This window comes from Cavia porcellus, unplaced genomic scaffold (genome assembly GCF_034190915.1).
Source record: "Cavia porcellus strain 051 isolate PalLab524CR breed Dunkin Hartley unplaced genomic scaffold, mCavPor4.1 scaffold_10, whole genome shotgun sequence".
In the NCBI taxonomy this organism is placed as follows: Eukaryota; Metazoa; Chordata; class Mammalia; order Rodentia; family Caviidae; genus Cavia; species Cavia porcellus.
This window is the reverse complement of record NW_026947493.1, coordinates 50,792,834-50,864,922: the sequence shown is the minus strand read 5'-3', so window position 1 is coordinate 50,864,922 and position 72,089 is coordinate 50,792,834. Positions and strand designations below refer to the sequence as shown.

Genomic DNA, 72,089 nt, shown 5'->3' with positions numbered 1-72,089 from the left:
TGTTGCCCAACAACACAACCAGAATTTAATATGGCTACCATATTTCTTGCAGGATTATCTTGTAATGGTTTGCACTTTCAACTGGGTATACAACTAAGGATGGTCACATGTGTTGTAAAAGCATCTGAGGTCATGTGTGATTGAGAATACTTTTATTATATTCAAACACTTGGATTTAACTTGCTTGACTGAAAAGTTCTAAGACTTTATTTTCAACACTTAAAAATATATTATCCCTTTGGTATTCATATCCAGAGGTGCTGTTGAAATCCATCCAAATCTTGTTCTTTTGTAGGTCTTTAAAAGAATTGGAATTTTCCTTTGACTTTGGCATTCTTAAAATTCACTATAGTAGGTGTGAATTTACCTCTTTCACTCCAAATTTCCCTTTTTTCAGTACCAAGAATTTTATATTATTTTTATTTTGAAAACATTGCTTATTTTCTAGTTCTGTCTATCTCTTTCTGGAGCTTCTTACAGATTTATGTGCTTCTACTTCTGATACCATCATCTCTTAGCATTTCTTTCATGTTTTCTATAATATTGTATAGAAAACTTTCTATAATACTATATAGAAAACTATTCTGAAAAACTTTCTTAATTGAATCTCTCTACTCATTCTCTTGGACCATCTTTTCTACTACTAGTGTTCAGGGATGCACTGACCTCCTGGTCATGATCTTTAGTTACTGACACCTCCTGTTCCACTGCTCTTTCTACATTTGTCTTTCCTCCACATAATTCACCTACTCCATGAAATTGCTTTCATTTTAAGCCTTATCATTCTATTAATCTTCATTTCTTATTATTACATTCTGTCTCACATAATCTTTCACCTGATAACATCCAGGTATGCAGAAACTATAAGGCTTTCCTTGAACAAATGATACATATGAAAATTTATTTATATATCTTTTCTCATTTAACATATTTATAGAAAAACCTGGATTAAAAGTTTTCAATATTTGCTTTCTTCTCCTTTCATAAGTTTCTAGCCATCCATTGATTTTCTTGTTCTCTGCTTATACAAATTTAATTACCTGTATATATTTTACCTTTAAAATGGTTTGCTTAAAAGTGGTTATAGATCACAAAGTCTAGTGGTATTATTTTAAATATTTTAATATTTATTTACAGTTATTTTTAATGGTCTTCATGAAAAAACATTTTTCTTACTAAGTATTTAATTATTTGTTCCTATCATCACAGTCCTCTTTCCAAAAATTAAAGTTTATCTATTTTGAGAATCAAATAGGAGAGTGTGGAACACAACAAATATCTCACAAATTTTACTTTCATAATTTTTTAATTTTATTTATGGCATCCTTAGTAATTCAATTATGTTTTTCTATATTATTGCACTATAATTAAATGTTCTCCACACAGATAATTTGAATACTTACTTGTCAATAAATAAATATTTTCTTGCTTTTTTCCTGTGAATATCAAGGATTTCAAAAAAAGAAAAACAAATATTCTTCAGTGTCTCTTGAGTTATCAAATCTTGTTGATCTGCCAATTTTTAACCAAGTTCATAATTAATATGATTCTTATATAGGGACAAATGTATTTGATAATCTGTAGACATCTGAGAAAAACTCAAGATAGAAACTTCCTTTAAACTCCAGGTCAAAAATAATGTAGAAAATGGTAGCACATAAGATCATATGGTTGCCCTTGAGTAATCTTTTGTCTTTTTTCTTGCATTAAAAATGGTTTCTTCTAAGTGTATAGAATTTATAAGAAGTCTCCAATTTTGATACTTTCAGCTAAACACTTTCTTCATTGAATTACTTTATTTTAAAAATCTGTGGGGACTGAAGTTGGGCAGTTATAACCCATAATTGAACAATTATCACTTCAATCTTTCTAAAACTTCCATTCTTTTTCTACTTTTAAAGACATTAATTCCCAAGTCTTTTCCCTTGATTTTTTCCTGAACTTTTCCATTTCACCCAGTCAAGTTTTCACATTTATATCTGTTTCTCCTTTCCAGTCAAGCACTCCAACCAGTGGGTAAGCTGCCAGTAAGCAAAGATTTACTCAACAGTGTGAGGACACAGAGGAGTCCTTGGCCTGTGCATGCCCAGCCCAGCTTTCTCTGGCAGTGCTACACTGAGAGCTACTGTCCAACAAAACATCAAATTGACCAAAAGTGTTGGGGAAGAGCCATTAGAACCAGCACAAATTATCTGTGGGTTGTTCTACCTTTTTTTCCTCAGTGAAATAATATTCCTTCTTTCCTTTTATGATTGTTATATTTCTCTAATTGACATAGTAAAATGTGGAAATAGTTTAAATAAGGTAACTTGTATAGAAAAGGAAAGGCAACGCAATATGTAGAATAAAGTTTATTTGTTAATGCCTATTACTAAAACACACATGGAGGATTTCCTAGTTCACGTTCTACTGTCTTAATGGTTTACAAAATCCTCATATTTAGTCTATACATACCATGTCACATCATAATGAGAGAATAGCATATGTGCAGATAAAAACAAATGATGTGTATATAACACTTTAATTTGGTTCTTAAATGTTCAATAAGGACTTGTCCCCAGGGTGAGACTATCATAAGGTATTAGAATCTTTAAGAGATGGGACAAGTAAGAGATATTCAGGTCACTGGGGATATGTCCTATTAAGAAAATGCAAGGACTGGCCTCTTCCTCTTCCTCTTTTTGTTTCCTACCCATGAATTTTTTTGCTCCTCCCATCATACCCCATCATTGCCAGCTGGTTCCTCTATCAGAGGCCAAAAAACAATGGGTCTGCCAGACCATGGACTATAACTTCCAAGCTCTAAGCCACAATAAACCATCTCTCATCATAAATGGATTATCTCAGCTATTTGTTATAGTAACACTCTGACCAACACAGAATATTGATTCCAAAAATTGAGGTATTGACATACCTGATATAATGTTTGGAGAAGGTTTTTGAAATACGTTTTCAGAAATTTGGAAAACTTTGAGGAACCAAGAAGAAAAAGCCTGGAATTCTGTAAATGGAGCTAAAAGGAGATTCAGGAAGTAGCTCAGAGGACCAGAATGCTGATAGGATGTGGACAATAAGCAATGTGATGATGTTTCAGATAGAGTGAAGACTTGATAATTGGACTAGAAGCCATTCTCATTACACCATGGCAAAGAATTTGGTTGCATTTTGTCCATTCCTGAGATCTTATAAAAACCTAACTTAAAGGTAATAAATTAGTTTATCGGGTAGAATAATCTCAGAACAGCAAAACACTCATATTGAGACGTGGGAATTACTGATTGCTTTTAGCCAGATTTGTAGTAAGAATAAAGAGCCAAGAAGAAGAGGGCAAAAAGATTTGAAAAATGTATAACTTTGAGAAAAAATAATACTTATGAGATATTTTTAGTTATAGTAAAAAGGATATGTTTATCAGCTCTGATAAAAGAAATGCTTTGCACCAAGCCAATAGGGAAGATGTTTCAGGAGTCAACTAGGCTAGCCCACCAATAACAGGCCCAAAGTTGTTCAAATGCAAATTTTTGATAAAGATTTTTCAAGAGCAAAATCTTTTGATAGGAAAACCTCAGAGCACTCTGCCCACCCAGTACCATGTAGGAAATCCTTTCCCAGGGATTTGATTTTGTGTATTTACTTGGCAAGATATTGAGGCCACTGCAGCTGTGGTCCAAGTGGCTCACTTGTGATCAACACTGGCAGTGGATCTTAGCATCTTGCACATTGTACTTGTTTTGTAAGCATCCAGGATGCAAGAATTATGGAGCAATGGAAGCTTCCACCAAAATTTTGAAGGCAAGCCCAAGAGGCCAGGCAGTGAGCTGCAGTGTTGCTGTTCCTATAAGTTGGCAGTCTTCAATGGGGTGAGCTTTAGTGACTCAGTGGGAGTGAAATACAGATATAGTAGAGATCACCAGAAGAAAGAGAAAGCAGAGCACAAAGCACCTGGCAAGACAAGCCACAGGCAAGATGCAAGACCAACTCAAGGAACTGGAATGCAATCAGTGAACTATAGAGTTGATGTTTCTCAAGCCCTTGGGACCCCACATTCTACCATAGCCAGTCTTGAATGCTGACCATGAAACCTTATGATTTAAGGTTTATCTTGCTTGGTTTTAGTTAGCCTTGGGCAGAGCCCCTCCTCTCTTCATTTTGGAAGTGGAATGTGTACTCTGTGTCTGTCCCAGCATTGTGTCTTAGAAGTACATAACTTTTTCTTTTTTATAGGGATTCACAGTTGAGTTTGCCTTAAATTCAGAGTAAACTATGGATTGGGATTTTTCCAGCAACGCTGAAACAGAGCACTGGTACTCCTAGGAAAGAGCTAAATGCATTTTTCATTGTGAAATGGACATGAACCTGTGGGGATGAGGGGAGGAATGCCATAGTTAGAATGATGAATTCCTCTAAAGTTCCATGTCTTAAAGGCTTGTTACACAAGTCATTCTCTTGGCAAATGATGGACCCTGCAAGATGTGGAGCCTGCTGAGAGGTCTTTAGCTTTTAGGTCATTGGAAATGTGCTCCTGGGAAACAATGGGAAAAATCTTGTCCCCTTTTTCTTTCTTCCCTTCTCTTCTTCCTGGCCATGAGGTGAGTATATTTTCTTGGGCACATGCACCTGTCATGAAATGCTGCCTCACCACAATGCTAAAAGTAATGGGCCAGTCAATCATTGACTGCAATTCCCTAAACGTGAAATGAAAATTATCCTTTTCATTTACAAGTTAATTATCTCAAATATTATATGTAATATTTTGTTATACTGCCATAAAGCTAGTACAGTACAGTGTAGTATACATAAGAAATAAATTATTTACCTCATGATCATACATAAATTGTTCTTGATGCAGTTATCTCTCTATCCACAAGAAAGTTTGCATAATATCTTTGAGTAAAAATATTTTAGATTTGTAGGATGACAGTAACTAAAGAAACAATTTATAAAACAACACATCTTTTTGAGACTATAACAAGTTCAAAGCAGATATTGGTTTGTAATTGGCCAACATTCCTTTAGATGGCCTTAGCTAGAGTCCATATCAAACCACATAGATTATTACATCATCTTTGTTTAAAGGAAATATATCAGGCATTTCAGTTGCTTCATAATATTTTAGCAAAAGCAAAGTATAGTGATAAATTTATAGGATATATATTAACACCCTTCTCTGGTTGTATCTTCTGTGTAAGAGCCTCTGGGACAGGTATACCTATTAGATTTCTCTTTGATGTTATAGATACGTTAACCTGTCCAGACTCGGTAATCTGAACATTTTCAGTGTTTTGATTTTCCTACTATGCATATTTTTCTATTAGCTTTAGATGCTCTAGACTCCAACCAAATCTGTCAACTAAGAACTAATTGTTACCCTTTTTCTATCCCAGATCTTTGATTATGTTCATGCCCTGAAGCTGTGAAAGTTTTTAACACTTAGATCATCAGCAAATTTTCATGAATGACTTTTTGATTTGGTTTCTAAGTATCTGTCCTATGTAGATGTTTGCAACAGTTCAGTGCTTCAGTTTGATATCAATCAGGTGCATACAGAACTAACCTAAAAGCACAGACAAGTATTTATAATAACCTCTATTATAAATCAGTTATGAACTAGATATTACAAATACTTTTCCCTCCTGTTCTAAGTTATCTTCTGCTAATTTTTATCTGTAATATTTATTTTAACTGCTTCTAGATCAAACAATTCTAATGAGTTTAGTTTAGATAATAAGTGTATAATAAAATTTGAACCAGAATGTAATGTAAAATCTTACATTTTGTAGCAATTATTTAGTACTAGATTTGAGACCAGAGATTCCACTATGAAAGCTGCCATTGGACTGTGTGCTCTGGCTGTTAAGTTGCCACCATTCTACAGTGCTGAGCAGAAGAAGTGAGGGACAAATCCCAAACACCCTCCATGTGTCACATAGCAAATGTGTGAGTTTCTCACAGGTAATCAACAAGAGAGTGAGGAAGCTCTGTAACATAGCGCATATCTGGATTCCTAGTTATAGGGAGATAAAGAAATGGTCTTACTAAAATAATAGTATGTACTTGAATAAAAAGAGACCTTAAAAATTGGAAACCAACACACAAACACACACACACACACACACACACACACACACACACACACACAGTGACTCCTAGGGGGATCAGAAATGACAGATGATGGCAACATACGCTATAAACTAAAAGAAGAAGAAAACAAAGTCTTAACTTAGAATGAACATAAGCCAGAATTGGGTTGAATTCTCATACCAAACTTCTTTAAGGTTTTCTTTCTGGTTTTTGTTTTTTCCTTTAAGCAAATTCTTTTATTTCTGAAGACTGATCAGAAAGTAATGAAATTTTCTTATATACTCATTCAGAGACAGAGAACATTATCCAACTGAATACATTTTACAGAGGTGATTGTACAGCAACAGTCACATTTTAATTTACACCTGTTTAACATGTTTAACAGCATATTCTTATATAAATGTATCATATTCAGTTTTATGTTTGATTCATTTCCATTTCAAGATTTCCTGTATGTGCTCACTATGTGAACTTCTTTTCCATGAAGTAAAGCACTGTTACATACAAAAGGACCATGCCTTGAATAGTTTTGGTTACTTCTCTGCTGAATAATAAAGCATTCAATCATAATAATATTTTGAAAAGAGGGCAGCCATTTACCAGATCCATCAAATTGTCAATCTACTTCTAAATCCATTTACAAATCTTAATTTCAGTTACTGAATTCTAGCTAGAGAATATCCATTTGATTTCTTTTTATAGATGCTAGTTCTCTGGTGACATTTATTTTGTCATGTACATTTTTCAATATGTTGTTATTTTAAGTCTGGGTCTGATTATTCCACTGATTGGGTCACGGACACATCTGTGTTTGATTATGAATCTCTTTTTCCCTTTTTGTTCTGTTTCCTGTTATGCCTGGACATTGTTTTATTCAGTGCCAGACATTTTGCATTAAAATTGCAGAAATTTTAAGTTATTATTTCCCTTCGGAGAGGATTCACCATATTCTGTGAAAAGCATCAGAAAAATAGGTCACCTCAAACCAGCCTGGGACTGATTCTCCCTAAGGATTTCTTACAGTTTCTACTAGACTCACAGTGCTTCTGCTTCATCGTCACCAACAGAATGGAGCCTGGGGAGGACTCCCATGTTCCTAGAGACGCAGGCCTTGAGCATGTTCCTAGAGCAGCAGGCCTTGACTCTCAATTTTATTTCACTATCATCACTGTGACACTGACAAAATCCTCTATTTATTTTATAGAGACTCTGTACTTGCTTTCAAAGACTATCTAGCAAATACCTTAACTTCAAGAAGGAAAAGTGTTCAGAGCTTACTTTTTTGTTTCTCTTTGCTCCTGATGAGGCATAACTCCTCAAATTCTGGCTATTTTAGAAAATGGAAAATTTCTTTCCTGAGTTCCCTGAGTTTTCACAAAGTTTTGCTGGGTTTCTCTGATTTTCAAGCCACTCTCTACCTGACTTTCTCATTTTGAATCTAACACCAAAGTTGACAAGTGTCCTTCAGAAAAGAACTTACATAGAATTGAGTTTACTGCCATGGCTTTTCATCCCTTGACCCTTCAAGTTCTGGCGGCCTTTATCATTCACATATTTATCAGGATGCATTTTTATTTATTATTTTTAGAAGCGTTACGACTGTTCTAATTCATAGTAAATATTTTGGTCTGCCACATGCTTCATTCACTCTTATAGGCAAAGTAGAAGTTCTAAGTTGAACCTTGAAGAGGAAATTATGATTGGGAAATTTAAAAAGACAGAAGTAGTAACACAAGAATAACAAATAGCATTGCAATAGCAAAAAGTGTACAGAAACTATGTTGAGTCTAGTGAGTATAGAACCCGAGAACAAAGGTAGCACAATTGGATTAGGCTTGAGATTAGAGAGCTACTCTCCGTCTAAATAAGCAAGCATCTGGATCTATCAAAGTAACTTACATTTTTGTCTATGGATGTTGGGGTGCCATTAACAGTACTTTTGCCTGAGAACTGAATAAGATAAACTTAATGTAAAAATAATTCCTATGATATTTTGAAGAACAAATTTGGATGGGCAAGACTGATGGGTAAAGCAATAATGTAGATTGTTGCTATGATTCAATCAGGAAGCCTGAGAATGTAAAGATAGTCACAGTGATAATAGAGATTGGATATATCGATAAGATAGAGTCAGTATGCTTTTGCAATGGATCATCTATAATAAAGGAAATGATAGACTCAGAATAACTCAAGTTTGTGGTTAAGGGTCACCATTCAGTAAGAAATCAGACAAAAACAGATTTGCTAGTGAAAAGAATAATATACTGAAAAATGGAATTTAAGACATCTGAGGTGCACTGAATAAAGGTATATCACAGTTATCTGTACTGAGATGCACAATACTGACAGAGATTCTGACAGAAAGTTGATTAGGATGCCATTGTGAGCTCCATGGCAGAACTTTTCTTTTTTTTTTTTTTTTTTTATCTTTTTCCTTTTTATCGGTACCAGGGATCGAACTCAACGACTGCCTGCTTGCAAGGCAGCCGCTTATGCCGCTGAGCTAAACTCCCAGCCCCTTGTTTTTTCATTTTCTACCAGCAGTCTTGCTGAGTCATAGCTTAATTACCATTTCTTTCTAGAAAATCAAGATAAACTCTAAGGAGAGCTTTTCTAGAATTGTTAGAAATTTTTTGGGGGGCGGGGGGTTATATGACATTTTCACGTTTGCCAAAGTATTTCACATAAGCTTTCTGATTTAGTCTAAGCTTCCAGTGAATAGATAATTGTAATTTTTTAGGAAATATGATTCCTCTAAATATAATACAGAAGATCATAGGAGAAGAGTGTTACAAGAATATCCAAAACTTGAATTAGGCAGACTTTTCAAGCATATTCTCATATTCATCTTCTAGTTAATAGAGGAGTCATTCATAAAAAACAAGGGATTAATGCTAAATAAAGAAATCTATTATTGAAAGATATTTTGCAGTCCATAAGAGATAATTCCTATTGGCAAAATGATAACCCTTCTCTGACATATTAAATTGTTCTATTATTATCTCAGGTATTAGGTCATAAGTTTAGTAGTTCTGATACTATTTATAAAGAAAAATACCAATCCTAAAATTAGGTGGATTTATACTAGATACAAAATTTGCACTGGGAACATTACTTGAATGAGACATTACTATTTTATCTATAATATTATTATAGACATCTAGGTGGGGTTGAAATATTAAAGGCAGCCAGACAAGGAAACGCCCTGGAAAGAGTCAGTGCAGAAGATGAAAACACATCCAAACTGTGTCCCGAGGCACATTTTAAAAAGATTAAAGTCATGATGGTCAGATTCCACATACTTCCCTAAGAGATAAATGGGAGTTTGAGATTGGTGCCACCCTTTTGAGGTTTCCCATGTAACCATTATCTTATCAAGGGTGGGCCATCTGTCCCATTCACTAAAGTTAAAAAGACTAAGACCAACACTAACACTAAGACTAAGTAAGACTAAGACTAAAGACAAAACTAAGACTATGGACTGTCCATCAAGGTTAATGATGTCATTCATTTACACTTGCTTTGTGAGCTGCTTCCCATTGGATCAATATTACTTAAGCAACTACATGTATAATCTTACTTGTTGATCATAATTTTGTCCTATGTTATATCCACCTCATGATTTTGCTCTATAAAACTTCCTTTGAGAAGTGAGCTTGTTTGCAATTCGCTGAGAGCCCTCCTGTCTCTCATGAACTATCACTATTCCCCATTCCCTTTTCCCAATAAATTTTCCTACTTACCTTCTATTGTTCCTTAGAATTCATTCTTGGCTTCAGGGAACACGAATTCTACATGTCAGACATCTAGTAGAAGAGGAGCTACATTTGTTTCTCCTATATTTTGGAAATCCTATACCAGTATCAAAAACTTAAGATAATGCCTTCAAGAAAGTAATACACTATAGATGATAAAAAAGTTAAACAAATCAGTTCAACTTCTAAACTTTTAAAATAATCACATCTAGTATATGTTGCCCTTTGTTTTTAGTTAGCCCTTTCCATCTTTTCCATTTCAGGATTAAAACGTTTTGAGACCTTTGTAATTCTGTTAAAAATTTCACCCTCTTTGTAAAGTGACATTTCTCACTATTTGCAGATCACGTTGCCATGTATAATATGCTTTCTGTGTTCCAGTAAGCCTTCAGAAAGCATTCCTGCCTTTTAATCATATTCTTGGATCTGATAAACCAGTGATTCCTGAATGAAGCCACTAAAATTTGAGTGAAGTTAAGGATCTAATACTTGAAACAGTATCAAAATTTGGCATATTATACTATTTTTTAAAAAATAAAGTGGCTGCCTTTACTTAAATATGTGAAGCATATTGGAGTAAAAAGTAATGGAAGAGATTTTCTCCTGGATTATGTTTCTTTTAAAAATAACTGATGATTTCCTTTTTTCACCATGATGGAATAACAGGGCACAGCCTTCTCTTCCCACTTAAACTGTACAAAAACAAGGAAAATACATGTAACAGCAATTTTTAGACATCAGGAAACTCCTGTAGAGGCTGACAGAAAGGGAACAAGCCACATGATCCCCAAGATCACCTTGTCTCTGTGTCCTAAGAAACATTCCATCTATAGTTCCAGAAGGAAGTTTCCAAACTGAGCATCACTGTCTGAATTAAGTAGACAGAATGGAATTCAAGGAGACTGACTTGCGAAAGTTGTAATTCTGGAGGAAAACAGAGTGACAGAAAGAAAAAGGTTCAGAAATTTCTGCAGACTCATTTGTAGCATAAAATACCAAGATACCCATGAAGAACAATCAGAGATGAAAACGAGGAACCAGAGCTCTCCTCAAACTAAGTGACAATTAAACTCTGACTAGAAAAGTGAAGATTCTTTGCTTGTCATTGGGAACAGTTAATACAGACCTCAGATGAGTAAAACCTTAGTGTGAAGCTAAACTATCTCTAGATAGTGATAAAAAGATAGTTTCAAGAGCTGTCAAATTCTAAAAAAAAAAAAAAAGAGCTGTTATTGAAGAAAAAATACATAAAAAACTTTTATGTCTCCTCACAAGATAAATAAGCCAGAAGACAATGACATGACACCTCTGAAATGCTATACACAAACCACCATTGATCTATCCTTTTATATTCAGTACAAATATTTCTAAAACATGAACCTAACATAAAAATTCTTTTAAGAACACCTGTAATAATGTTTGTGAATGAATATATTTTTATTTAAAATTTCTTTAAGATTTAGTTGACTCTTTAAAATGAGCACAGCAATATATTATGCAATTTATGATACTGTAATAGTAAGACATCACATATACAATAAAAAATTTCAACGGGCAAAAGGCAGTGTTTTGATGTAAGCGTTTTATATTATATGCAAGTAAAATAATAACCCTGCAGCAGAACAGGAAGCAGTTGCATTATTCACAAATAGAATAACAGTTTAAAGGCACATGTAGTAAGTCCAAGAGAAACCAAAAGCAAGAAGCTAAAACCAGTTAAACAAGGGTCTTACAAATATCTCAGCAGAAGAAACTGAATGGAATATTAAATATGTTCAATTTTAAAGGAAGAGGTGATACAAGCTGGCTGGTACAAATAAAAAATTCCAATCTGACAGATGTAAAACCTAACCATATCAATAATTATATTTAATGTAAGTATCCTAAATATGTAATTCACTAGAAGAAACAGTCGAACTGGATAATAAAACAAAACCAACAATATGTTACTTACGAGAAAACTACATTAAATATAAAGAAATGAAGAAATTTAAAGTAAGCCTATAGTTGCAATGATAATCATAAATATCCTATGTACAAGTAATATAAATTTATTTTAACAGGTAATGGATAATATGGTATGTCCATATAATGGAATACTACTTAGCATAAGGACACAATGAACCACTGAAGTACACAAAACCGTGGATGAATCTCAAATTGGTTATTGTAAGTAAAAGAGCCAGTCCAAAAGAATTTCATTGCTTTCATTTATGTGAAATTCTGGAAAAACTAAAATCATAGTGATAGAAAACAGCACTAACTGCAGGAACACAGAATGGGAGCCAGAACTGACTACATTAAAGGAACACTAAGACTTGTTTTGAATGAATGTTATAAATCTCAATTCTGTTGGTCACTAGATGGCTATATACACTTTTCAAAAGTTAGGTAATAGCACATTAAAAATCATGTAATATATATATATAGTAACAACAATGAAAATTAGGTAAACTTGGTAAGTAAATCACCAAAAACCTATCTTTCAAGAGCAATCATAAAAGTCCTGGCATGGCAATATTAATATCAAATAAATTAGTTTTCAGAACAAAATGATTACAAAAGATTTTAAATAGATATGCTGGAATAATATTTTGATACACTGAATTGAATTAAATGTATTATTTAAATTAATTTATTTTATTTTATTAATATAGCTATTAGAAAATTTAAAATAATATATAGCTCATACTAAACTTTTATCAGGCACTGGAGTTATAGCTCAGCACATAAGTACCTGCCTGGCACATGCCAGGTCATAAGTTTGATTTCCAGTAAAAATAAATAAATAAATAAACACAGGCAGCTCTAGAACAGGGTATTCAGAAACTGATGCTTTTAGCAGAGTCATCATTGTAACAAGAAAGGAAAGTCTTTTCAAAAACTAGCACTTAAAAACACAACAGCCATATGGAAAATATAAAACAAATTTCCAATCTTACTTTACACTATATACAGAAATTATATCACTAAGACCACAGACTTTTATTATAAAACATCTAGAGGAAAATAATGGAAGACAATTCTTGCAACATGATGCAGTCAAAACTTTTCCTAGAGATGATACAAAAGCATTAGCTACAAAAAATTGGTAACTTGGTTTTTAACAAAATTTAAAACTTCTGCCACTGACTGGAAGAAAATATATTTGTGACTAGGGCCTTGTATCAAGGATATATAAAAATTTTGTTAAGATAACTCACTAAAAACAATCCAATTTAAACATGGGCAAATAATTTGAACAGATACTTTACAAAGTAGGTATAAAAACAACACACAAAGATGTTCAACAATATTACTCATCAACCAAATGCAAACTAAATATGCAGCAAGTGGCCTTTACACACATGTCAATTATCTAATATTAGAAATTAAAAATGTGAAGTTTGCCAAACATGCAGCACCTGAGCCCACTCACACATCACTGTGAGGATATAAAACTTGACATCCATTTTGAAAAATAGTTCAGAAAAATCCTTTAATCACAGCAGAGGGAAAAGTGGCAGACCACTGGGTGTCTGCAACTCAGTTACCCAGAAAAAAGTACCAAGAATCTGGAAAACAACACCCCATAAAAGAACCCAAAGGAGTGCAGGGCACACAGGAACCATGAGGGACGTAACAGAAGAAGAAAATCAGATTCATCGTTACATAAGAAGTAGCTCACTGTCACAGGCTGGAGACAGTGTGGCACAGCGGCAGTGGCTGTGTAGCTGACCTGGTGGGTGGAGAGGCAGCCAGGGAGAGTAACTTTGCTCCCCAGCGGGAGGCTGAGAGGTGCCCTGGACCAGAAGAGTACTGTTGGAGGCAGCAGTGAGAACATGAGACACTGTTTCCCAAATCCCCCCACCCCAACCAAGTCAGCAGTTAGTAAGTGAGCTAGATCTGCACCCTGAACAGAATCACAGAGGAGCAGTAGCAAGATTCCTATTTTATTTCAAAGGCTTAGGAATTCACAGAAGAGATTCAAACAGATACACAGAAAATTAAAAATTCCATTGACAGTTTGAAGAAAGTGAAGATAGAATATCAGGCCTAGAAGAAAGGATCATGTCAGTGACCAGAAAAAGAAAGATTGCTTAAACATAAGACAATTTTTTAAAAACCAAACAACTACAAAATGATTCAAAGAAGAACAACATAATATTGGTCAGAGTCAATGAAAAAAGCAAAAGTCAGTACAAATGACATAAAAAAAAAAAAAAAACTGTTCACAGAAGTAATAGCAGAAAACTTTCCAAGCATGGCATTATAGTTTCTATCTTGATGTCCCCCTCCGCAAAGCCTCATGCAGTCATGTAAGCAGGCTTGTAGAATTTGTGATTGATTCATGGCCCAATGCTGGGATTAGGGGTGTGAGTGCTATACCCATCCTAGGGTGGATAGCCTACATATTTTACAAGCAACCAAAAGACTCTTGTCTCTGTGTTCCTACCTCTTTGCTCTCGATGCTTTTGCTGCCTTCTGCCACCATGAAATGTCCTCTGCCATAACTCTGCCTTGCAGCCAGAAGATTATGGACTGAAACTTCCACAAACTGTGAGCTAAATTAACCTTTCTTTTCTTAATCTTGGGGATCAGGTATTTTGTGAGAAAAGTAACCAACACACATGAAAAAAAATTTTCGACATGCAGGTAAACAAGGCTTACAGCACTCTAATTAGTCATGACCCAAATAAATCTATACCAAGGCATATAATCAAGATTCCAAAAGCTCAGCACAAGATCAGAATAGTGAAAGCTGTTAGAGAAAAGAAACAAATCATCTAAACAGGAAAGTCCACTAGAATCACAACAAACTTCTCAACACAAATTCTTAAGGACACCTTGGGGCAAAATAAAGGAAAACACCTACGAACCCAGATTAATTTATCCTGTAAAATCAACATTCAGAGGTAATGGAGAAATGCAATACTTCCATGTACAAAGAACTAAAGAAATTGATGACTATCAAACCAGCTCTACAAAGGGCTCTGCAAGATATTCTAGAAAGAATAAAGATCATAATTCCAAAAATACCAATGGAAAGAAGCCACAGGGGAGGGCAAGCAATTAAACAGAGGGGAAACACAAGGAACCGTCAGCAGGGATTTAGCTCAGCAGTATAAGCACCTGTCTGGCAAGCATGAGTTGTGAGTTAATCCCTGGTACAAAACAAAAACTCAGCCAATAACAAATGCTGGCAAAGTTGTGAGGAAAAAGAAACTCTTCTTCACTACTTATTGAGAGTGTAGACTAGTGCCACCACTGTGCACATCACTGTGGAGATTCCTCAAAAAACTAGGACCAGACGACCCATTTGACCCCACTATTCTCCTTTCTGGTATATTCTTAAAAGAACTAAAAGCATCATACCCTAGCATTAGTTGCACACCCATGTATATAGTGGCACAGTTTGTAATAGCTAAATCTTGGAAACAACCCAAATGCCCATCAACTGGTAAATGGATAAAGAAGATGTGGTTTTTCACAAAATGGGGTATTAGTCAGCCATGAAGAAGGATCAACTTGAGACACTGTAAGGTAAAAGGATGAATTTTGACACCATACGCTTAAATGAAATAAATTGGATACATATACGTTAATACTGCATTGCCACTCTGATGTGAGAAACTGAAAGTGTAAATAAGGACTCAAATGCTTAGTAGATATTTTAAAATCAGAAGAAATTGTTCAAAAGGAAAAGAAAACTGGAAGGTAAAGCAAGGACAAAGAAAAAATGATACATAAAGGGTGAAATAGAAACAAAGCTTGTAAATGAGGAGAAGAAGGGTTGAAGGAAGGAGAGGAAATAGTATCACACACAAGAGCAAATTTACTATGGTGAATGTGATCATGAAGTAAATCTAAATTATATCAATAACTTAATGGTAATAAAAAGTAAAGTACATATTTACACATGACCCAGAAATTCTACCTCAAAGAAATGATGTGCTTATATACAAAGACTTACACATAAATATTCACAGCATGTTTATTTATGTGCTCTAAAATGCAGAAGTTTTAATGTCTGTTGGAATGTGAATGGATGAGGAATTTGATGCATATTCATACAATGAAATATTATTCAATGGTGAATGGACATAATTGATCATAAATATAATGACATAAACCTCAGAAACAGGCTGAGCAAGAGAAACTTGATACAATATAATTATATCAGTAATGACAAAAAAGGACAACATTCACTGCTTGAATCTGAGAGCATTTGGGGATTGACGAGGTACTGAGATTTGGAGGAGCTTGTGATGATGTTTTATATTTTAATTATGCTGGTAGTCTATAGAAATGTGTAAATTTGTCAACACTCATGCTGGGTTTTGAATTATGTTTCACACAATGCGTATGCTTAAGTCCTATTTTCCAAGACATCAGGATGTGATCTCATTTGGAAATAGGGTCATTGCATACGTACTTAGGTTAGATGAGGTCACAGTGGAGTTAGGTGAGCCCTTAATCCAAAGGTTGGTGTCATTATAAAAAGGGAAAATTTAGAAAACCTACAGAGGAAATGCACTGTGGAAACCGAGTTTATGCCAAAAGTCAAATAATATACCAAATTATCAGCAAACCCCCAGAAGAAAGGAAAGCGGCATGGGACAGATCATTCCCCAGCATCATTAGAGGAGGGTGGCCACGCTACCACCTTGCTCTCAGACTTCTACCTCCAAACATGTGAAATAGTAAATTTCTGCTTTGTAAGTCATTCAGTCTAAGGTGTTTTCTTACAGAGCCCTGGGAAAGTACTATGACTCGTGGAAAGGAATAAAAGGCATATATTTAAACATAACTTGGACCTCAATAAATTCATTTCAAATAATTAAATGTAGTTCATAAAAATCTAGCGTAAATACCATATGATCTCTGAGAAAATGTGTGGATTCTATCTGAGAATTTATGAATTTTTTCTCATCTATTTTCTTTCGCCCTGTGTATGTGTATATAATTTTATTAGTTTTCAGCAAGGTCTAGGCAATATCAGCTAAGTTCTCGCAATTTAATTTTCTTATCAATTGTGTCAGGAAGTTATTTTCATTCTGGTAGAACATATATGCAAATGATGTCTGATAAAACATATTATTATTCAGCTAGAAAGAGGCAAAGTTGATATGGAAAGATAAATTGAACTAGAAACCTAGTGTTATATCATGGCTTACACTTAATTTTGCTTGATCCTCAATAGTATTTAATGTTATTCTGTATTTGAACAGCTATATACATTTTATATTTTTACCTTTAACAACAAATGCTGTAGTATCTTCCACTTCTTTAATATTCCTACTTTTAGTCACATCCCAGTTTCCGAGTTTGGCTTCATTTTCACTCCCTACTCAAATGGCGATGTAATTTCTGCCTTCTTTTCCAAAATCTGATACTTTTTCATTCTGGCTATCCCTTTCTCCTAACTCTCCTGTTCTTGGTTTACAGTTGCACTCCTTTCCAGAATGTTAATGATACTTTCAGAGTTGCTTGTCACTAAAGCACTTGGTTCTTCAGGTGTCAGTTGCTATGATATTTGTCTGTTTGTACTTGAATTTTATGGCTCTTTTTGGCTTCATACATATGTTTGAAAAACTGGATATGTAGGAATCTTGTATGATGAACCTATCATCTGAATAAAGAAGGCCTGACCTGAAGTCCTCTGTATGTGTGGTGATATGAGGATGAATTGGACCCTTTTGAGGCAGACTGGGAGACTAAAGAATAAAGTCAGTGAGGCCACATGACAGTTAGAGGGCAGATGCTTCAGTCTCCTTGGTCCGTGGCTATCCTGTAAACAAAAGCCCTCCTCCTACCATAGGATTCACCGTGGATGCTGAGCTAAGGCTCGATTGCGCTAATAAATCAACACTATTCCCAGCTGCAGTTCATTTTCAGGACGTGATGAATTTGTTTTTCTTGTTACTTTTGTTTTACACATTGGAGGAGAGGAGGTAGTTCAGTCTAATTCCTTGAAAAAGTAGTCTACTTATTAGAAATCTCTGGAACACAAACCTCATCTTTTCTGGTGTTCCCTGACCAAATGTTCCTTTTTATCTTCTACTATGGAAAACTAAATCTCTATTCTCTTCTTACAGATCTTGCTACACCTAGCAAATTTATGGCATATTCAAGGATTATAAAATCTTGTATAATAATATTTCTAAACCTGATGTGGTTTAATACTGTTATTCAGTCTTCATAGAAGCATCTAGCAGCGATCTAGAGGAAGAGCTTTGGGTTTGGAGATTTAGAGATGTGAATTATATTCCTCAACGCAAGGCCACATGTAATGTTGCATAACCTTTTACCAACTGTGTTTAAGAAAAATGGGAACCAATTATATCTCTCAGGTTATGAGAATCAAATAACATATGAAATGCACAGCTATTTCTAACACATACATAGCTGTTGCTCAGTATCTGCAGGTCATCTGTTTTTCATGATAAGCATAATCACAACTGCAATTGACAACTTTTTAAAATTTAAAAATATTTTTAGAAATCATTGAAAAGTTGATTTCCAAAAAAGTATTGGTACAGTGCAAAGATATTCATGAAATTGTAACTAACAGAGTTAATAAGGATTTAGTAGTGGGAAGACAGTGAAGATTGAAGAAAAATATGGGAAAATTCACATACAGTATTTAATAAAGTGTTAGGTCATTTGTTTTTAGGATCCTAAGCTTTTATTTTTATGTAACTATTTGTTAGTTATGGTTATCATATCATTCCCCAGATGAACATATTAAGATATGTTTTAGGAAAAAAGTCCTATAAAATCTGCTTAAGATTTGAAATTTTTAATTAACATCATTAATTTTTGATTACCTGCATATTAACTGCTTAATTATTGGCAAATGGTCACAACATTTTAGTTTAGCCATAATTTGCTTCTCAAAAGCTATTTGAGTTCCTCCTTGTATATAATTTATCTTACCTTTCTCTGCTCCCAAATATCCACTGATTTACTTTCTAAAAATACTTGAAGTATTTGTTGTCTTGCCAATGTTTTATAATTACAATCACTTAATATATGTCAGATTTTTTTCTTCCTTATAACTTCATATCTCATTCAATTTTTCTCTTACTAAAGTGCTTCTAAATGAATATATTCTCTTCCACATAAAATTTGCTACATAACTAAAAGGTCCTTTCGGATGTGTAAATTGATAATGTAAAAAAAACCAAGTTAAATAATTAGGTTGGCTCTATAGACTTCTACTCCTAAGTATGTTATTTACACTAATGTCAATAAACCAAACTTATGAGAATTACATCAATTGTGCTTATTTACCTGAAAACATTTTCTAAATCAAAGCTGAAAATAAGACTTCAAAGCATGATTGATTTTAATGTTTATAGGAAATGAATAAATTCACCAGCAGAAAAAAGTAACATTTTACAGATTTTTAGTCTCAAAGGATAATACATTTTTCATAGAAACAAATATATCACCAATATAGGTACCATAATATGGCAATATTTATACACAAGGCCATTTATCATTATGAAAATCAGTGGCAGTGGCAATAATGCAATACATTAATTTGCCCTTGTTAGACTTTCAACTATTATACTTCCTGGCCTGCAGGAGTATTTGCCAGGATACAAAATAAAACATGTGACTTCAATTTTAACAATACATTGAAAGCTCTGGCTGCTCATGTTTTACCCAATAGTTACTACATGACAACTCACAGTGTCTTCATACCATATTTTAATTCCTTTCCCAAGAAATCAAACATTTTAAAAGTTTCACTTGGATATTAAAGGATTATTTTATACAAAATAACAAATGCAATATCTAGACAACACTCTATATACTTAAAAGGAAAAAAACTGTGCAACTACTAAATGAAAAATAACTGGAGATTTAGACTAGGTAACAACATAACTTTGGACTGGAGAAATATGATAAAAAGGTTTCTTTCAGTTTTAAAGTTCATTGGTGTAAAATGCACCAGATAATTTCTGAAGGCCATTCACATTCAATATTTAGATTCCTTTTTATTAGTGGCATATACAAAGCACCATGTAATAAAATATATGAAATGTAGAACAATCATGACTATGTAATTAACTGTAGAAATAACTGCTAAGAAAATATAGCAATATTTAACACAGGATTTCTAAAACCATTACATATTCATTATTTTTCCCAAAGCTAATGTCCCATGTTTTATTTTATAGACTTTGTATATCATGATTTATATGCATTTGGCACCGGTGGGGGGAGCTGAAAATAGTTTCTATTTTCTGTACAGTAATGTTACATTTTTATACAAACTTCGGTAATATGGCATTTGGCATAGTCTTTGTGATCCCCTTCCAGGTGTTCCATTTCACACAACAGCAAATACTCTGAATGCCTTTCCTCCTGGAGGATTCTGTAAACTGCAAACAAAATGAACAAAACAAACAATATATATAGATTATGTATATGTATATAAAATCACCTACACATATAATCCTTCTAATAAATCATAATGTCTTATGACCATCAAGAAAGCAGCTCCATGAATCACTAAGATGGTCAGTTTTCTTAGACTACTATAATTTATAGTTCCTAGAAAGTTCAAGGACAACATAATGCTTTAAGTTTGTTTGTGTGCAGAGCTAGCTTACTAAATAAATTTAAGATTATAGGAAACAGAGGAGCCTCTATAGAACTTCACATATTCTTGATCATGCCTTCATATATCCCTTTTCAATGTAATAAAGCAAAGTTAGGCAGCTATTATTTCATTAGGGGATACTGAGGTTCAGCTTTGCAAGTGATCTGGATAGTTAAAAGTTAATTATGACTTTAAAAATGTTTGATATCTAAGAAATGCTATAGGAAATCCTTATTATCTTTTCGTAGGTCTGACAAAATTTAAATCATATTTCTGTTATACAGATTAGTGCTTCTAACCATTTATAATTTTAAGTAAAAATGTTATTGAAGAAATGTTATGGTCAAATATGAAAGGACATTACATCTTCTTCATTAAAATGGAAAAGTACAAACATACACCCCCAGAACACTATCTTACTCTTGATGTCACTTTGATGATTTCTTAATGTTATTTTTTTGAAATTCTGTATCATTTCTACCCTCTTTTCTGTTCTTCTTTTTTTAAAAAAAAAATTTTAAAAATGAAAAATAAATTAAAAGTAAGGCAAAACTATATATTTTACTTTTTATTGTTTATTTTATATTTGGTAACATCAATCTCATATTTAATATCTAAAAGTTAAAGCTGACTAATAATGGGATAATCGTTACTTAACTTCATCAACTATAAAAGCTTTTGAAGTTCTTACATTTTTGCATAGCTGATTTCTTTTTTTTTTTCCTGTTTTTTTTTTTTTTTTTTTTTTTTTTTTTTTTTTTTTTTTTTTTGTACCAGGAATTTAATTCACAACTTTATACTTGCCAGGCAGGCTCTTATGCTGCTGAGCTAACTCCTTGACAATTTTCTCAAAAATTAAAAAATACATAAAAATCAACACAGTAAGTGCTAAGAAAAAGTACAATTCCTCCTACAGAGTTATTCAAAGCAGACAATTTTAGAGTGAAAAAAATATAAGTTCATCAAAAATACACACAACATATACACAAACACAAACACACACACTGGTTTTCTCACATAAGTAGATAGCCAATCTAATTCTCTCTGTATTAATTTACATTTTCAGAGTAAGAAGTCTAGAAGGTAGAGGTGCTTCGTGTTTCTTATTTGTCCACAATAATATGCTGGAAAAATGTGTATCCCTAAGCTCACAGACCTAGTGCTGAACCTGAGCTTCAACATTAAGTTACATGACCTTAGGCACATCAACTATTTAATCAGTTTGACTCTCTGTTAACACACATACAAGTAAGAATGCACAGAATCAAAATTATAGAGCCGTTAGTGGAGCTGAGCTAATAAGAGTACAGTAGAGCCTAGTGTCTGTAATGTTCATAGTAGCTACCCAAAAACAATTAGTATACTCAGTTTTATTAAGATACTGGCTACCATTGCATAGTTTTATAATAAACTTAAGAAATGTGAGAGGTAAATGAACTCTCATCATGCAGATAGATTATAAAAGAGCATATGGGATTCTATAATCTGAGAATCTACTTTATATGAAGTATCTGTGAGGCTTAGAGCTAGGGTATAGGGAAGTCATCATTTCAGAAAGGATTTCTTGATATGTAACCTTCTCTGAAAACAGATGCTAAATACAGACCTGTCTCTATGAAATGACATGCAAATAGTTAAGATACATAACCTGCATGGCACATCTGTTGCCATTCTTTTAGAAAAACTACTGTATATGTAAATCTTTCATTGGCAATTTTGAAGAATTCAGTAAATATCTAAGAGGGAACTTTTTCTGTGTCTACACAAATAAATGGGACTTAATAGTACTTCTATACATGCCAATAATTTAAAAAATTGCTAAAGATTCACTTCTTCTAATGTTTACTAATACTTGATAAAGTGAATCACATAAATTTTCTCATATTACTAAAATATGTAACATTTAATGGGTTAAATACCATGAGATGACCTTAAAGACTTCATTTATATAATGCTAGGCATCCAACTTTCAATCAAAGAGAATTTGATTCAATGGAAAATCAGACTCATTGTTTTTGTCAAATACTTTGTCAGATAACTGGATTAGAAAAATACTCAGTGCCTTGCTTACTTAAAAAGATGAAATATAAAATAAAATCTAGAAAACCCAAAAGAGGATCAAAGAAATCTCCTCATTATAAGATCAATTAACAAAAGAATGGTTCTGATTCATAATCTGATTTTTATGCTGAACTTCATAAACCCACAGGAGACAGGCCCCTCTGGTACTGCGGCATCTCTCGTCTCTGAAAGACTGGCTATAACACAAGCATGCAATGGAAATGCACTAGTTTAGCAACACAGCCTCCAGCCCAGCCTGAAGTGGATCCATCATAAAACAATTATAAATATTAAGACAGATGGCATAACACAAATCCATAAAATCTGCTTTATTTTTACCTTTCTGAGAAGATTCCATTCTGAAAAGACGCAGTATAAGTCTTCCTCTTGTCCACAGGCATAACATCAACATAACCTCCATGATTTCGAATGACCCCAGCATGTACTGCTGCCCTGCAGATACTGGACAGCTGAAGAAGCAAGCAAACAAATTGCTGTTATTAGGAATATCCCCTGAAATTACTCAATCTACTCTTTTAGAGGACTGAAGCCGCTGATTTCTGCCTATCTGCTACTAGCAACTACTGGGTGATATTCTGCACATAAAAGAATCCTTCAAAAGTCACAGTGTCAAGCCAATTCTGAGCAAGCCTGAAGGCAAATGTTATGGATGGCTTCCAAGGCAAGATTCCTCCCCAGTTAATCTAGCAAACATTTATCCACACAAAGAACAAGCTTTGCTAGTCAAAGCGAGCACATTAGCTCCTATTAACTCTTGAAGGGGCTTCATTCTAATTTTAGTCTTTAATAGTGCATATTGAATCAGATTAACTACAGGCTGGCTAATCTGTTCAACTATGTTCATTTTTACTCAGCTATGTTCAGTTTGAGTCATATGCAATTATTAGGTATATATTAAGAGGGAATTTTTTCCTATTAAGTAATATAATCTATGCACAGATATTTGCTGAAAGAATAAACCCACAAAGAAGAATATGAAAAGTAACCATATCTTCTATCTAGAGTTTCAATGCTCTTCACCCAGATCTGAAAGTTCTGACACATGTTCTAGAAAGATTCTATGCTTATATTACATCAGTTATATAAGCTGAGTTGGATAAGATTTCTATAGCGGAAAAAATTATTGTTTCAGGTCCAGTACTTTCAAGTTTTTAAACTACTGACTACTAAAATAATTTCAGAGAATGAAACTATTGCCTACTTTTAACATTGGCTTTAATTCAAATGCTCCACCAAAGTTTATGGATAGCTGAGTTTAGCCTGAGCAAATCCCACAACAGGAAATACTTGAAATGTTTCAGTAGTATACAGAAATCCACCTCACAGCCATATGGATCCTCCCCAATGCTGCGGGTGTCCTCCTATCGCTATACACATACAGTGATTTAATGTGCTTTTTTAAGTTCACATAAGCGTGTGCATCTTACATGACCTTGCTTTATTACTGTGCTCTGAACTCTGAGGCATCAGTCAGTATTTATTAGTTCAGAGAGCCTGAAGGCCAAGCTGCTTAATCCTTCTCATACTTTTGCTATATCACAAAATACCATGTATCTAAACCAGTGTCCTTCCTCTGACATGGCATTCTACTAATCATCCTAACCCGACATTGAATTCAAAACTGTATGGAATTCATAATGAATGGAATTAGAATAATTCTGTACATATTTCAGCATTTACCCTCTTCTGTTAAAAGAGTATGATCAGCATTTTCCCCACAAGCCAACAAAAGTGCTTAGATATAACATTCATTAAATCCAACCACTTACAATGTTGTGAGGCTATTTTTTTCTTACAATTATGTACTCAGCAGGCATTCCTACTGAGTTCAAAGTTCAGAACTTTTTTCTCATATTTGTACTTTATAATAATGTATACTTTTAAAAAGAACACAAATTTTTATCTACAAATACAGTGGAATTATTTAGAGAATACAGAAGTTAAGAATGTATAATAACCTAAAAACGAGCATTCAAAGCAATAGAATGTACAAATTCTAACTACAAATGGAAAGAAAAAGACAAGATGAAAAGGAAAGAAAACAGAGAGGAAGACAAGTTAGTTCATTCTCATCTTTCTATATCAACCTTATTTGAAGAGAAAATGTATTTGGTTGGAGATGGCAATTGACGGTTTAATCGCTTACTCTGTCTTTACAATGTGACAATAATCATTAGTTTCAATTTACCCTTCAAATGAGCTACATAATACATATTACCTAACCATTTCATTGAGTTAGCAAGACAAAATATAGACTATAGATTCTAACTATACTGTAACTTCAGTGAGATGGCTTAAAGGTACAGAAATATATACGGTATTTTGACAGAAATCACTAAAATTAAAAGTTGCTGATAATTATACAACTAATCTGTTAGTTTATCAAAAAAGAATGGATTGTGCTTTCATTGTTTGATTGTTTGATCATCCTTCTCATACCTGTATCTTGTAATCTGAATAACTACTTTGAAGATTAACAATATACAATATATTAACCATTGTTAATCTCCTGTTGTTTTGAAATTCCATATCATTTTTAGTTTTCTTATTTTAAAATTTAAAAAAAATAACAAAAAAGTTCTTGTGCCTAAAAGGAAAGCATAGAAAAAATGATTTCTTTGGAAACCAGAGAAGCCCATTCCTGATCATTTCTTAATTTATTCTTTTCAACAAATATTTATGTTCAGGGTACTTGCTTATTATCTGATATCACTCATTGTGCACTGTAAATTCTGTTAAGGCAAGAACAAACTCATGTTGTTCATGTTTGCCAGATACCATATTAAGTGACTGAAAAAAAATTTAATGAATTTCCCATCTGCTATTTTTAAGGAACTTACAAACTAACAATAGAGAAAAGGTAGTAGCAATCATACTGTTTTCTAAAATAGTCTAAGTGCTAAGTGGAAAAAATATATTAAGAATTAAAAGAAGAATAACTTGGATTAGGAAAGCCAAGATACAACTCACAGAAAAAATGGTAATAATTTAGGATGTAAAGATCGGCCATAATTTTAACAAAAAACTTTTAAAAAATATGCATTTCAGAGAAAAGGATATAAGCACAAAAGCAAAATCAAGGTACCTGCAGTACATATAAGCTTCAGATTAAAAACAATACAAGACTGGAGCATGAGAGAAACAGAATCAGAGAATGATTTCAAGGATGAAGCTAAATTGAAAAAAATTCTTAGACCTAAATGAACTTTTTGAGATAGATAAAATGGTAGTGTGCTTATCTCAGGCCTCTTTAAACCAATTGCTGTGATATGCAACTGAATATATGAACCAAGAAGATAACTCCTGTTTCTGTGACTCTTAGAAATCTTTAATGGTCTCTAAATGTACTTTCAGTCCTTATCTACAAGTGTCAAGAGGGCGCTCCCTTCTCTCAAACTAATTTGACTACTGTCCCTTTCAACCCAAACCCTCAGCAGCTGAGACATCAAAGCTATTTGCTATGTCCCATGAAGCACATTTACTCTCACCCAAGGTCTCTGCAAAGTCATCCATCCTACCTAGAATGTGTTCCCTACTCCTCTTAGCAGTGATGCTTCAAAGCTGCCTCAGAACACACTTCCGCATACTAAGGCCACTGCAGACAATACTCCTCCCCATTAAAGGCATAGATTATAGCACGTCTGAAATGAGTTCCCTGTTGTATGATGTATGATTGAAAAATAATATGGTGAATGATTAATTTTTAGAAATATACTAAAAGACATATTGAAAATGTAATTCCCCTTGAAATACACTCCACTACTTATTGTAAAGGACTTTCCATTTTTGATACCATACTCTTTTCCAAGAGTCCTTGGCAATGAAATATTGTTTATATAGTTGATGAAATATTAATTGTCTAGTTCATACTCCAGAAACTGAAGAACCAAAGGAAGGCTAATAAAAGGCAAGATACATTTTCCTTTCTAAGGGTGCTTTGAAACTATTTCTTTTAAATATCTGGCATAAGATATGGGGAAAATATTAAGAAAAATTCAGTCAAAGTACATAATTCTATATTCATATCTATACAATGAAAATCTGTGAACATGTGTATTGTACAGAAACTATTCCTTTGCTCTGTGCATAAAGGCAGATATTTATATTCTTATACATAGATGAACACTGAGAGCTGCAGCCATTAGGATACTTACATCAGAATAAACTCGAGATCCAATTACTCGAGCATAATGTGGATTTGCTTGCATACAGTTACGAGGACAATATACTCTGTAAAAGAATATATATAAAGTAATCTGGTTGTGTCATTTTTCTTATTGATGAAACAACGAATATTCAAATGTAGAATTAAATTTAACATCATGAACTCCATTCATTCTTTTCTGTCTCAAAATGGACCAATTATAAAGAGAATGCAGTCAACACAATTGGTTCTTTTTATCCACTTCCAGGTTTTAGCGTTCATGTGATTTTTAAACATTTAGTCAGGAAGTCTTCTAACTTGCAGTTTGAAAGCATAAAAAAGTCAGAAAACATCTCTGCATATCTGAGAATTTGTATTCAATGTGTCTATGAAACTTAGATGACTTGAGAAGTCCAAGTCACTGTCTCACAACATCTCCTAATTTCCATAAATTCACATTTTATTGTTGATTTCCAAATCTCTTACTTTAAATTTGCATATCCTACTGCTTATATAGAGCTTCACTTAGAGTCAATATGTACTCAAATTCATTTGCAGTGAAATAAAATTCTTAACCTCCTTTAATTTCTAAGCCTGTGTCTTCTGTAAGCCTCCCATCATAGTATCAGACAACTCCACTGTTACTGGAGGCTCAGAGTAAAATCTTTACTCTACCATTAAGCCTTCTCTTTGTCTCATATCTTTCATTCAACCCAGGACCAATTTGTATCTGCAAATATAAACACTAACATACAACTCAAGATTAGAATAGAACAAGCATTGTGACCACAGTAACTATGGACTACGTATCATGTATCGTCTAACTTACTGCTCTAGGCTCTCCTATGATCTCTCCTTGCTTCTGACTTGGTCCTCCTCACAATTTACTTCCACACAGTTAAAGCATACAGTTAAAGCAAATATGCCATCCCTCTGTTCCAAATACTCCAGTGGCTTTCCATCTCATCCAAAATAAATGAAAAGATCCTTAGACTGAATACAGCCCTAGAAGGCACATCATTACCCCTGACTTTCCCACAGCAACTGCTATGCCACTTTTTGTTGTATGATAGTCACCCTGGCCTTATGGTTATTCCTTGACCCCACACAATTGGCTGTGTTTCATGGTATTTGCACTTTCTCATTGTATGGTATGTTTGTCTTTTAGACATCCTATTGTTTTACCGATATCTGATTAGATTTGGTCATCTAAAAGAAATTCCAAAAACTTGTATTATTTAAACATACCGTTCAATTATTACTGTTTAGTCAAAAAATTTAATCCACTCACAGAGTTCAAGACACTGTAAGGTGGTACATTTTTCACATCATCTTTTCTCTCAGTTTCTGTCTCTGTCGCTGCCTCTGCCTTTGTCTCTCTCACAAACACACATTCATGCACTAAAACATATATTAACTAAAATTGAAAAACCTAATTCATAACTATGCATGGTAAATGAGAATCTTGACTATGTAAAAATTACTGGTAGATGATAATAGCAATGATTTTTCTAAGAGTATTCCAAAAACATTCAACTAAAACTATTTGTGCCGTTTGAGGCAGATATTGCTTAGGAGAGCTACATATTTTATTTAAAATGTGTACTGTCCTGTATGGAATGCATATGCTTTATAAAATATGCAAGCCAGGTCTACTTAAATATAAGAAGTACAATTTGTATAACTGAATTAAAGCATTGACTATTATGAGACTCTGGTTGCAGTTTGTGCGAGGGAAGGGGTGCTCCCATTGGCAGGCAAATGACCTCACTGTATCTGAAACTACCCATTGTCTGGTAGTACAACCACCTGCTTTGGCCTTAGGAGACACGCTGTGTGAACTCTGCCTGGCTTATCTGGCTCTCGACTTGAGGGAGGCCAAGGTCAGCCACTCCGAGTACATGCTGTTAGCCTCTACTTAGAAAGTTCAGGCAAAAAAAAAAAAAAAAAAAAAAAAGACTAGGAGGAAGGAAGTTTCATTTGTCTAATCTGTTTTAATCATGTTATACACTTCTGAGCAGGCAGGCAGTGACCTAGTAAACATTTCTTTACACTTTGCCTGTAAACTGAATAAAAATGGTGACATATTTTAATGACATCAGTTTCTACACTGTGAGGATTCAAAGATTTTAAAGACTGAACTATAATAAATATATGTAAAGTAGGATAAAGACACATAAATTTATATTAGATTGTGGTCCTAAGTAACAAATTATTTTGGGTCATCTTGCAGCTGTGCAGAATCTCAGTCATATGACTATGGAGGTAAATCTTGTTTTTGCATGTTCTTATAGGGTTAACTGCTTTTTGTTTATTTTCTCTTGCTACTCTTCTCCAGAACAGATAATGTCTCCAGCTTTTTATGGGACATGAAATTCTATGAATGATACCCCAACTGTTTGGTTCCCTAAAAATCATAAACTATCACATAATAACATCAACTATGAAAAGTTTCATGGGAAAAGACAATTTTGGTTTCATTATTTTCTAAAATAAAAAAAATTAAAGTAGAGGAGAGTCTTTCTAGATTCTTAAGATCAACATTATGTACAAACATTATGTATAAGCCTTTATGACATTATGTACAAACTATTGATCCTATAAGTTTGTTATATTAACAACAATGAAAGATAAACTTTAAAGATTTATATAATTTTCTTTCTGGAGATGTTTCCTTTTCTGAAGCCAAGACATAGGAAACTTGTTTATTAATATTTTACATGATTGATTTTTCTACGAACCATATTTATAGATAAAATAAGCATTTATTGAGCATCTATGACAGAAAGGCCTTGTGATAGAATGCTTCATAGGAATTATCTTGATTATTTATTCCTCATAAATCTAGTTAAACTGCTGGTATGGTTTGTAGTAAATATTTAACATTTATAAATAAGTAATGCTAAAATTCATGCTTTTTACATGTGTCACGAGGCTAAAATTTATCTAGCAATATGTCTCTAAAAATCTAAGCATAGGAGTATGGAAAATCTGAAAAAGAAATTCTGCAAAATATTCTAGGATTACAAAACAAATCATGATTTAATCATATCTGTGAGCCTTCAGAGCAACATAACTACACAAACTCTGGTAACAGATTGTAGATCTACAATTAAAATACCTGATAGATAATTCATTTGGGGTAAAATTGGAAAAGTATGTGATGCATTTCACATAGCATGGGTTCCTCCAATTACTTTACACACTTTGTACTCTGATTTCAGTAAATATATAGTTGAAGATTTCAAAAATTCCCAGATTCTCATGCAGCAAGTTAGCTGAACAAAAACATTGCAATATTATTCTTTTATTAGAGAAAAAAAATGTTTTCAAACAGAAACAAGTTAGCTATTTGTACGTGAAGGAACTGATGGTTTATATCACATCTGTAATTGAGAAACTCCTGGACAACAGAAAATGTGCTCACTTCTTACATTAACATCACAATTTTATGTTACCTCATAAATAACCAATCTCATTCTTTAAGTGAAACATTGCTTTACTTAAAAAAGGGAAAGTAATGAAGCTTTTCCAAAGTAAATAAGCCTTGCCATAAAACGAGGCTCCTTCAATTATTTTAGCTGACATAGTTTTTCAAACTACAACTATATCTCTAACTCTTATCACTGGTTTTTAGAAGTAGGGTGGATACTAACATTAATAGAAGTAATGCAGATGGCTTTAAAACTGGATATGTAGGAACATACTTTACTTTTCCTCTGTATTGCTAATAGCTTAGGGCTATGATGCATTTAACAGTTTTCATCTTAGATTCCCCAAGGGAAAGTCTTTTAAAAATTATTTCATAGTAGATAAGCTCTATTGTGATTCTTTTAAAAAGTGTATACAGACCAAAAAATGAAGTAAATGCTGAGATGGGCAATTTTTTCATAAACTTCAATTTGATTAATTTAAGAATTAAACAAAAATTTAATTAATTATGTCATGAGCCAAACATGTAGCATGTGCATGAAATTCCAGCACTGACAAGACCGGGGCAAAAGAATTGTCCTGGGTTTGAGGCCAGCCTGGGATACATGGTGCATTCAAAGCCAGCTTGAATTATAGAGCAAGACCCTGTCTCAAACAAAACAAAACAAAGTAAAAATAATAATAATTCTGTCATTTTAGTTTCTATTGGAAGAACATGATATGGAAGCTATGGAATGAATATTTTTACCCATCCAAAACTCATATGTTGAAGTCCCAAAGCCAATATGACTATTTTTGGAGACTAATCTTATATGGGGATCATTAAGGTTAAAGCAGGTGAGAGGAGTTGAGCCCTTATCCAGTAATATTAGTGTACTCAAAAGAAGAGACATAAACGAGTAAAGCCTTTCTCCTGCCACCAAGTAAGGACTAAATATAAGACAGAGTCTCACCAGGAGCTACACTAGCTGGCACCTTCTCTCTTCCCCATTCACAACTGGAGAAAATCCTTTGTGTTGTTTATGCCAACCAGTCCGTCATGTTTTACTATAACAGTCAAAGCAGACTAAGATAGATCTCTTTTGCACATGTGAACACACATCATTTGCACAAGCCCTGCTATTGTTGAACAGCAGAAAGCGCTTTCACATTTGGAAAAGGCGCACCAGAAAGGTCAGGAGTACATGTAGTTTATGATGTCCCACTAATTCCTCCAGATCAACAGTTCAGGATTGTATACAAATACAAATGCTAGAAGTAACACCATCTCAGGTAAAAACAAGTACCACAAGAACAAAGTCACATAAATGTATGTATGTGTGTATGTCTACATATACAGACTTTGCTAAGAATGTATGCATCACAAAAAGAAAAACTTGTGTAAGTATTTTAATGCTAAATTTATTAAGACACTGTGAGACTAATGCAAGTTACTTTTGGCCTCCATAATTATAAGAGGGTCTCAAAGTGGTAAGCATTAGCTTCCAGACCTGAAATATGGATGTATACATTTTTGGCAGGCTTTGCATAATTTACATTTCTATATATATTAATAAATTTTTAAATGAGAAAATTTAAAAAACTACCTTGGACAATGTGAAGCAGGCTTATGAAATGGACACAGTTGTTCCACAGTAGTTTCACAAGTTACAGCCTGAACTGAAAAATTAAAGCAAAAAGCAGTAAGTAAATCCTTAGAAGCAAAAATATGTTGCATAGTAGTGGGAAAAAAAGTACTTTTAAAAAGTACTAACCTGTTACTTTAGAGACTGTGAAGGAATTGGCAGACCGGTATTTGCTGAAAATAAAAGATTAGAAATGTTAGTCCTTAGCTTATAGACACAATCAAAATAATTACAATTGCAACAATTCTTGATGTTTTTCAGATATAACATATTTTATCCTTTTAATTTTATTTTTATTAAAATATCTACCTAAGACTATGGCATCTGTTTCCTCTAAGTCTATTTATTATCTTCATTTATGAACCAAAGCAATATCATTCATAACATTAGAAAGTAATCTTTTATTATCAGTCTCTATTTCTAGAAAAGCAACACATGCATTTTCATATTTTTTTCTTAAAATTAAAAATCTCTAAATACTAATTACCTATCTCCATAGAATCAACCTATTTAATCCTTCACAATAATACATAAAAAGCATTCTTGCAAAAACATCATAAAATAGTAAGTTCTTTTAAGAGAGTGTGCATTATTCATTTTTTGTTCACCCTAGTATCTAGGAAAATGTTTATAATAAGTGAATGAAACTTTTCTCAGTATATTTCATTATTTAAAAAGTAACATAATAATTTATCAAAATTTTAGTTCATATGTACTCAAATTTTGAGAAAAATACCTATAGCAAAAGATAAGGTTTATTTGTTGATGATATTTTATCATAGTACACTTTCTGACTCTATTAGGTCAAGCCTGAAGATATAAACTCTTTCATTTCTGTCCTTTTCAAATTCAGTAGTTAGTATTCATCATCTGTAATGTGATCACTCCAAATAACATTGTTTGAGGTATAAATATTTAACCTATTAAATATAGCACACTTCATATTTAAGATAACTTCTATAAATACAAAAGATTAAAGAGAAAAAGTAAATAGAATGTTGTTCAACACAACACCCAGTATTTGGCTTACTAAAGCCATTAACTAATAGGTATTTTTTATTAATTGTAATTAATAAATACTTGCTGAATGAATAATCTAATAAATATTTCTATGAATATATTATTGAAAGGTATTACTAGTGGATAAAAACTACACATCAATCCTTTGAAAAAATTTTATAAGAAGTCATTCAAGAAATTTGCAAAGGTTTTTAATAAATTCATTTAATAATTATAAATTCCAACATAAACCAACTGTAGAGTTTCAGTCAAAAAAAACAGTTGTCATATTTCCTAAGACAAGTATTCTATATGAAATTGAATAATGTTTATTTTACTTATTAGAAAGGTACTATATAAAGATAATTCAGAAGGCTACATTTTTCAAATTTATGTTTTAAAACATCACTCAGTATACTTAACATGAGAAACATTTAAAAGCTAATGAATGCTTTTGATGTTGTGCTAAATTGCATTTAAATGCACAAATGACAAACATTATATTATCTATTTAAAGACCTACTGAAAACTCTTTTAGCTAATAATCTACTTTAATGTACTTTAACTTTTTTTTTTTTTTTTTTCTGAGACAGGGTCTTACTGTGTAACTCAGGCTGGCCTTGAATTCACAGCCATCCTCCTGCCTCAGCCTCATGAATACTAGGAATACAGGAATAAGCCATCATGCTCAGCTACTTTATCTTATTAACAAAGTTACTATTACATGAAATAAGTCATTTTTCCTAAACAGGGCAGAGAAAGTTCATGTATGAATTAGCTTCTTCTATGGTACAGTTTATCAGAGCTGAACAATTTACTACTTTGCATCAAGAATTAACTAAAATTTTATACATTCTTAACGAAACTCTCAAAGGTTCAGAGCTGTAGCATGCCATTCATAAGCAAAAGTGTTCAAGTTTGAATTTAGATTAGTCTTTCTTTGTTTCATCTATGAAACTCATGTTACTAACATGAACCTTGAGAATTATCAACTTCTCTCAAATTTGCTCTTAAATTCTTCTATGCTTTGCTCTATAACCACATGAGAGCTCATTGTTACAATTTAAAATCACCTGGTCCAAACGACCATTCAGGTACTCACCCAATTGTTTGCACGCCATTTCTATTGGATTTAATGAAATAATGCTTTCTTCCCTGTCTAGTGATATCTACCCAGCCACCTTCATTGTCTATTATTCCATAATGAATTGCAGCTCTACAGATGCTGGATTGCTTGAAGAAAAGGAAAAGACACAAGGGTGTTAAATATCTGAGCTCTATCTACAATCATTTTCTACTGATGACTTTAAGTTACATAAATATTTCGGAGAGAAACATCTGTACTTCATGTAAGTGGTTAGACTCCACATTAAACAACTAGATGTTTCTAGAAGGGTTCTAGTCCTAAATAATTACATGTTTACACTTACCATCTCATAATGTACACTGCCAATTACTTTAGCTTTGCTATCCAAACAGCCAGCGGGGCATTCATATCTGGAGAAAAGCAATTGAGAATAAAATTTAGTTTTTCTAAATAATGTTTATTTAATGAGCTACAAAATGAAAATACTTCTATTTTATCATTTGATTCTGAGAATAACAGTTTCTATTACCTATTGCAGGTGGTTCCTTTGCACTGGTCTCGTAACCTTACTTCACAAGAAACAATTTGGGCTAAAGATTAAAAAAAAAAAAAAAAAAAACAAGAAGTAATTTTGATAATGTGAATTTTTCTATAATTCAAAATACATAATGTAATGACAGGTTTTATTTTTTCCATTGTAAAAATATCTAACTAAATAAAGTATAAATGGATCTGCATCTACATAAAACAGTAAATTTTTTATAAATAATCTGGAGGACTTACACATTTGTTGTGTGCTTATGACTTCATTTCTATCGGTATCATCTGATCTTGTTCGAACTCTGGTGTCACGAACTTGTGCCTGCTGACGTTCAATTTCATTTGTTTCTTCTTCTTGAGGAGGATAATATCTGTCTGACCCTTCTGTTGCAGAAAATGAATTCAAGAAACATGAATCCCATTTCATATGGGCACAAATTAGTAAATAACAAAATACTTTCATATTCTTGTTTAATATTTGAAACTAGAAAAATCAGTGTTTTCATTGGCAAGAGTTTTGGCTCAAGGTCACGTTCCTGCATCCTGCACTGAAGTAGATGAGGTACACACATAAGCCTCTGATTCATGCATGTTAGCATCTGGTTACTATCCAATGGAGTCATTTCTGACTTCTGCTTATATTTCAACATGTAATCCGTGTTTGGTGCTCAAAATGGCACCATGAAATCTACACAGTAATCTAATAAATTTGAAGATTGAGGAAATCTGAATTTGTTTTCCCAAGTGGAATCATAGTCTTGGCATTTCGAGAAGTATCACATTTTGAATTCTCCCAAATGTAAATTTGGTATTAAGGATCAACATGCCTTTGTTATTTACCACAACAACCATTTCCACAGAAAAATCTTTTCTCTTTTAGAAGACACTTCAATGTGTAAGACTTTAAACTTGACAAAAGATAATGGTTTCAACTTTTGAATTTAATTTTTCCCCAAAACTGGCCTATATTAAGGGTTTATAAATGGTACATTCTCAAGATGTGTCATTATTCTCATGTGGGAAATTTATAATCTAGAAAAAAAGATTATGAAGTCAGAGGAAAACATAAAGTGATCATTAATAAGGCAGGGAGTTTGCAGGTTTAGGGAGGATAGAGAATCACACACACACACACACACACACACACACACACACACACACGGTTAAAAAGATGCTGTGCATGCTTCCAGGAATTTAAAAATGACCTACAACAAGGTGATATACATAGGTATTTCTTGTCTGTTCTTTAGAGCATTCAGTCACTAAAGGAAAACAAGACTCATCTCTTTATGAACACTAAAAAAGTCTATGTATTCACATTTTTTTCTATTATGATTCATCTACATAAATCTTCATTTAATCTTCAGTAAGCAAAAAAGCAAGACTAAAAAATGTCCATTTGAATGTTTAGAGCATGAATTTTTACAGAGCTTTCTCATATACATTTTCTCTTCATGTGTAAAAGGGACACTATATTTACACTTACTTTTAAAGATGTCAGATGCATTTGAGAGCACTAACTTTACTACAGTTTTATAATACTATTATATTTTTTAAATTATTTTGGCATGAGAAATTATCCAGTTTTCAGCAAGAGGTAGACATCAATATAATTCACCAAAAATGATGCATGAGTAGTATATTTAGGGAAGGATTTTTGTAAAAAGGTTTGAAGTACTAAAAGTGAACTCTACCCAGCTATTAAATCCTTCATAATTATGCAGTTATATAAATAACTTCTAGTTAATATAAAATAATGTCCTTTAAGAATATATATCATTCTGGAATAACTTCCAAGTAGAATTAGAAGTGGTTATCTAAAAAAATCATGTAATTCCTCTTTCAGTACACATTGATATAATTGACTTAATAATATTATAAAATAATTTAAAAATAAATTACAAGTTATATGTATTTAAATACCTTTTCAAAATACTTGAAATAGTTCTAGAAACTTTTCACATCATAATGAAGTATACTTTTGGGAATTTGTGTGTCCAAGTTGCTGAAAATAGAACCCAAGGCCTTGTGAACACTAAGCAAGTCTGTATCCCTGAATTATACCATCAGCAGACATTCGAATATTTTTTATCACTAGTTAATGCAGAGTTGAATTAAAATATAAATCAAAGTGAATATTACAATAAAATAGCACTTACCTTTGTAACACAAATTTTCTCTACAGCCCCCTCCAAAACTTGGTGGACAAGCAGAACAGGGTCGTCCATGCTTGTAAGGGGCATGGCCCCACCAGTTTCCCCTGAAAGAGATAATGCACCCCAGTAAGAGGTACGTAACAGCATGATTTACAAGACATTGTGAAAACCACTATATATGAATCACCTAGGTAATGATCTTTGTGTGTTTGGCTTAGGCCAGGAACATATTTAGTATAGAGTCCTTTCAGTTACTAGGTTTACATACAGATTACTGACTCATTCTTTTCAAACTTTCAAGCTAATTTGCTATGCACACTGTTAAAAATTTAAAAATCTAACTTTTACAGTACACTAAATTCTATTATGGAATGTTCACCTGTATTTCTCATCCTTTAATACATGCAAACCATAAATTTAAATTTGACTCTCAGAATTAGTTCTCTAAAAATTTTACTGTAATTATTCAAATGGCAAAGACGCAAATAAATTCCTCAATTACCTCTAATCAAAATCATTAAATATTTAAGGAATAAAATAGTTCAACAGGTAAAACCAAAGACAGAATATGATTCCTGTCCTCAAAACACCATATTTTCAATTTTTTGTATCACTGTACATTGACTTTTTTTGTACATAGCAGACAAGGATAATATCTGCCATATTAAATTAACTGAATTAAAACATACATATACAATGCAAATGAGAAAAGATCATAACATTAAATTCCTTTCATGCTGTTTAAAAACATTCACATCTGGAGGTGTTTTGGCTACTCACTTTGGGGAATAATTGCACACCAAGTAGACAGCTTTGGGCCATATCTGGCCCCAGATATTCATGTTGTGGCACAGATTAATGGCACAGCCTATTCTGCTACTTGTCGCCCACACGACCTGCAGTAGAGAAGAAACAGACACCTGAATAACAAGCTGAGTTGAAGTAAGACAATATATCTGAGAGGAAATGGAAAAAATTGATCTTGAAAAACTGTTTATCTGTCAAAACGAAACCAGGGATTATCAAAACTGGCATTTTCCCTAAGCCTTTGGGTGACACTTAATTCAATTTTAAAGAGATTTATGTAGGCAAGTAGCTCTATCTGGTAACAAATGTCAGCATTTTTGGAATACAAACTTCATGAATAATTCAAAAGTTACATTTTCACAAATTTACATATCCTTTCAATAATTTTGCAGCAAAATTTGCCTAACGAAGGAACAAAATTTTATATCATATTCAGGTAAAAGTTAAATATTTAAATGTCCTAAATTTTAAGTATTTAAATTTTTATACAAAATAATCTTTTTATTGGTGCCATTAGTTATTTGGTAGTTCAATACTGTTTTTAATATTATAACGTGCAAGGGCATACAGAATGATTAGATGCACTGAAAATAGGTTACAGAAATTTGAGAACTGATCACTGGTAAGTTGAATCTAGTTGATCCTGTCTTCATTGTTGGAATTAGACATTTAAAATGTATTCAATACTAGATGTAACCATTAAATATAAATATATGTATGTGAGATATATATATATATATATATATATATATATATATATATATAAATTGTAGTGCAAATACACTGAGATATATATATTGCACACATGTAAATGCTGGGTGTTATTAGTAAATAAAACTTTGTATTCTTTGGAATAAAACTTGGATTCTGAAGACAGAAAATGTTCCCTTCTCATTACATTTATTATCTAATATCTTTTTAAGTAAATATTTGATGTTTCCTGATAAAACTATTTGTTAATAAAAATCTGTAAACCTACTCTATATGATCAATGACAGTGCTTTTCATATAACTATACCAAATAACGTAGGATTCATAATCAGTACTTTTACATTCTCCCATAGTTACACTATCTTACTTTGGAGGAATGGAGTATAAAATACCCAAAAATGTACCTGTGTATAATGAGTACACACAGGACCAGAACATCTAAATGGACAATAAGGGTTGCATTCATGTTCATACGGGTAGGTAAAATCTCTCACTTCATCATACCACGCTTGCACATGAAACGTCGGGGGTCTGTATCTGTTAAAAGAAAATAACCACAAAGAACCAGTTGGAGAAAATGTAAAAAATACTGCAAAAGAAATTAACAAAGCTTGAGAAAGGCATTTTTGCATAACATAAATTTTAAAAATTATGTCCATTATATTATGAAGCTATCAATGATTTAAAACAAAAACACATCCTCTGGGGTTGGGGAAGATAAGAAAGTGGACAAGAGAAGTATAAATGATGAAGACACACCGTGTGTATGTACCAACTTCCAAAGATAAATGTAGATATCATGTGTAACAAACATGTACTAATTTCTTTAAAAAAATACAAAATACACACATATATTATTGATTATTCTAGAACATATGACATTTGGTTTTTGATTTGTGATTAGCTGTTTTATTCTTAAGCAGTAGCCACTGCAAATTTGTAATGGTGAATGAAGCATTTCATGTAAAACACACATTTGCAGAAGCAATTATTTCACTTTAAACTACCTTCCCCAATGTGCGCCCAGATTCTGTCCAATGGATGGAAGCAGGTTTGCAGGTCCATGCTCCCACAAACATGTTTCAGCCCAGGATTCTGCAGATCTTTCCAGCTCAACATCCCATGTCTACAGTTTAAAACAAAAACAAAATAAAGATGAAGATGTACAAGGTGCACAGTTTTCGCATTATTTTCAGAATATAAGTTTATTCAGTTCTTACATCTTTTTTTCTGTCTTTTTTGGCTTTGATTCCACTATTACCTAGATTTTTTGCAATAGTCTTCTAATAAACCGCTTGACCTCATCTTTTTCACATTCAGACTGCCCTACAAACGTTTAGTACTACCAAAGTAATCATGAATACATTGAACTGATTCTTCTGCCGAAACACATCCAAAAATCTCTATGTATACAAAGTCCAAGGTCCTCGTTTCTTGTAAAACAGACCACTCCTTGTTAGCACTGTTTACTATATCCAAATATCCTTTTCATCTGCCAGGTAGACCCCTACACTTGCTTTATCACCCAGCCTTACGTAACTCAGTCTCTGGGATACCTTTTTAATTCTGTTAGATGTAAATCATGCCCTCCTCAGCCTCCTGTAGCTTTGTTGCACTCAGTTTAGCAACTATTACAGTGCAATACTCAGATTGACAGAGACATGTCTTTCATGAAACTGTGAGTTGAATGGGGTCAGTCGTTAGACTCCTACCTGTTATCATAAGACTATTTTCTGTATTCATCCTATAGACAATAAATGTTTGTTTGATACACAATGAATAGCAAATTTGATTCCTACAAAATACACATTCTTTTTATATGTATAAAATTCAATAAGGGTAATGGACTCATTTTAAAATAATCTACACAGAAGTAATGAAAATTGCAAAATGATACTGAAATAACTATTCCAGTTCTGAATTTAGTATTCAATTTGCCATCCATTTGTAAGAATGTTGTACTGGTAAATATGGTAGTAAAATAATAGTCAGATAGAGCTGGGTTCAGTCCAAGTACTACCACTGCAGGACTCTAGGCATCCCCCAAGGACAGGAAAGCAGCTTGGGAATAGAATTTCAGAACAACAACAACAACAACAAAAAGACACTACAGTACCCATTGCTGATCCTGGAGTGTCATGATGTGAAATCCAGCAATACTATTATTCTTGGTTCAGAATAACTTTAGCCTGCTTTACTTTGTTTAATCTAAACATAAATGAAGATATGGATAACTGCATGTATGTTTAAGTGTATAGGATTGACAACCATATTACTAAGTATTTGTTGGATGGTTGAACAGAACTTTTGCAGTCTCGCTGTCTGAATTCCCACTTTATATGTTCCACTTTTGTATCTTGAACAACTATTTGTAAAGGGACAGTATGTAAACATTAACTAGTGATTTCTTACTGTTTATTTTTTCTCTGAACATATGTATTATTTCTACCCATTTTCTGTTTTGTTTAGTCTTTCTTTAAATAAAATTTTAAAACAAAGAATTTCAGAACAGCTCAAAGGGTAGCAGGGAGGCTGTAGAAGGGCAGATAGATTGAAATGATATTAGAAATTTAAGTTCTTAGAAGTTGAGAGATAACTGATGGGAACGCATATGGGGAGAAAGATAACATGGGAAGAGAAACAGATTGCTGTTAATTTCAGTGGTCAATGAATGAGGGAAATGTATACACCAAGCAGTGTAGGAATGTATGATCAAGGTTCTGCAGATGAAAATGTATGATCTGAAGATATACATTTTTCAGAGATTTATTTCCTCATAAAAGTTATATGCAATGAGAAGAATAATGAAAAAAATCCAGAACTATCAAAACTGAAGATGAGAAAAAACCAGATAGTAAAAAGAAAAAGCCAGGAAAATGAGATAAACACAGTGTAACAGTGGGTTAAGACTGGACACAGGATTTCAAGAATTGAGTGAGCAAAGAGGTCAAATGTCACAAAAAGGTCAAAAATAGAAATTTGCTGAAGTATGAGGAAAAACGACTTCAGAGCAATGATAGGTGGAGAAGTCAGACCATAAAAGGTTAATAAGTGAGTGAAATGAGAAAGTGGAGAAAAAGCAAACATGGGTGACTTTCATATTTTAGAGAAAAAGAAAAGAGATGAACTAAGAGGTAAGAAATATAAAATGTCAGTGTCTAAAGAAAAATCTGTTTGCTTACTTTGATGTTAAAAGATGGGGGAAAAAAAACCTGACAATGACTACAGGTTGAAAGGAAAAGATATTAAGAAAGACACTGGAGCTGGGTGTGGTAGTGCAGGCCTGTAATTCCAGCGCATGGGAGGCCGAGGCAAGAGGATTGCTGTGAGCTCAAGGCCAGCCTGAGTCACAAAGTGAGTTCAAGGCCAGCTTGAACTGCATAGTGAAACCTTGTCTCAGAAAGATGACAGAGGGGAGGAAGGAAGGAAGGAAAAAAGGAAGAAAAGAAAGAGAGAGAGAGAGAGAGAGAGAGAGAGAGAGAAAGAAAGAAAGAAAGAAAGAAAGAAAGAAAGAAAGAGAAAGAAAGAAAAAGAAAGGAAGGAAGGAAGGAAGGAAGGAAGAAAGAAAGAAAGAAAGAAAGAAAGAAAGAAAGAAAGAAAGAAAGAAAGAAAGAAAGACAAAGAAAGAAAAAGAAAGGAAGGAAGGAAGGAAGGAAGGAAGAAAGAAAGAAAGAAAGAAAGAAAGAAAGAAAGAAAGAAAGAAAGACATCGGCAACAAAAAAGGAACATGCATGTGTCATGTACACACACAGACTGTGGGGAGAGTTTTCTTCATTATTCATATGATGTATCATAGATGAAGATTTCCGCACAGTCGACTGTGAATCTGAAATACAGACTCCTGTCTTCAAATTCATTTGGTTTATACAAAATTATTTCTATGATGCACATTTATTATCTAGCAAGTTACTTAAAAGTATACTTGTGAGCAATTAAAAAGCTAGGAGCTGTACAAGTAGTTGATTTTTATAAAAACTTTACTTCTCAGTTGCTCTCAGATATTCAAGCTGATCCATCTCCTGATAGAGACACCGCAAATATGCTATAAACTAATATTTGCCAGGCAGGCTCTTTATTTGCTAACAGGAGTATGCTATGAACTTCATTATTTGTTTGACTCAATTTTATAAATACATATTTTATAATGCAAAGATAGAATTCAAGCTGCTGTCATTATTTGAGCAAATAAAATAATGACAACCAATAATTAATTTGAATAAAATTCCAAAACTTAGGTAGTAAGTTGAATAAAGTCCCAGAAAATGGGGAGAAAATGCTGATTTCTGTTTGTATCTAGTGACCTGGAGAAATAAGCACTCCTCAAATGCAATCAAACTTCCTAGTAGAGTTGCCTAGAGAATAAAGTATCTTTAAAAGTGCTTTATATTGCAAAACTATATGTATTCATAGGTTTTCCTTTTAGCAACTTCAGGTTCAAATGCCAAGTAAGAACCAAAGGAAAATCATAAAGAGATTCTAGGTGGCTTTAAAAAATGCCTAGAAATCATTACAATGGTTTCCCACAGAAAAAGCATAGCCAAATAGCCTCTTGTTTTTCAGTCACAGATGAATAGTGACTGACTGTAATCACAGACAGAATGAGGTATAAGACTCCTAGGGCTAGGACAAAAAATTAAGCTTCTATCTTGTATTTCTCTTTTAAAATAGATCTCGAGGGGCCAGGGTCTTAGCTCAGCGGTGTAAGTGCCTGCCTGACAAGCATGAAGTCATGAGTTTGATCCCTGGCACCAAAAACTAAAAAAAAATTAAAAAAAAAATAGATCTTGATTAACCTAAACCAACCAACTAGGACTCCTGCCTCAGGAAAGAGGCAGACAGAAAGTCAATGCGGACAGAACACACAGGGACAGAGTTCGGGTACTATTCTGGTGGTGTGAGATCTCCCAGCTCAATATAGGAGCTGTAAAGATACATTCTCACAGCAAATGGTGATCCAGATCATCATCACAACACATGAGAGATCCTGCGTAGGGACCACCTAACTGGCCCACTGAGGAGTCTGGGAGATCTTCACTGAGGGTCAATATATTTGTGTTTCACAAATGTATTGGATAGATTTCCAATTGCTGGGACAAAATACCTGACAACTCTAACTGGAAAAAGAGATTTTTTTTTTTAGCTCCTGGTTTCTGTCTGTAATTAGCTGGCTGTAAGGCAGAAACATTATGGTCAAAGTATGACAGAGAAAATTTGTTCAACTCACATATCTGAGAACCGAAGAGCAGGGTAAGAGCCCAACAGGAAGGGGCCAAAGGCCTAAGAACCATTACTAGGCTCCACCTCTGGTACCCTCAGTCCAATCAGTTCTTTAGAATTCTCTTAATGCAGTCAGATTAATTGGTCCATATGGGACACTACAATCATACTTGTCAGTTTTTCTGTCACAATTGAATATAGACCCTTTTTAGAGGGGCTGTTATGTAGAAACTGAAATAAAACCTAAACATAACATTCAAATGCTTTAGGTTAGCTTGTCTAATTTACTAAATGTGTCAGGTGAAATTCAAGGTAACTCAGACTGATGACTTTGAGGAAAGAAATTTATTTATCACATACAGTATGGATAAATTGTTTTTAAGGTATGAAAAAGTTTACATTTAACTCATTGAAAACAGAGGAAAGCATAATGAATAAACTATAATATTGCTACAATAGGGCATATATTTTAATAAACAACTAAAATAGAGGGGACATGTCAACAAACCCAGCTCTTAATCAGTTTTTGGTAAATATTAATTCCTGATCATTTGAAAGTTGTTGTCAATTTAAAGACTCTAATCAAGCATTAGTGTGTCAGTCAAATTCAATAGCATAAACAAAAAAATTCTTAAAACATAGTGTTAAAAATATAGCTCTCTTGGAAGAAATATCAGAATATGACAGCAGCATTGTTTATGTTTTTATTCTATAGTACGATATTTCAGGTTTTAAGAATACCAATAATTCATACTCAATTTAAATGTATGTTGATTTCTAAACATTTTCTATTTAAATTTAGGTTTAAGAATTAGATCAAGAAGGTTTTAGCATCTCCTCTTTTCCTCTGAACTATTCTTCCTGCATTATTTTAAAGCCAAAACCCACTAAAATTTATTTGTCTATAAAAGAAAATGGCCTCTAAGACGATAATGTGTAATCTATTAACTGGTGATTTCTTACTGTTGGTTTTTTTTTTTTTTTTTTTTTTTTTTTTTTTTTTGTAGTTCTGTATTACTTCTACCCTTACACCGCTTTGTTTTGTTTTGTTTTTTCTCTTTTTCCTTTTAACTAAAATTAAAAAAAAAAAAAGAAAATGGCATTTGAGATGGCAAAAAATGAAGGATCTCTATTTTTCAAGATCTTTAAATTGTTTCATCTTAGAGCAAAAAGCTCTTCAATTATTTTATTAATAAAAGAAACATTTAAATTTTTTCACAGATGCTCATTTCCAATATTTTCAAGCAAATTCAACAAGAGACTTTTATATTTTGTATGTGTGTGTACATGTGTGTGTGAAAATTTAAATCATCACAAAGACTTTTCAAAAGTAAGCCTAGAAATATGTAATGATTTTAGTAGTAAAGAGCTTAATTTGCAGAAACTGGGACATGCTATAGCTACTCAGAGACACATTAAAATTTGATTGGTTGCCATCTTTTGCTAAATATGAATGAACATATACAAATAAAGTTTAGATTACCATCAGAACACCTACTCTCCTGCTACCCTGCTCTGGTGAAACAAAAACTCAGGAGTGGTTAGCAACATTCCAAAAATCATGTAGTTTTCAACAGAATACTCCTAGTCTACCAGTAAGTTCCACTAATGTGTGTTAGAAAAAATACTCATTCACGATATAATTTTTCTTTCTCTTTATTACACATAAGTTTCCTTCTTTAAAAGGGACTATTTTCAAATTCCTCTTCAGATTCAGAGTATATGATTTGAAAATTCATGTTTTAGTAACTATTTCTTTTTCTTTCCCCAGGACTGGGGACTGAGCCCAGGGCCTTTGCACTGAGCTTCATTTCCAAGTCTTTTTGTATTTTTCTTTCCTTTAATTTGAGGCAGAGTCTCACTGACTGCAAAATTGCCCAGACTGGCCTCAAACTTGAAGCCCAACCCCATGTGTCACCATGGCGACCTGAGAACTATTCATTCTTCATAGCTTCAAAATTAGTATTGTAGTATGTGTACAACAAGAGTTAAGATCAATGTTAATTAGCCACTAAGAATTTGTCTGCAGATGAACATTTTCTCATAACTGAGGCTTGGAAAGTAGTAGTTGCAGTGGGTTGAACATCAGTAGGACTCCTCCAAGTCCTGTGTATAAAGGTTTGATCCTGGGTGACATTGTTAGGACCTGCTATGAAACTTTCCCAAAGTGGAGCCTTGCAGGAGGCCCATAGGTGATGGGGCCATGCCTCAAAGGAATGGTGGAACCCTGAACACCTTTTCTGCTTCCTCCACTGGGTATTGCCCTCCCCTCCACCAGCCTCACCAGTAGCCGAAAGCAGTAAGGCAACCTGGGCTTGAATATCCCAAATGTAAGCTAAATAAACCTTTTGTCTTTATTGGTAGTTTGTAATGATGTAAAGCTGACAAATATAGTAGTAAAAACTAAGAAGGAAAGTAAATTATTTTTCAAATAAAATCAAATATTAACACAGAGTATCTTTTGCAGTTGGTTATCAAAAAATTCTAAGTGACATAAATACAGAAAAAGCATAATTTGCTGTACCTTTTTGCAACCTAATATGGCTATAATGGATACCTAAGATAAACACAAAAAAGAACGAATCATGATTGGTTTTTAAGAATCATATTATTAGGGCCAAGTGTGGTAGCAATTCCCCTAATCCCTGCTCTCAGGAAGTACATGGATCACTGCGAATTTGAGGCCGTCCTGGACAATACAGTAACTGCAAGGCTAGTCTGAACTACATAATGAGATGGGGTCTCAAAAATTTTTTTAAAAATTATATTAGGTAGATTAATTAAATGACAAACACCAGCCTATGATATAATCTATACTTCAGAATGGACTTTTAAAACAAGTATTTCTGTCTAGCAAAATAACAATGGGAAAGCATCACAGCAATGGAAAAGCAGCTATGCTGGACCAGGGCCCTGGTTTTACACTCCAATCACTAACAGCAGAATAAAATTACTTTTAGAACCTGTTTAAGCATTTGTAATACTTTTTTTTTTTTTTGGTACCAGACATTGAACTCACGATGCTGTGCTTGCCAAGTAGGCATTTATGCCGCTGAGCTAAATCCACGGCCTTTATTTGTAATACATTTTGAAAAATAATTTCCACAACATTCTTCTTCTAGGACTTATGACATACTTAATTCAGAATACCACCCGAATACTGTCATTCCTACCTACTCCAGTTCTGAATATCACTTTCAAAAGTAACAACAGCAAATTTCAGTGATATAAAAAAGCTTTGTACTATCTATTCTGGACACAGATATGCAAGAGCATCAGTGGTAAAATTTTCACACATTTGCTCACACAGAGACAAAAAAACATTGTAAAAATTATTCAGATCACAAGTAATTAAAATACATGTCACACCATAGAAGAGGTTTCTTTCTAATTTTATAATAAGCTTTCAAATATCTGATTATGTCAAGTTTGGTTTCCATTTACTTATCTGTAACACCAAAAAATGGAATAAGTCTTTCTAATTTCTTTTTAACTTTAAAATATTATTTGTGGCCTGGGGATTTAGTCAGTGGCATAAGTGCCTGCCTGGCAAGTGTGAGGTCGTGAGATTGATCTCCAGGACCAAAAAAAAAAAAAAAAAAAAAAACCAACTATATATATAGTATTTGTAATTTGTATTTTCATTTCCTATAAAATGCCCTGGGTTGTTTATAGTACTGCGTTAAGAACTAACTAGGGTTGTTTATAGCACTTCATAAGAACTAATTAACAGTAAAACACTGTTTCTGGTGACAAAAATATTAAAAGAACTTTTAAATAAGAATCGAAAGCTGTTTTGCAATTTATAAGATCTTATAATCAAGTATGTTACAGATGTTCTGATTGTGTTTTTAATTTTTAGAATACATCTCCATCACTTCTGAATCATTTTCAGCATTGTTCAAAACAGATAAATAACAGAATACCGTAAAAGTTTCCAGTTTTATTTTTTAAACTTAAAAATAGGCCTCCTCAATCCTGGGCAACAAAGACAAGATAGGGACATCACAATCCCTGACTTGAAATTATACTGTAAAGCTACTGTGATAAAAACAGTGTGGTGCTGGCAAAAAAAAGACCCAAAGATCAATGAGATAGATTAGAAGATGCAGAAACAACTAAGACACACTAAGTCACCTTATCTTTGACAAAAGTACCAAACACATTCACTGGAAGAAAGATACCTCTTTAATAAATGGTGCTGGAAAAATTGGTTTTACACATCCTGTAGATTAAAACTGGACCTACATCTTTCATCATGTGGTAAGCTAAATCAGAATGGATCAAAGATCATATTAAAACAGAAATATTAAACGTGCTGGAAGATAGAGTAGGTAAAACTCTTGAAGACATTGGTGTAAGCAAAGACTATGAACAAAGCCCAGGCTGCACAGGAACAATCACAAAGAATCAATGAGTTGGTTCTCATCCTATTGGAAAGCTTTTGAGAAGAGAAAACACCAACAGGGTGAAGAGTCAACCCACAAGTGGGGGAAAATGTTGCCAGCTCTTCCTCAAACAAAGGATTACTATCAAGAACATATAAAGAACTAAAACAAAACAAAACAAAACAAAAACAGTCCTCCTAGATTTGAAGACTCCATCCAAAAATGGGCTTCTGAGATGAACACACACTTCTCAGATGAAGAAATACAAACAGCAAATAAATACATAAAAAAATGTTCATCGTTGGTCATTCGAGAGATGCAAATGAAAACAGCACTGAGGTTCTGCCTCACCCCAGAAAGAATGGTTGTTATCAAGAAATCAACCAACAACAAATGCTGGAGAGGCTGTGGAGAAAAAGGAACCCTCCTCCACTGCTGGTGGGAATGTAGACTGGTGCAACCATTGTGGGAATCGGTGTGGAAATTCCTCCAAGAACTAGGATTGGAGGTCCCATTTGACCCAGCTATTCCCCTGCTGGGTATTTTCTCAAAATAACAAAAAGTATTATACCACAGTGATATATGTACACACATGTATATAGTTGCACAGTTTATAATAGCCAGATCTTGGAAACAATTTAAATGTCCATTGACTTAATGAATGGAAGAGATTGGTATTTTTATACAATGGAGTACTACTCAGTCATAGAGAATGATAAACTGGACACTTATAGGTAAATGGATGTACCTTGAGAACATACTCATTAGTGATATAAATAAGATACACATGTGTAAACATCATATTATTTCATTAGTGTGACAAAATAAAAGAAAAACATATGTATATGTGTATATATATGTATATAAAAAAGTAAGCCGGGCATGGTGGTGCACTCCTGTAATCTCAGTATTTGGGAGGCTGAGATAGGAGAATAGTTTGCAAGTTTGAAACCAGCATGGGCGACAAAGTAGATTCTGTCTCAAAAAGACAAAGAAAAAAAGTTAAAATAGTCACACTAATGATTTCCCTGAGTGCGCTGAAGAGAAAGATTTTTACTGGTACTGTTTGGACAATTGAAGGCAGATGTCTTGTGCTCTGGGTAAATGATTTGGGGATGACAATGCACAATGTAGGTACCATTGTTGCCCCCTCACTGATGTACTTTAAAATTTTGTTGCAGTTTAAAAAAAAAAAAGTAGGCTTCTTTTAGCTTTATTCTAAAAAAGTGGTAACATGTTTGGAATGAGGCATAGATTTCTCCATGTAAATTTTCTGCATAGGTAACAACAACAACAGAAATTTTAGCAAGCTCATAAATGTAGGTCTAGTTAAAAAACAACAAAGACATACTGTTGTGGCTTATGTATAAATGTTCCCCCAAATCCTCATGTGGTCACAGGTGAGGCTTTTCAGAGCTGGCTGGATCTAAACTGTGTGATGCTGGGATTCAAGGTGTGTGATCACTAAATTAATTAGTCCATTAATTGGCTTGGGCACAGTTCTGAGTGTAGATAATCAGAAGACCCACCCAAAGTGTGAGTGCTACCTGTTATAAGAGTGTGTAGTTTGGATAAAATGTAACAGACAGAAAAGGAGCTACTGCCATCATTTGTTACTTGCTGCTTTTGATGCCTCTTACCTTCCATACCATGAACTGTTTTTATTTTCCTCTGCGATGTGCCTCTGCCATGTCATGCTGCCTTGGACTGAAACCTTTATTAAACTGTGAGCCAAAATAAACTGTTCCTTTTTTAACTTTAGGTGTTGGGTATTTTGTCTCAGCAATGAGAAAAGTAACTAAGATACATATAGAGTTATCTTTCTCTAAATGACATCCTTACCAAATTACTCTTGCTATGCCACCATTTCTTGAAAAACAGGTTTAGAAATTATCTATCTTAATTTAAAATTCAATATTTCCCAGATTTCCTATTTCAATCCAAAACTGCAATAAAAAAATCTAATAAAGTAAATTGTCCATTTGATCCTTTGTCTAGTAATGATCTGACCTTGAACAATCCCAATTAATTATTATTCTATGGAAATAATCTGCTGGACAGTTAGGAAGATATGAAATCCAAATTCCAAATTCAGCATTATCAAATATTTAAAGCATTTTTTTCTCTCAAGTAGATACCCGTGGAATAAGTAACTAATTCTGTGCTAATCTAGTGACTGATGTTTTTGTGACTAAGTCACCTGGTATAGAAAATCATAATGAAAAAGAACCACAATACATTCCTTACAACTAGGGATCACCTCAGGTATTTATGCTTCATCCGTTGTGAAAAGACTTTGCGGTCATAGGGAAAATGCACAAGGCTCAGATTTCAAAGGGAACATTTATGTTACCAGGCACTGAAGCACTGCCAATTACTGAGAAAGCAGAATTGTTTTGAGGCAATGCACCTATTAGGGGCTCTCCTGGAAATTACAGAGGTCTGAGGCATGGCAGGCAATGTTTCACTTAAACTCTACTTTCAAACAAACCTTTAAAAACCTTTAAAACATGTAGCAATCTTTAAACCTTAAAAAAAAAGTAGCAACCTATTTAGAGATATGCTACATTTTATTAAAAATATGCAAGAATTAAGCTATGTAATGTACATGTACCAACTCTCCACTATAAATGTAATCATTATGTGCCGCAAACATATAAAGAAGAAATTCATCATAAAAAGAATGAGAAGCACACAAGGCGTTCTAACATCTACAAAGGCTGGTGAGCTTGACCAGATTACAACAGCACCAAAAACTCAAGGCAAACTAGGCATAGTGGACAACCCTGTAGGCTGTGCATTCTGGGAAGCTGAGGCAATCATTCAAGTTTGAATCCAGCATAGGCAACCTAGCACCTTGGCAAAAGCCAGTGTCAAAATTCAGAATGTTTTAGAAAGGGCTAGGAATGCGGCACGTAGCTCAGTGTAAAAGTCAGGTCCTGGGTTCAATTCATAGAACAACAACAACAAAAGCCAAGCCAAGGCACATGGAATAATGCAGTAAGAACACAGTCATTCTTGTGAAATAGTACTGATTTTTATTATTCAATTTGCTCATAACACTCTTGATTTAACAACACTCTCAGCCTATTCTTCCCTTTCAAAAGTTCTGATGCTCTTAATCCGTCTTCAGTCCAAAGCCATCCTTACTCCCTGGGGTTGATTTTTCTGTTTTGGACATCTCATCTTAGTTACTCTTTCAGGATTTAAGATACAAATTGTCATGCCCAAGTATAAATTTTACATTTTACTGCCAGCATATTTACTGCTCTGTCCAGTGTTTTGGTGATTACTTTGTACTGTTTGAACTGAAACAACAAACAGGAGACATTTATCTCCAAAGCAGTAACTCTCATGTCCCTTCATTGCTGGTCTGAGCTAAGAGCTGACTACCCTGTTATCAAGCTGCAACCCTTCCGTCCATACCTGACAACCCAGAAGCCCTGCTCCCTGCCTGCTTATTCACACGGCCTGTGAGTTCATCCAGGCAATCACTGTCCCTCACCTTTCACTGGCAAGCAGACCTGTGCTATGATGTCGCTATTTCATTTCCGGTAGCTCTTCCAAATGTAATGATTTAAACTGTAGGCCTTCAGTCATTTCTCTAGTCAAGCTTCTCAATCTCTTTGGATTCTAAGTATTTCTCAAGACGTTGAAACAAGGATTCAGTTTTGTTTCATTAATATAGTTGCTACTTTACAAACAGAATAAAAAAGAAAAAGCTGAAATCTAGAGTCAACTTTCCCTGGATCATCTCCTAGCTTATTCTAGGAGATACCTGTTATTTTTTCCCCAATAAGCTACATATAAGCATTTGACCTAATTATGCCTCATTGATTCCGTTAGCTAGTTGAAAGGAGAAATAATAAAAAAGTAAGATTTGCCAGAGCACAGAGTTATCCAGGTTTTCATTGGTCAGTTTAATAACCTACTAATCCAACTTATACTTTTGGGTTCCATAAATTAATTTTTAGAATTCCTACATAGATATCTATATTTAGTATTCAATTTACAATGTAAACCTTAAATACTATATAGTCAACATCCTGATATATTATCTGAATAGTTTAAAAACGAATCCTCTACTAACATGTCTACTTCTTTATCTCCAGGAGATGCCTAATTAACCATCTCCAGTGGTCAAGCTGGTGACAATGCCCACCCAGAGAAGGCACCAGTACTCTGACTTTTTGGCAATAATTTGCCGACTAATAAGCTTCTTTCATATCAGACTTCTGAATTTAAAGCCATGTGAGACAAGTAAACTTAAATTACCTCAACACTTCCCTCTGATTGAGTACTAAGATTACAGGGGAATCTCCAAAATTACCTCGGCCATAATGTCCTGTCCTCAGACCCATTTCTACCCTCTCAGTCACAAATGATGGTTTGGCTTCATAGTTCACTGGGAAAAATAGAAGCATCTGAATAAAAATTTCCTGCTCCTATGCCCATATCCTCACATTTTCCTGTAAGAATAAATGACCTGATTTTGTAGTCATATTTTCTCCTTTCTATGCTGTGCTTTTTCGACTTGTCCACTCTCATTAACCTACAAGCATGCTCGCTAAAAAATGAAGAGCTATCTGATAATTCCCATCTAGTTATCCTTTATTTTTCCCGTTTCCTATACAACAGTGTCATCTCAAGAAGTTAAAGTCACTTGATCTCTTGCTCACCCTCGAGTTTTTCCTTATCCCTCAGCAGGACTTCTGTGCAAACCTCATCACTGAAATTACTCATATGAAGGCTACCAAAGAAGTCAAAATTGAAAAAACCATTTTTGAACTTTTTTCTGTATTTTGTGCAACTTTTCAACACCAATGAAAAAAGCTGATTTCTCTTTTGCTGATTTTATGGTTTCATTTGCAGTGTCCCCTGAAATTCTCATGTGCTCAGAGGTGGGGCTTTTAGGAAGTGATTGAACTATAAGGAGCTATTAATATAGTTCCTTATAGTTAATATAGATAATATAGCTCCTTATAGTTAATATAGATAACCATAGTTATAGTTATATAACTATAGTTAATATAGATAGTATAGTTAATATCAATGGATTAATTCACTACTGAGTTCAGTAGCTGAATGTGCTACTGGGGAGGTGGACTGGTTGGAAGAGACGGGTCACTAACAGATGCCTCTCTAGTTCCCTCCTTAAACTTTGCCTGATGGTCATTATGATTTCTCCCACTAGACCCTTCCAATGTGCCCTTCCTGCCTTGAAGCCAGCTAACCGTGACTGGATCCTTTGAAAAATCATAAGCCAAAACTAACCTCGTCTCTAAATTTTGGATGCTGGGTAAACAAGTGACTAACACAGTTGACCTCATCTCATAAGCTTCCAGGACACCACAGTATTTTGTTTTTTCCTGCAACATTGCTAACCACTTGTTCTCAACTTCTTTATAAGCATTTTCTTTTTGTTTTATCTCTGCATTGTACTGTCTTCCAGGTCTCAATCTAAAGCATTCAAACCTCATTAATTGAAAAAATCTCTTTGGAGGATGCTGCTTAGACCTTCAGTGTAGATTTCTCTTAATAACTTCCTGGTTTCCACCATTTTCATTTCAAGTTCCACTTCTTCATTAGCCATTAAGTTCAACTGAGGGTGTCATGACCCCTGAAACCCCTGAATTCATCTAGGCCTTCCCCTGTTTCTCCTCGCATTTCAGCAAATACTCCAACTCTTCACACAAGGGCCTATAAAAACCTACGAATATTCAAAACTCATCAACCTTCCTTCATTCTTCACTCTAAATCTTTCAACAAAAGCAGGCAGCAGTATTATCAAAATATTCACTGAAACTACCGAGCTCTCGTCATCTTTGTCAGTCTCACCTTGGTTTGGTTATCATTATCTCTCATCCAGAATAAAGTAGAGAATTCCTCAACTCAACTTTCTGCTTTCAGGTTTGGCCAAACTTCAGCCCATCCTCTATATGGTATTTTTGACACTGGAAATAAGATCACATCCAGCCTTATGATTTCACCACCTCTGCTAATGAATCCTAACTTTATGTTTGAGATGGACCATATAACCACATAATTGCATATTTTGACAAAGTCACTCGTGTACCTAAACTGAATCTAAGTTTAGCACATTCCAAAGTCGAGCAGCTGCGATCTCTGCCACTCTAGCCCCAATCTTTCCCACTCTAGAAAATGACATGTCTGATGCTTCAAGTTCCTCAAGCAAAAACTGCACTGTCATATCTCATATCCAAAATCAGTCTGTGCTATCTCGAAAGTAAAATAAAGTGACATATTCCCAAGATAGTACAAGGGTGATTTAGATTTTTAAAAAATTGTTGTACTGTTCTGCATCTCACACAAAAATTCTCATTTTCTGTTACAAAGGGAGTGAAGTAAAATGTTGTCTTAGCTAGAGGAGAGCAGAACAGGCAGGAGAAGAGAAGGAGTCTGTCCTGGAAGATAAGAAGGTTGAGGTCCCATTCTACCTACTGTTGGGATTGCTCTGATAAAATGGATACTAAGTAATTAGTGTTATATCCCTATAACCATTCTGGAATTCCCTGCAAGTTGAAAGACCTGGAGTCTTTTCTGTCTGGAGTCTTCTATGTTGGTATTTAAACCAGAATGGAAACTGCTACTAACTTTCAAGAACTTATAGCCAAGCTTGGATCAATTTAAATCTCCCACTAGATACAGAAAATCCCAGCATACTGACTGCTTGCTGACAAGTCAGTTTTATTAATCCTGCAACATTTTCCTTGATTTCATCAAGAGTAATAGCATGATTAGATGGAGGTTTATATTCATGCCCTTTCATTCTCAGCACCTTCCTGGCTATCACGCCACTCCTCCCCACCTCCGTCAACTGGATTGCTCTATTCGCCTTGTCTCTGCTCACAGAGTTGCTCCTTCTTTCACCACTTAAAGTCTACTTTCTATAAAGCTGTCACATTCCTCATTAGAAACACACTACTTTGCTGTTCAAATAATTTTTATCACTGAATAAAAGTGAGAGTCTCTACAATGACCTAATCTGTCTTCCCCAATTCATTCTAACCTCCTTTTCTATAACACTTGCCAGGCTCTCTCTGTATTCTATGGACCACTAGTGGTCCCTGAAGATTCAGGGCTTCACATCTGTTCCATGCAAGGGAAGATGCTTGTTGTCTTCACTGTTGAACAGAGATTGGCAGATGGTAAAGGGCCAGAATACGGTGAATGAAGGAGTCAATAACTACAAGTCTAAAATCTTGCGGCACAGTTGTGTTCTGGGTATTCATTCACATATTGCCTCTGTATTTCTTCTGTTACTTTTCTCAAGTTTGCACTTAAGGGAGAAACTTTAATCTCCCAGAATTCCAGGGATTTACTAAATTTCATAGAACTAGACTACCATGTCACTTTCTTCCTAAAAGTATTGCCATCTACAGGTAATTTTAAATTAAGGTTTGAAAACTGTAAAATTTTGTAGAAAAAAAATACTAAAGTGTAATTGTATTGTTTCTAAACAATACTAGAAAATAAAATAATACAGTATCAACATTAAATAAACTATTTTAAGTTTAGAATGTTTTAATAACTTTAAATAATAGAGGATATTCTAAGAACCAAGAAAGAGACTTTGTGTACCTTTAAGAATATGTAGATAATGGATTTCAAAGTTGAAAATATGTAATTTTTGAAAATTGCCAGTCAAGCATCAGTACAGAGGGAAAAGATTGTTTTAGGAATCAAGAGCTACAACAAAAAAACTTAATTAAAATGAATTTCCAACACTTTTATCAAATTAAGAAAAGTGTAACTAGACATAGTGGGACAGCCCTCTAATGCCAGCTACTCAGGAGACTCAGGCAGAACAGTTACAAGTTTAAGACCAGCCTGGACAATTTAGGAGTACCATATCTCAAAATAAAATAGGAGGAGCTGAAACTGTAGCTCAGTGGCAAGCACTTGCCTAAAATGTTCAAGGACCTGTATTTAATCTCTAACCAAACAAACAAACAAACAGAAGAATTGTATAGACATTAAGTTATTCCTAAATGAGTTATAAAGCTACCATCTCTTTAGCTGCATTTATTTAGGATATATGTTGCTAACAGCAAAAAATAAGTATCAGAAAATATGAATTTAAGAAAGTAAACAGAACAACTCATAAGCTAACAAACAATTTTTCATATCTCAGCCTAGTAATAGCCTCGGCTGTTCAGTAATCTAGGCGGGTCCAGGTTCAGTTTCTAGAATTACATGCAATAATGAAGCATAGAGGAAAAAAACCTTATTTTCAGTTTTAAGCATGATCTTAGAAAGAATGTACGTGACAAACTGGAACCAAGCCATTACTTACACCACGTGGACCACAGACTGAAAATACCACCCAGATTAGAGTCTCTGTCTGTTTAGCGAGAGGAATGGCTTTGAAATGTGTTTTGCTTCACGTTTGGCAAAACACTACATAAAGGTTCTCCCTGGATCCTCATCCACAAGGAAGGTGAGAGTAAATTGCACACCCAGCAACCCTCCCACAAGTGCGCCAGCAGCTGTCAAAAGACATGGAAACTGTAGCAACTTCAGGAAACAGTTTCTACAGTTATTCCATGTGTCCTGTTTGTCAATTGCTAACTACATTGCTAAACTACATTCTAGACATAGGTATGCTTTGTACAATGGTAAATTATTTTGAATTTTTGTCAACCTATAATATTTTAAGAAACTATTAAATTTTGGAAGAAGTAATAAATATTCACTAATATATTTTATTATGTATTGAGAATATTTGAATGTTTTTACTATTAACTTTATTCTCCAGGACGATTTTGAGCATCTCCTAAATATTTGAAAACATATTTTAAAAAAAAACCATATGCTGCAGTTTCTGAAGTACTCAAATGTTTCCAATTTCTCATGTCTAATGTTTTACCTTCTAGAACATTACTATTTTAACAATTTTAATTCCTCTTAAGATTCATCTTGCCTATTCTTCCATCTTCTCCTTCATTCAACACATATTTACTGTATATTCAATCATAATAGACAAACGTGTCCTGAATACTTCACCTCTTCTATGTACCAGACCCTGGAAAATAGAGAAAAGAAAATATGATGCTTACCCTTCTAGGAATTAAAAGTTATGAAAGAGGTAATTACTTCACTGCAAAAATCCAATAAGTAGATGGCAATCAACTTTAGAGTATGACAGGGAGAAAAATATGCCAGAGTAAGCTTCACTGGAAAGGCAATGTTTGATTTTAGTCTCAAGAGACAGGTAATAGGAGCTTGTTAGGAGACAGCACAGGTATCCAGACACAGAGGACACTAGATGAGCAGAGGTTCAGAGACATGAGGAAGGAGACCCATCATCAAGAATAGCAAGCAGCTCAATATGCACGCAGGTCCATGCAGTTGAGGGCTATGAGGCAGACTGGACTGCACACACTTCCAATTCAATGCTAATCCTGGAGGGTTACAACTCACAGGCCTCCCAGGAGTCCACAGAACCTTTGTTCTGCTGAGGGAATACAGATCTGTTTGATGCACAAAGCACCCTTACTACCTACCAGTAAGGAGGGTGGAGTAAATTAAATATAAAGTAGGAACAGATTGATGTAGTCTGCTGGGTGGGAAGCTGTGAAATCAAGGTAGGTGTGAGATAAAAAGCAAAGATGAGAATAAAGCAGAAGAGATGGGTTCAAAATATATTCATTAGAAAAACTCTACAGAATTAGGCAGGCCTTGGGTATTTGTTTGTGTGCATGGAAATGGAAAACAGGAGTTGAGGATGTGTTGATTATTTCTTTGAATGTGTTCTAGCAAGGATCAGCAATGTGGATGACACTCACTGAAAAAAAATCCAGGAAGGGAAGTAGTTGGGGAGATGAGAGTGGAGGAAAAGGATAAGCTGGTTAAATTTCTTATTAGACATTTTCTACCTGAGGTTCTTGCAGAATAAAAATGCCCAGAAGCATTCAAAGAACACTTGGAAATATGAGAAAGAACTGTACACAGAGGGCTGTTGGATGGAGAGACGAAGTATTAAGCCTTGAATGTACAATGATATTTAAAGTCAAAGAGCTGGTAAGCCCTTGCAGAGAGAGAAATGGAGAAATGGAAAAACTTAAGAACAATGTTTTAAGAGATGAATGGGAAATAAAGGTAACAGGGAGGAGCAAAGAAAATGCTGGGGACTTAAAACCCAAGAAAAGAAAGAGTTTAAGAATATGACTCTTTTTCAGAGTTGAGTACCTCAACTCATTACAACTTGCGGTGTTTGTATTTTAATACTGATTTTGATGTTCTACATGTCATCAGTTTACACCAAATTGCATGTTGCTAATTTCTCTCCTTAGGATTACTGGTTCCCATCATCTGTCACTCACCCACCCACAATTTCCCACAGGTTAGGACTTTCAGGAGCCTCATCTGTTCCTGTTTCTCTACATCCAGGCTGACAATTCTTGCTACCTTGCATCTTCCTTTTCTGTTTCTTTACTGACCTATGCCCTTCGGTCTCTCCTACACTTCATGGTGCTGATCATCTTCAGGAAAGAGTATATACTTCATGATCCCCACTTGCTCTCACGACTAGGAATGTTCCATTATTTTGTACTCCACTGGTATAATTCATAGATATGAAAAAAAAAAAAAATGTTGCAGCCGGGGATTTAGCTAAGCAGCATAAGTGCCTGCCTGGCAAGCGCGAGGTCATCAGTTCTATCCTCGGTACCAAAAAATAGGTAAGTAAATAAACAAATAAATAAAATAAAATACAGTAAACTCTTCAAGGGAAGACATGGTCCTCCACAGTTAATTTTTAACCCTACAAGTAAAATGAGGATAAGAATGGGGGTAAGGATGTAACATTAATGAATGTGGATGGCACTTGGCCCCAAAACTAAAATAAGCAGCAATTAAAAATGAGGCAACTGCCTATTCAGTCGTGTAATATGAAATGACATCTGGGGTATAAGTCGCCAAAAGTGGTGGCGTTTATCACTGAGCACTGCAGATTTTCCAGGAAACAGTTTTTTGGCTAGTTTTTAAATTTCATTTTCTCAGAATGTATTTTAAATAATAATTGGAATAAATTGTGTGTTATAAGATTAATCAGCATCTGTACTTATACTGGTATAAAATACATAATAGTACCAAGAAGTTTTTTTTTTAAGTGTCCCTTAACTGTGTGTTCTAAAAAGTGTATTCCAGTATTACAGTGGGGCATTGAAATCTCCCACAGCCTGGTTAATGGCCAAGACACAGTGCCAGTGCTAATAGTATCTAAGGGCAACACAACATAAACCCTGGCTGGTTTCTGAATCTACATTTCAAGGAGAGAACGAAACCAGTGAAACTGAAAAGAAAACCCATATAAATATCCCAGACCAGACATCATACAATAGGCAGTTACTTTTTTGGAAGCTGGACACAAAAAAGGAATCACAGAACTATTCTTTTATGATTTCCATATTACTCGAATCACGCACAAATATTCTCAGCTTTCCTTTTGTGGGTTTGAACTCGCAAGTTCTTATTTTAAATAAAAGGCCCCTGAAGCCCCATCTACATGGAATAAGCATTCAGGGGCTGATTTCGAAGCACTCCAAAACTAACACTGTTTGAAGGCTCACAGAAGTCAGAATTTTTCACTTTGAAAAAATACTGCAAAATGCACACAAAACAAAAATCTCAGACATTAGAGATGTGGTGTCCTGCATAGAATTTGCAGAAGAATTCATAATTTCTTTAGAAACTGTACGTGAATGGTAAGAGAAAGACATAAAACTACTTACACAGGTCCTAGTAATATTTACTGAGACCTTGCAATGCACTTGTTAATGAGCTAAACTTTCCACAAGTTATCTAACTCAGTCTTCATAACAACCCTCTGAGGTGAGCACATGGCCTAGACATGAGGAAACCAAAGTAGAGAAAAAATGGTAAATACTACTTTTTTTTTTGGATGTCTGTTTGTGCTAGGATTTAAACCCAAGCAGTCTGATTCCCAGACCCAAGTCTAAATTTCTGAGTTCTCTTGATCCCTACCTACTTTCTTCAAGGTAAAAAATATTTTTCCAGCAAAAGTTGAAATAATATAACGTAATATTTTGTAATGGGTAATGGAAATTTAGAACATCATGTGCCTGAAAGTTACCTAAATGGAGAACACTCAGAACAACTAACATAAACGTAGAATAAGAAAAACTAGAATGCACTAAAATTAACTCACCCTGCAGTGCACTCGAAGGAGAAGTATAATTTCTAATGTTCCTTGAATAAGCTTTGGTATCCACAACTACTGTTTACTGTCACACTTTGCTAATGGTTTCCTAGTACATAGAAGTAACACATAACAGATTTTTTAAGTTTTCTAAATATTCAGAATATGCTAATACTCTTAAATAAATAATTTTGTGTCTCAGATTTGCTATACTGAGTAAATATAAGATTAGTAAAGAGAAGTTGAACATTACTTTTACTTAATTTTTTGACCAGCCTTATTTTCATACTTCAAAGTACACAAATAATTTGCTCGGGGGGTCCTAAAGCACTGTAACATAAAGCAAACACAGAAATGCATCCTTTCTGATATGACAGAATTATTTGCATATTTGTGGGAAATAAAGGATATATATATATATATATATATATATATATATATATTTCAAAAGGTGAAAGATTTATATGATCTGAAGAGAAACCACAGTATATATTCAAAATATTTATCAAACTTTTAGTTTCTAAATTTTTCATGTCCACTATTGATAAGAAGCTTCTATCAAGCATTAGGATGCAACTGTTTTACTAAAGTCATTTAAAAGCATTTTTAGTAGTAACCTTCCAGTAAGTGTAGAATTTAGAACTCGGTAGGATCATTGTATCTGAAGGTATTTAATTCAAAGAACTGTTAGAAAAAAAGAAGAACATTCATAGAAGAATGTGCAGGCGAAGAAATCATTGAAGAAAACCTTTTATTTCACATAGGAAAAATAGTAAAAGGTTAAAGAATAGCATGAGAGTATTTAACCAGGAAGGCTGAAATCATCAGTAGACGTTTTTGTTGTATATACCACTTGAAAAATGGCCTTACCATGTACTCCATATTGGAAGCTGTTGGATACACCTGACTTCGTAACTTATTATGAAGGTCCACGATACTCTGCATGTCATTGTCTGTGATGGCCCTTTTTCCTCTCTGCTTGGCTGTCCACCACTCACCATCCTCATCCATGTATTTTTCCAAAAGTTTTTCCAATAGAGTGGCATTAGGAACCACCATGGCTGGAATAGCTTTCGCCATGAATAGCACTGTGGTTACTCTGAGCCACTCCCGCGCGGTACACTTCATAATGAATGATCTCAGGATTTCCCTGGGAAAATCTCCAAGACAGGCTCTTCCACTCCTTTGGGCTAAAACGACATGTCACATGATTAAGATGAAATACCTGCACATATTAGATTTCTAATAAGAGAAGGAAAACAAGAATTTAAAAAGGAGTATGCTGGTTTGATCTGCCTATATAATGCCATCAAGTGGATATCCACTTTCTGAAATAATTTAATCCAACTCGTTACTTTCTTCCGGAGCATTTTATACCATGCACTGTCTCCACAAAATAATTATAATTTCAAAGATACTCATGAGGCCAAAATTTATAGCAAAAGTCGCCTAAGAGATTCAAAGCTTGAAAATAACTTTTAAATTACAAGAACTCAAATGGCTATGTATTTACAGGCAGCCTACAAAATCTACTTCCTATTTACGATGTGTTATTATGATCTAGGTTATTTTATTCTGATATCCCTTTTCTGGGTCACAGATATTCATAACGTCCACAAACATTCCAACATTGAGGGCAAATGTTTTTAAAGTACAAAATGCTATTCACACGTGTATCCATGGGCACATGGGGGGGCCTCCGGGAAACTGCCACAAAAGAATAGGTGGGGTCACTGGGTGAATTCTTTTCTCCAGGCGCAAGTTGGTAACTCGTTGTTTCCTGGAAAGTTTGTGCCTAACCTGTGTCCTCACCCAAGATAGCCTCAATCCCGTGGCAACTTCACAACTTTTGCTCCCAGGCACCTCTGGCTCACACTGGCCACTGAATCCCAAAAGAGGGCGCGCGTCCGCGCCAAGAGGCGAAACGCAGTGTCTCACAGGAACAAGCTTTCCCAGGATCCCACCTACCCTTCGGTGCCCACCATTTTCTAAAGATGGCTTTTATTTTTGTTTAACACTGAAAAAGAACAGAGGCTCGAAGAAAAGGCGGCAGTCTCACCCCTCCGCCACGCGTTTCGGAACGGCCCTTACCTCTCCAGCGTTAGGCGCCCGGACGGCGGAGCGCAGCGGCAGGGCGGCCTCTGCAGCGGCCTCCAGCCTCCACCAGCGGCTGCAGAGCGGCAGGCGGGTTAGAGCACCCGGGTCCCCGCGCGGGAAGGGAGCGGGCTGCAGGGGAGCCTCTGCCTCCTCCGCCCCTTTCCGACCAGCAAGCTGCAGGCGAAGCGCTCCAAAGCTAGATCCGCGAGGCGAAGCGGCAAACGAGCATCCTAGCTAGCTCTCCAGGGTGGGCGCCGGGCGTCTCAGAGCTTTCTCTGTAGGGGCGAGGGGCGGGGCAAGAGCGGGGTTCGGCTGCGACCCAGCGCTCCTGCGGGGTGCAGACTGTGCGCGCTGAGGCCGGCGCCAAGCGCTTCCGCTGCGCCTTCGCCCTCGCGGGCATTTATTGCGGTCCCCGCGCGCGTCACCGGGCGTCCCTCCTCGCCCACCCCACCTCCACCACTGCCACTACCACTACCTCCGTCGCCACCGCCACCGCCACCTCCACCTCCACCTCCACCTAGCGCTGGCCCCAGGCCTGCCGAGCGCCAGAAGTGCTCCCCGGGCGACACGAAGAGTGAGCGCTGGGCCTCGCTGGGCCTCTGTGAGCGTTCTTTGGGCTGCAGAGAAGTGAGCAGGGAAGGTCTGGACCCTGCAGGAGGTGTGTGTACGGAGGGCTCCGAACTCCTCCCTCTTCTCTCAGCTCACTTTCTAAGGTCCTCCTCCCAGTTCTTTGTCAGGAGTTGCTAAAATGCCTCTAATAGCCCTTACCACGAAGTAGCTGCCCTACAGAGCTCAAGTGGTGCAGGGGTCTACCCTATATCTTAAGTCTTGGAAACTTAAAGGGTATCTAGAAGGTATCCAGAATGGAGATGTTGTTCTCTAGTTCCACCAAACCTTTAAGTAGACCAGCTGAGGAAGGGCTTCGTAGAGTGCAGGGGTAGCCTGTGATTTCCGTTGCCTGACAGTTGAGAGTTGCTCTTCATTCATAAAATACACCATATATTGTATACAATATACCATGTATTGTGTTCCCTAGGTGACCACAGCACTTTTTTCCTCCTATGGAAGTGTATATTTATAGAGTTATTATATAAAGCTGCATCAATTTATCAGGGCAGAGGGAAATTCAGACCTTAGCTCTAGAATACTAAGTGAAAGGGCACCATGATATCCGTAGAGTGTTCTGGAGTAGGAAAATTACTAATTTTAAATCCACAAAAGTTGACCCTATCAACTGGAGAGCTACTCCTAAAGGCGTATATTTATTTTGAAAGCATTTATTTCACTGATTTACCTTTGCTCCTCATCTGTAGTAAGTCATATCTCAATTTTCTTTACGTTGAAATGCTGGAGTAGTCTAACAAAGAAAACATTTTGATAATCATTCTCACCACATAACAAATCTTACCTGTCTTCACCACCCGACCACATTTAAAACAAAATCAAACCTGGAAATCTCCGCTCGAAACCTCAGGTAAATACCAGGCCATTCTTTTCCAAAGAAGGAAAGAGAGACCTCACTCATCCAAAGGAAGAGGAAGGTGTAATGTTCTGAAGTACAGAAAACTTTCATAAGTGAAATTTCATGATTCTGTATCAACTTAAGCACAGAAGAACTGTTAAATGTGTGCTTTTCAAATATTTACGGATAATTCTCAGGAACAGGTTCAGAAAATGAACCTGTTCATTTCCTGCTACTTGTTGGAAAACCCCCAAAGATGGTGGTAAAGAACAATCATTTTTAAAATCATATGAAGAAATGTTTCCATATTGCAATGTTTATGTGATATTCAAAAATTTACTGAGTATTGCTTAGAAATACTGAGTAATAACATAGGTTGAAACATTTTCAAAGAGAATTTAAATTGGGAAGAAGGGAAATTAAGTTAAATGCATTGCTAACTCCTGAATACTTTAATTATAAACCTTTCCATGAAATGTACAAATCCAACATATAAACACATTAAAAGAAAACATGGTTTTAATTCTAAGACTTTCTCCAGATAAGAAAAAATGCATACTTTTAACTCAGGGTTCCAGTCTGGCTAGAGTAGATTATGTTTTAATAGAGGAATAACTTTAAAATTCAGCGTATTAAACATTAAAATTTCATTAATATATCTTGTCATTCCTGATTCAATTTTATATGCCATTTTGAAAAGAAAAAAATCAAATATAGTATTCTTGAATACTCAAAGGGAAGATCGTTCAATTTTTTATTTATTGTTAGCAATCTGCATGTAGACAGAAGACAGTGAAGACTCCACACAGAATTCATGCAACAGAGGCATTTTGGTTTGTGGCTATGGCTGTTGCTTGTAAAGCTTTGGTTGTTTTTAGTAGTAATACTTTCTTGTGGCAGACACTGTTGGTTGCCTCCCCAGCAACCAGCTTTCCACCCTTTTCTTCCTTCCAAACTCATAAACCTCCAATTACGGGAGGTGGTAGGGGGTGTGGTTAACCTTCTGTCATGCTGTCCAGTTGGCATCCACAAGGAAGTACATGTCGATTAGTAAAATCCTGACACCCAATCTGCCTGCTGCTAGTATTGATTTAACAAGTGCATGTCATTAACTCTGATTGATGATAAAAAGACGTCTACTTGGGAATTAGGAACACATCTATTTGGGGGTAGAAAGAGGTTGGTTAGGGCATCCTTTTGTGATAAAAAGAGGTGAAAAAAGAATAATGTGTAAGTTTGTGAAAATTATGAATACATTTGTTGTTATGCAAAGAAAAGAGGCAGTCCTAAAGGCAAAGACTTATCATCCTGGTTGAGTCTCCCTGCCACTCATCAATCATTGGTATATTTCCCTCCAGTGTGTGTGTGTGTGTGTGTGTGTGTGTGTGTGTGTGTGTGTGTGTTATAAGAGCTAGTGAATGTACTAAATCACATTGACTTCTATATTCAATCACTTGCAGCCCAAACCATTCTAAGGCACATTGCTACAAAGTCAGTTTCCTCCTCTGCCAGAGTCCTATTTGTTCCATGATGCTATTATTTTCTCTTTATAGTTAGGAGTTATCTTTTAGTGTTTAGAGTCACATGTGTTTTTTATCCATACACTATATCAGGTATTTCATTCAATGTGTGCTTTCATAACTCCATGCTCTTCTATCACTTTATTGTTGGTAAGCATATTAACCTTCCCTTTGTAGTACCCCATACGCAACATCCAGAATTTAAAGAAGATAATCAATTTGGCTTATACTTTTAGGGGATTCAGTTCATGATTAGTCACCTCCAAAGCAGAAACACCATGATGGAACAATTTGGTGGAACAGAGTCTTAGTTTGATAGAACAAAAATAGTGACCAAGAAGCACAGCAGGGGAACAGTGCTAATGAGGAAGGTGCGAAGGACCAGACACAGATTCTAAGGACTCCGTTCTTCTATGATCAACTAAGACACACCCAGAAGTGTGCTCTACCCTGCTGGATCCCAAATCCAATCAACACCCTAGTTTAACCACTACAGTAAGTCCATCTCCACTGGGGATGTGTATAATGGTTAAACTTGTCAGTTCGACGGGATTAAGAGATTCCTGGGAAGGTGCTGTTGAGCTTTATCCCTGGCTCCAAAGTCTTGAGTTACGATTTGAATGCCAGGTCTTCATGCTTTCAGGTCTCAGATATAGATTTCATCTTTAAAGAAAGAAGGAACAGTACATCTTTTCCTGTATGAAATTAATTTACAAATCCTGGACCAATTTCTTTCTAAGGACACTGAGATCAGGAGAGAGACCTTGAAGGAGGTATAGAGGAGTCTGAGTCTTCAGTTGACAATTTGAGTTACAACCTGTCCATGTAAACAAACTGAGTTTGTACTCAGCCATGGAAAAACTGACTAATATACTATTAGAGTGGTCCACTGACTTACAAACTCCATTTGAAGCCAAGGATATAGCTTAACAGCTCAGTGTCTGCCTGGCAAGCACAAGATTGGAAGTTCAATTCCTGGTACCCAAAAACTTTCGTTGTAAGTTAAAACAAAAATACTGGCCAGCCATAACGACGGTTTTTGTATGTCAGGCCAGTCATAACTGGAGAGTCCACTATATACATATGTGCAAATTAGAATTCCTGTGATTGGTGTTTTGCAAGGTGGCATCAGTGAGGCACATTGTTCTATGACAGAAGTTATGTTATGCCACACTCATAATGTATTACTAGTCCTCGAACCTTGAGTTTGCTATTTGGCTTCTGTAAGTCCTAGCTCCTAGATTTAAAGGGAAATAATGCTGTTACTCTCACATTGTCACTTTGTGTATTAAGATGAATTAACACATAAACACACTTAAAATAGTAACAAATGCACAAAGTGCTCAAAAAAAGTAATAATAGTATTAATGGTATTACTATAAGAGCTAACTAGATTGACTGGGGCAGTGCAGCTGGTAAGAGGAGGCTATGCCATGATCCCTTTACCTTCATTGCCCCAAGACAACATAGTTGACCATTCAAGAGATGGGTGAGTCCATGACCCCTCTCTTTCTCCATTCACTCAGGACGGCACATCTTGCAAGAGAAGGCTGAGTCCATACCCCTGTGTTCCTCCATGGGCCCAGGATGGTGTAACTGGTGAGAAGAGAAGCCTGGACACGAGCAGAAATGTCAGGGTCACAGTAGCATAAAGCACACACTAGGCAGCACTAGAGGCATGGGAGTATTCCACCCAATACTGAAACCAGAACTCTGCAGCCAGCCCCATCAGTGGAATCCAGCACTCATCTAAGTATTTGACCTTTCCCACTACAACCCAGGACATGCAACCAGAAGGGAAGAATCCAGAACTCAGTAACCAGCCTTTTCTCTCAAATCTTTTTCTTTCCATTTCTTTCTATCTCCTTTTTCTTTTTTGTTCTTCTTTTTTCCCTCTCTTTTCCAAATGATTGAGAAGAACTCAAGCCACAAAAAACTGATTCTATCCCCCAAACTCAGAGACCAAGTTCAGATAACCCCTTGAATACTCCATTCTTACTCTTTTACCCCCTGCTCTAGTTTCCCAAACCTTCCACAACAATCCTTTTTCCTCCAGTCTTGCTTCTACTTAGTTTCCAGTTATCTTTGTTTTATATACCATTCTCCCTAAATAACCCCAGCACATGATAAAATCAGTCTACCAAGGGATACCGCTTTGCACACAAACTCCTAATTTATGATCATTTCTGTTACGTAACTATATACTTTGCACCTATGGTATAAAGTACAAAATCAATAGTTACCACAATTTGACAGTTTCTAAATTGTGCTTGATGTTATTGTTATTACCCGTTTTACTACTTCAGCTAGAATGTCATATCTGTTGTAATCAATTATTCTCCCTTCTGTAATAATACTGGGGGATCTCAGTTAATAACCTCAACGTATTTCTCTACCAAATGACTGGGGGCTCAGCCAAACAGATACCAACATCCCACTCTTAATTAGTTGGGAAGGTAGGCTCTTGGAACATACGCAAACCAAGAATCTCCTACACACAGATGATTTCCATGTAGAACAAACTTTTCCTACATAGGCCTTGATACTAGTGATATAGCTCCCTACCACAAAGTATCACAAGTATCATCACAGAAACATTTTTTTAAAATATAAAATGACAAGACAAAGAAGCAAAATGCCATCTCAGAACTTCAGCCTGGCCAAAACAAGGAGACATACACGTAGAAGAAAGTGGAAAACAAATGCCCCAAATTTCTGAAATGATAGCAACCAAAGTAAAGAAACAGATCCATTAGACTACAGAGGAAATAAGATCAGAAATAATCTCTCAGACAAAAGAAAGAAATGTTAACATTTATAAAGGAATCACTCAACAAATATAGAGACAGAAAAAAAAATACATAATGATAGGAGATGGAAACCATGAATGATCAGCATAGGAAAAACTGCAATGCATGAAATAGATTCAAAAGTTAAAAATCCCATTGACACTGGGAAAAACTGCTTGAATGAAGCTGAAGATAGACTTCCAGACATTGAAGATAAGATCACATCTCGTGAACACAGAGGAAAATAACAAATGATTGGGAAATACCAATTCATGGCTGCAAGATGACATAATGAAAAATCATATCAGAATACCTGGGTGTGAGAGTCAACACAAATGACATAAATAAAATATTTGCAGAAAATTTCCCAAGCCTGGGAACAAAATCTGACACAAGATAAGTGAGGCATGTTGAACTCCAATTAGTCATAACCCAAGTAAATCTACACTCAGATATATAAAAAGCAAGATCCCAAAAATTCAGCACAAGAACAGAATATTAAAAGCTGTTCGAGAAAATAAAAATATCACCTATAAAGGAAAGACCATCAGAACCATGGCAGACTTCTCAGCACAAACACTCAAGTCAAGAAGAGCTTGAAGCAAAGTATTTCAGGTCATGAAAGAAAAACCAGACTGATGTACTCTGCAAAACTGTCTTTCAGAATTAATGGAGAAATAAGATACTTCCACATCAAAAAACAACTGAAGAAATTTAAGGAATGCCATGACCCATATAGCTCTTGAGGTTCTTGGAGTGAAGGAGCATGAAAGGATGAGACAGAGACAAAGTTGGAGTCAGGTAGAGCCTTTACCCTGCTGATGGGAGGAAAGTCCTGGCTCCTCAATGCAGAGGTGTTTATTTATACATTTTAGAAATTTATTGTCCAACTGTCCAACCTATTGTCCTACCAACTCACTCCTCAGACTGTCCTGGGACTCGTTTTCTGAGATGAAGCAGCTTCTTCACATGGCTTGCCCCAGGCACTCTTTGTTCTTGGGACAGCCATGCTCCAGCCTTGCATGTATGGTCAATTTCCAGCTGCAGCAGCTCCCAAAAACTGAAAGATATTCTAGACAGAGATTAAAATGATCACAATTTCAAGACCAACAGGAAGAAACAACCAGACAGAACAAGAAACTAAACACAAGAGAAAAGTTGGTAACCAACAGCAGAAAAATGACATGACAAGGATAAGCCAATACATATCAGCTAAAACTACCAATGTAAATGTTCTCAGTGCACCAATCAAAGAAAAAAAAACCAGACTGGCAAAATGAATCAAGAAACAAAATCAAAAAATATTCTGTATACAAGAAACCCATTTCACTCAAAAACAAATTCATACACTAAAAGACAAAAGATAGAAAACAATACTCCCTCCATCAGGAAACCAGAAAAAAAAAAGCAGGTATAATTTTCTGTTTACAGACAATGTGAACTTTAAACCAAGGACAAATAAAGGAGATAAAGAAATCCACTACACACTTCCTAGGGGAAAAATTCTAGAGGAAGAGATAACAATCATAAATACATATGCAGGACAAATAAAAGAGATAAATAAGGCCACTACATACTTCCTAGGGGAAAATTCTAGAGGAAGAGATAACAATCATAAATATATATGCAGGACAAATAAAAGAGATAAAGAAGGCCACTACATACTTCCTAGGGGAAAAATTCAAGAGAAAGAGATAACAGTCATAAATACTTATGCACCAAATATAGGAGCACTCAAGTAGACAAGACAAATATTAATATACATGAAAAATCAAATAAGCAATAACACAGTTGTAACAGGGGATCTTAATACCCCATTGTCACAAAAAGACAGAACAACTAAACCAAAAAATCTCCAAAAAATAACTGAATTGAACAAAACTTGTGGACAAATGGGCTTCATAGACATTTACAGAGCATTCCACCCAACATCAGAATACACATTCTTGTCAGCTGCATAGGGGATATTCTCTAGAATAAACCATGTGCTAAGCCATATAACACGCTTAAGTAAATGCAAAGAAAATTATCTCATGCATATTATCTGACCATAGTGAAATGAAATTGGAAATGAATAATGAAAGAAGCTTCAAAAACTCCATAAACAAATGGAAATTAAATAACACCCTCCTGAACAATCAATGGGTTACAAATGAGATTAAAGAAAACATTAAAGAATATCTACAATCAAATGAAAATGTAAATACAACTTATCAGAACCTATGGAATACAATGAAGCAGTCCTAAGAAGGAAATTTACAGTGTTGAATTCTCACATAAGGAAAATAGAGCAAGTCCATAAAAAAACCAAAGTCACATGCTCAAGAAGAGCAATTCAATTTCAAAGCCTATTCAAGGAAAGAAGGTATAAAGATCACAGAAGAAATTAATAAAATTGAGACTAAGAAAACACTGTGAATAATTAAATTTTTAAAAGTTGGGTCATTAAAACAATAAATAAATCCCTAGTGAACCTTATAAAAAAAAAAAGAAAGAAAGAAAAAACTCATTCATGCATTGAGGAATGAAAAGGGATTTAAAATCACTATAGATCCTGTGGAAACTGAGAAGATCAACACCTAATTTGAAAACCATTATTTCCATAGGATGGAAAATGAAAAATAAATGGACAGATTCCTAGAAATATATAAATTACCAAAGCTGAATTAAGAACGCATAAAAGTTTTGAATAACCCAATATCACTTAATGAAATTGAAAATGTGATTAAAAACTTACCAACAAAGAAAAGTTGAAGTCCTGATGGATTCACTGCTAAATACAAGAAATTTTAAGAAGATTTAATGCCAATATTGTGCAAACTCTTTAATGAAACTGAAAGGGAAGCAATTCTCTCTAACTCATTCCTGGAATTACCCTAATACCCAAACCAGAGAAGGACCCAACCATAAAAGAGAACTACGGGTCAACCTCCCTAATAAACATAGATGCAAAAATACTCAATAAAATACTAGCAGAGTACAGCAGATTATCAAGATTATACAACATGACTAAGTGGGATTCATCCCAGGAATGCAGGGATGGTTCAGTTTATGTAAATCAGTAATTGTAATACACCATATCAACAGAGCCCAAAACAAAAAACATGTTATCATCTCAATAGATGCAGAAAAACTTTAAAGTCTAACATTCATTCATGATAAATACTCTATAGAAAATCATAATAGATGGTCTTTGTCTCAATCTGATAAAAGCTATATAAGACGAACCAACAGCCTACATCATACTAAATGTACAAAAATCAAAAACTTTTTAAAATCAGGAACAAGATAAGGATGTCCACTGTCATCTCTCCTCATCAATATAGTTTTGGAAATATTACGAAGAACAATTAGACAAGAGAAAGAAATTATGGGAAAGGCAGAATTTAAATTATAATTATTTTCAGCTGACATCATATTTTATATAGAGAACCTCACAAACTCCACCAAATGATTTCTAGAAATGATACTAAATGCAGTGGCATAACTGATTAAAAAGTCAACACTCAAAAATCAATACCATGCCTGCATGTAAACAAATTCACTGAGAGAGAAATTAGGGAAACTGCACTCTTCACAATAGCACACAAAAAATTGAAATACTTAGGACTCAACCAAACAAATAAAATAAAAGATCTATACATTAAAAATTATAATACCCCCCAAAAATTGAAGAGAATATCAGAAAATGGAAAGATATCCCTTGCTCATAGATTGGAAGAGCCAACATTGTGAAAATGATCATACTCCCAAAACTGTTATACAGATTTTATGCAATCTCAATCAAAATATCATTAGCATACCTCACAGATCACAAATAATTTCCTAAAATTCATCTAGAATACTGAAATCAATCTTGGGCAACAAAGGCAAAGGAGAAGGTATCACAAACCCTGACTTGAAACTATACTACAAAGCTACTGTGATAAAATCAGCAGTATATCTACCAAAAAAAACCCAGACCCAATGATAAATGAAACAGATTAGAAACACACTACAAACACACTGAGCCAACGTATCTTTGACAAAGGGGCCGTGAATTAAGTAAAAGTCAAAATGCATCAAAGATCTGAATATTAAAACATAAATCTGCTGGAAAGTAGGTAAAAATCTTGAAGACCTAGGAGTAGGCAGAGATTTTATGAACAAAAACCAAACTGTATGTGAAATACTTCAAAGAATCAACAAGTTGGATTTTGTCCTATTAAAAAGTTTTTGCATATCAAAAGAAATCACTGAAAGAGTGAAAAGAAAACCCACAAATTGGGAAAAAATTTTAGCTGACTGTCCTTCACATTAAGGATTTCTATCTAGAATATATAAAGAAATAAAAAACATTAGGCTCCCCAAATCAAAGACTCAATACAAAAATGGCATCTGAGATGACTGCACATCTCAGATGAAGAAATACAAATA

General features: G+C 34.7%; 1 protein-coding gene across 2 annotated transcripts; it reads right to left on the bottom strand.

Annotated features, from left to right (window-relative positions):
* Window positions 1-19,161: 19,161 nt before the first annotated feature.
* On the bottom strand, window positions 19,162-62,533 carry Crispld1 (cysteine rich secretory protein LCCL domain containing 1). 2 transcript variants are annotated; one of them, XM_003480051.5, is made up of 16 exons: window positions 62,378-62,533; window positions 61,897-62,177; window positions 60,676-60,995; window positions 39,024-39,142; window positions 38,421-38,553; window positions 37,279-37,394; window positions 36,502-36,602; window positions 34,586-34,726; window positions 34,332-34,392; window positions 34,146-34,212; window positions 33,818-33,948; window positions 31,846-31,889; window positions 31,678-31,750; window positions 26,670-26,745; window positions 22,834-22,964; window positions 19,162-20,212 (listed from the first exon to the last, which is right to left on the bottom strand). In XM_003480051.5, exons 3-16 carry the CDS (start codon window positions 60,931-60,933, stop codon window positions 20,161-20,163), a joined length of 1,503 nt encoding a protein of 500 aa, XP_003480099.1. In that variant the 5' UTR covers window positions 60,934-60,995; window positions 61,897-62,177; window positions 62,378-62,533; the 3' UTR covers window positions 19,162-20,160. The 2 variants fall into 2 exon arrangements, with proteins under 2 accessions (XP_003480099.1, XP_012999621.1); XM_013144167.3 differs by lacking the exons at window positions 37,279-37,394; window positions 39,024-39,142; window positions 60,676-60,995; window positions 61,897-62,177; window positions 62,378-62,533 and having other exon boundaries at window positions 38,421-38,488.
* Window positions 62,534-72,089: the final 9,556 nt, after the last annotated feature.

Excerpts from the sequence above, each read along its gene's own strand:
- Crispld1 (XM_003480051.5), bottom strand. The coding sequence starts at position 60,933 with ATGAAGTGTACCGCGCGGGAGTGGCTCAGAGTAACCACAGTGCTATTC. Across the intron at positions 34,727-36,501 it reads AGAAAATTTGTGTTACAAAG|AAGGGTCAGACAGATATTAT; the intron begins GTAAGTGCTATT and ends TTTCTGCAACAG. Across the intron at positions 31,890-33,817 it reads AATGGCGTGCAAACAATTGG|CAAATACCGGTCTGCCAATT; the intron begins GTGAGTACCTGA and ends TTTTATTTTCAG.